General features: G+C 44.9%; 1 protein-coding gene across 2 annotated transcripts; it reads left to right on the top strand.

The window, feature by feature from the left end:
- Window positions 1-4606: 4606 nt before the first annotated feature.
- Window positions 4607-60035, top strand: CREG2 (cellular repressor of E1A stimulated genes 2). Of its 2 annotated transcripts, none has more exons than XM_089922625.1 (4): window positions 4607-5101; window positions 7752-7921; window positions 51020-51133; window positions 54034-60035. In XM_089922625.1, exons 1-4 carry the CDS (start codon window positions 4694-4696, stop codon window positions 54179-54181), a joined length of 840 nt encoding a protein of 279 aa, XP_089778751.1. In that variant the 5' UTR covers window positions 4607-4693; the 3' UTR covers window positions 54182-60035. The 2 variants fall into 2 exon arrangements, with proteins under 2 accessions (XP_089778751.1, XP_089778752.1); XM_089922626.1 differs by lacking the exon at window positions 54034-60035 and adding an exon at window positions 53665-54027.
- The last annotated feature ends 12054 nt before the right edge of the window (window positions 60036-72089 follow it).

Here is a 72089-nt window from a genome sequence, read left to right on the forward strand (position 1 = left end):
CCCTTTTTCCCAGCCCCCAGAAACACTCCTTTTATTGAAATGATAATTCCGGCAAATGAATACACCACATTTTATTTACGCGTTCATCATCTGGCAGACACCCAGGTGGTTTTCACTTAATAGAAAACATGAATAAGTTCGTCTCCATTTGAATAATGCCTCTGTAAACATTTGTGTACAAGTTTTTGTGTGGACATATGTTTTCATTTCTCTTGGGTATATACACCGAGGAGTGGGAGAGAGGGATAAATTAGGAGTTTGGGGTTGACATATACACACGACTATATTTCAAATAGATAGCCAACAGGGACCTACTGTATAGCACAGGGAATTCTGCTCACTATTCTGTAATAACCTAACTGGGAAAAGAATTTGAAAAAGAATAGGTATATGTATATGTATACCTGAATCACTATGCTGTACACCTGAAACTAAGACAACTTTTAAAATCAACTCTACTCCAATATAAAATAAAAAATTTTTAAGTTGTTTAGAATTATCTGAAAAAATTTTTTTTCAGAATAAATTGGATGTCCTAACAACTTCTAGTGATGACTTATGAGGATTTGTTTTTAATTTTGTTTCTAATCATTATTCACTCAGAGAGACCTGCATACCCTCTACCCAGTTTCCCCTCTACCCAGTTTCCCCTAATACTTATATCTTAAACAACTGGATTGTAACATCAAAAGCAGGAATTTTCCATTGATGCAATGTATGTGTAGAGTTCTAGCATTTTCTATTACCTGTGGGTTCATGTAACCACCACCACAGTCAAGACACAGAACTGTTGATCACCACAGAGATCTCCCTCATGCCACCGCTTTACATAGCCACACACCATCACTAACCCTTAGCAACAACTAATGGCTTCCCCCCCTATAATTTTGTCATTTTGTGAATGTTATATAAATGAAATCATACAATATGTAACCTTTGAGACTAGCTTTTTTTTCTCAGCAGGATACTCTTAAGATCCACCCAAGTTGTTGCCTTTATTAATAGTTTGTTTCTTTTTAGCGACGAGGGGTATTCCATGGTATGGATACACTGCTGTTTGTTTATTCACGTATTGAGGGACATTCGGGTTGTTTCCAGTTTGGGCCTGTTATGAATAAAGCTGCTATGAACAATGTGTCTACAGGTTTTTGTGGGGAACATATGTTTTTATTTCTCAGGGATAAATGCCCAGGAGTGCAGTTGCTGGGAATATGGTAAATGTACATTTAGGCCTTTCTTTAACTGCCATCATTTTTCTTTTTGATGCCTAAATTATTCCATCTTTTCCCAGTGGAGGACCTTTCAAGTTGCTTCTTTTGACATGTTTCATTGGTCTTTTCTAGCTGCTGCTGCTTCTTTTTTTTGACTGGAGAAGACATCCCAGGCTCCTCTTGTACATTTCCAGCCCCAAACTTTAAATGGTGCTTTGGTACCTTTGACCATGTGCCTCTTATTGTCCTCGACAAAGTATTTGTTAATGGGAAGTGATAGATAAGCAGCAGATCTGCAATCCATTTTCTCCCATTACAAGTCAAATCTGCTTGTAAATATACCGAGGACCAATTTCCTGCAGCCAAACCTCATAGTATTTGCCAGTGGGGGAGTCCTTTTCTATAACAGCACACACGTGATGGTTCAGGATTGCTTACAATAAACAAATCTGAGATCTATGGGAAATGTTACCAAGCCAAGTAACTGAGCCCCAATTCAAAATAGCTCCTTCTTTGTGAAATCACCTCATGCATCATTTAGAGGCCTCCTGAAGTACTCATATATTGCTAGTAGAACTATAAAATGGTCAAAAATCATTTTGGAAAACAGTTTGTCAGTGTTTTCATCTACTTGGGCTGTCGTAACAAAATATCGTAAACTGGGTGGCTTAAAGAAACAGACATTTAGTCCCCACGGTTCTGGAGGCTAGAAGTCCAAGATCAAGGTGCCAGGTGATGGGTTCCTGGTGAGAGCTCTCCTCCTTCTTGCAGACATCTGCCTTCTTGCTGTGTCCTTACATGGGCTTTCCTTGGAGCAGAAACACAGTGGGGAGGGGGGCGCAGGGACTCTCCCATTTCTCATAAGGCCGTTAATCCCCTCATGACCTAATCTAACCTTACTTACCTTCCAAAAGCCCCATCTCCAAATACTGTCACATTAGGGGTTAGAAGTTCAACATATGAATTTGGGGGGCACAAACATTCAGTCCATAACAGAAAGTTCTGCATAAAATTAAACACAGACCTACACTATGACCCAATGATTTTATTCCTAGGTTTTTACCCAAAGGAAAGAAAACATACATTCACAAAAAGACCTGTAGAAGGATATTTATAGCAATTTCACTGCTAACAGATAACACCTGAAAACAATACTAATAACCATCCTTAGGATAATGGATAAGGTAATTTCAGTATGTTTATTGTATTCATTTGCTTGGGCTGCCGTAACAATAAACTACAGATCTGGTGGCTTAAACAGCAGAAATTTATTTTCTCATAGTTCTAGAGGCTGCGGAGTCCAAGATCAAGGTTCCAGCTGATCCAGTTTCTGGTGAGGGCTCTCAAACCTGACATCTCGAAGGCCTGAGAACCAGGGGGACCAATGCAGTGAGTCCAAAGGCTCCAGAACCAGGAGTGTCGATGTCCAAGGACAGCAGCACATGGATGTCCCACTTAGGCAGAGAGCAAATTGGTCCTTCCTCTGCCTTTCTGTCCTATTCAGGCCTTCACTGGATCAGATGACGCCCACTGCATTGGTGAGGGTGATCCTTACTCAGTCTGATTCAAATGCTAATCTCTCCCAGGAACACAGACACGCCCAGAAATAACGTTTTACCAGCTATCTGGGCATCCCTTAGCCCAGTCAAGTTAACACATGAAATTAACCATTCAAACAAGCCAAAGACAATTTGTGACATATTTGAACACCCTAAGCCTGGAACATAGGAAATAAAATTAATTCTAATAAATCAATACAAAAAAGTACAGACAACCCAATACAAATGGACAAAAGACATTAACAGGCGTTTCACAAAAGAGGGTATCCAGCTGGCCAATACTCGTATGAAAAGGTGATCAACCACGTGAGCCATTAAAATAAAAATGAGTTATCACTACGCATCCGCCAGGTTGCTGGGATGGGGGGCAGACAGCCTCGCAATAATCTGTGTTGCTGAGAATGTGGAGCAACAGGAACCTCCACGCACTGATGGTAGCAATAGATTGGTCCCATCATTGAGGAAATCTGTGTGATGTTATATAATAAAATGAAACAGACTCGTGCCCCAGAACCCGCGACTCCACTACAAGGTACGTACTCGAGAGAGCTCTTGCGTGTGCGCACCCGTACCTGAGCTTGGCATCCTCTCGAGAACTGGGTCTGAGAAGAGGACCTGCACCTAGCTAGTCATTCTGGGATGCAGTCCTACAGAACCAAAGTGGGGGGACTGACTAGAATGACTGGAACACGGAGGACGGAAGGCCAGTCTAAGGGTGCATCACTGTGTTGGTTACCATTGTGAGTAACCGGGGCTCAATCCTGTCGGAGACCCTCCGAGAAATTGTGGAGAGTGGCCTTCGGAATCATCCACTTGTGGCTTGGGAGTGGGGAGTATTTATCTTCTGGCTTTTGGACCCATTCGCCAAGGGTCGTGGCAATGGGGGGTTAATGTTCCGCACTCGTGGCTTTTCACATTGCTCAGTGGAACCCTACCTATGTCCCACGTGGCAGTTGGCACACAGGCCCTGAGGCAGAAAGCAAGGGACATGCAGATTGGTGAGGTAACCTGCTGCCGTCTGTACCACCATTAGTTGGTTACCACAGCAACAACAGGAGAAAACAGAGGAGCCCAGAGCAGTGAGACAGAACATAAAAGACACCAACACATCAGAACACAAGACTGTTCATAAAACTTTATTATTGGAAACAGGCCAGCTTCCCATCCATACGAGAACGTGTTTAAGGGTGGTGCGTTCATACAGTCCTCTGCTACACCACCCTGGCCGCGTTCTCGCTGGGTATTGCTGACTCCACTTTAGTGTATGTGTAGTGAGCAATTTGATTCTGCTTTTAGATGAACTGGAAGCAATGCCCTCCTGTCACAGCGAAGTGTAAGATGGTCACGATCCTTACAGAGCAAGAGGATGGGCTTTGGCCTCAGACGGACTTGGCGCTAATCTTCATCGTTCGCTCGGCTTCCTCCGCCATAAAATGATAACCATCCCTACCTTGTGTCTATTTCACAGCACATAACGCTTACTCCGCACCACACACTGTCCTAAGCCTCTCCAAATATTAACCCGTTCCCTCCTCCCATCCCTCACTCCCATGATGTAAATACTGTTTTCTGCGTTTCCTAATGAAGGAACCGGGCACAGAGAGCTTACGTGACTCGGCAGGGCCACACAGCTGGTGAGTGGAGGAGTGCGCTGAGCCGGGATTTGAACAACCCCCCTGTCTGGCTGCAGAACCCGTGCCATCCAGCGGGAAAGAAGCGCATCCCCGGCCCAGCCGCGCAGAGAGAACTGCGCACCGTGTCTGCCGTGCGTGCGCAGCCCCGCCTCCTCACGCGGCGCACGGCTGCGAGGGCGGCCCCGGGGCCCCGCCCCCGGGCGCCTGCGGCGGGGGCAGCGGGTTCTTCTCCCGGTCCGCCGTCGGGGGCCGCTGCCCGCGGTCCCCAGGGCCGGGCGCGCCCCGCAAGATGTCCGGGCGCCGCGGCCGGCAGCCCGGGCCCCGCCTGTGCTGGCTACTGTGCTGCAGCGCCCTGCTGTCCCCGGCCACGGGCTACGTGATCGTGAGCTCCGTGTCCTGGGCCGTCACCAACGAGGTGGACGAAGAGCTAGACAGCGCCTCCACCGAGGAGGCGCTGCCCGCGCTGCTGGAAGACTCGGGCAGCATCTGGCAGCGGAGCTTCCCGGCCTCGGCGCACGAGGAGGAGTCTCACCTGCCGCCCCCGGAGGGCACCGCCCGCGCCAGGCCACCCCCTGCGCCGCCCGGGATGTTCTCCTACCGGCGCGAGGGCAGCGCGAGGCTGCGCCCGGGCACCGCCCGCTTCCTGGCCCACGCCAGCGCCTGGGGCTGTCTGGCCACCGTGTCCGCCCACGAGAAGGTAAGCCACCCGGCCGCGAGCGGCGTGCAGGGGACAGGGAGAGCCTGGGGCCACTCCCGCGCTCGGATCCAGGTCTAGCAGACGTGCGCTGGAGGCTGGATCGGCGTGGACAGCGTGTAATTAATGCAGCCAGATTGTGCTTCGGTTACCCTGGCACCCTGGCAAAGGCAGGAGGGGTGGGGGTGGGGTGCTGGGGGAGAGGACGACAAGCAGGCTTCCTGCCAGGTGGATGGGGACCGAAGCGCAGTCGAGAAGCGCAGTCTTGAAATGGCCAAAGAGGTGTGCAAATAACCAGCGCCCGACCAGAGGCCTGGACAGAAGAAGCCTGAGCCACCGTTGGCATCACCGAGTAGCGCGTCCAGCCCTGCCCGCCCATAGACCAGAGCTGCCCCATCACTTACTGACCCCGAACCGGGGCTTTGGCGGAAATTTGCATTTTAAAAAATGGAATCCGAGAACTGTTCTGGAAAGGAGATTTATTGTGCGAAGCGTCTAAACGTTGGAGTGACAGCGCTGTCGTCAGCTGCAGCTTCCATCGTTCGTTTCACAGGTGTTTTACTCACCTGTTAGACATGATTCCACCTGAAGTGGAAATGCCGTGGATACACGGTGAGGATGTGACATCCATACGTGTACACCCTCCAGAAAGCTTTCAGGGCTGTTAAGATAGATGTAAGGGTTTTATTACAGGGCAGTAATTTGAACTCCTATTTACTTCATGCAAAAAAAAAAAAAAAAATACTGTTTTATGGAGTGTGTAAGTCACTGGCCAGGGGGAAGGTTCTGGGCCCAGCTCTGGGTCTCACCAGCTCTGAGACTGTGGCCCAGTCACTGGGTTCTCCACTTTGCTTTCCTCATCTATGAAATTAAGTGATGGACTAGGTAGTTTTGAAGGTCCGCTTTTGCTTTGAAAAAAAAAAATCTAAATGACAACTTTATTTTTTATTTATTTATTTATTATTTTTTTTTTTTTTTCGGTACATGGGCCTCTCACTGTTGTGGCCTCTCCTGTTGCGGAGCACAGGCTCCGGACGCGCAGGCTCGGCGGCCATGGCTCACGGGCCCAGCCGCTCCGTGGCATGTAGGATCTTCCCGGACCGAGGCATGAACCTGTGTACCCTGCATCGGCAGGCGGACTCCCAACCACTGCGCCACCAGGGAAGTCCGACAACTTTATTTTGATGAGAAATGATCATAAGGTCTTTCACAGCTTCCAAATAGTTCTTCACAGCTATATCTTATACTCCTAAGACATACCTTCAGAAGATATGAAGCTTAAATATGAAGCTGATCTTGGTTTAAAACACAGATCACTTCAAGCAATTAAAACTCTAGTGCCAGTGTATTCAAGGTATTATGACTTTCAACATCCCTTTTCTTAGCTTTGTTAGTAGTTCCCTTTTCCAGTATTGACGTATACTCCAAATGCAGTAAATTCAGAGAACATTTACCATGTGCCTGGCGTGTGTGCAAAACATGACTCTACTCAGTTTGTGAGTGACCAGCTGAAAAACAGGATCTGGGAATGACATATTAGCATTTTGTAGGATTCCTCAACATTGGGTTTTCTTAAAGATTAAAACCACCCCTTATCACAATTCTACACACTGTTGTCATGTGACACTTCAAAGACAAAAGATAGCCCTGAGTTCTGAGCTAAGTAACAATGAGGAATGCTCTGTGAAGGGTAAAGGTCATGATGCTGGACCCAGCAGGGCTTGGGAAAAACCTAAGAAGTATTTGTGTACGTGTCTGAGAATTTTATCTGCTCTACTGGATGATCGTGAGCAAAAAATTGGTTTAGCATGTTTATGTGTCTTTCTTGAAGCTAGAAGGGTAAGAAACCAAATTCCCATAAGTTGCTGAGTTATACTATTAAAATATTATTGATTACAATTTTAAAATGTGACTAATAAGTGAGAAAGTGGTGTGACCCTAAAGGAAACAATACCAGAAAGTTCCTGGAGCCCAAAGACCAGGTAAGATGTTAGGTTAAGACTTAGATTCTGGGCTTCCCTGGTGGCGCAGTGGCTGAGAGTCCGCCTGCCGATGCAGGGGACACGGGTTCGTGCCTCGGTTCGGGAAGATCCCACATGCCGCGGAGCGGCTGGGCCCGTGAGCCATGGCCGCTGGGCCTGCGCGTCTGGAGCCTGTGCTCCGCAACGGGAGAGGCCACAACAGTGAGAGGCCTGCGTACTGCAAAAAAAAAAAGACTTAGATTCTATCCCCAAAGTTGCCAAAAATAGGGGGGAGGTGGTGAAGGCAGTGGGGCTCCCAAGGGCTAGCTTGTGAGAAAGGTTTTAGTGACCCTCCACCCTTCCATGATTTTCATTGCCTTTACCCCAAATAACTTTCAGTTTAATAGAGTGTGTTTGCTATGTACCTGCAGCTTCAAGAATAATCCCCTAACCATCCCTCCTCTACAGATGCCACTGCTAAGCTCCTCCGTAGAAATTCTGGAGCCATCACTGGGTGAAGTGGGCAGGTTGGGAACCACTTTGCTTTGATTCATGACCTGTCAAAACCACGGTGATGCCATGCTGCCCTCACACCCCCATGCTATATTTCCTGGTCAGAGACACATACTAAACTCCCAGCTCAAGTCAATCCACAACCCTGCATTGAAAAGGCCTTTTCTGGTGTTTGTTAGATCCCAGGACTGCCTTTTGGGAACTGCCTGCTGGTCAGTGATGGCCCCTTCAACAACAGCACGGGGGTTCCTTTCTTCTATGTGACACCCAAGGACCTCCTGGTGGCTGATCTGATGAAGAACCCCACGGCCTCCCTCCTGCTGCCGGAATCCGAAGGAGAGTTCTGCAGGTAGGCAAGGGCCCGGCCTCCCCCATCCGGGTCCTCTGCACAAGGCAGGGAGGCTGTGGCTTTAAAGGGGCCCTGAGATGCAAAGCAATGTCTTTGCCACTTGGCCAGGGGGCGGGTTCTGGGCCTGGCTCTGGGTCTCACCAGCACCGAGACTGTGGCTAAGTCCCTGGGTTCTCCACTTTGCTTTCCTCACCTATGAAATTAAGTGGTGGACTGGGTAGTCTTGAAGGTTCTTTTTTGCTTTGAAAAAAATTATTGAAATGACGACTTTATTCTGATAAAGTGATCTTAACTTCTTACGTGGCTTCCAAATGGTTTTTCACAGTTATATCTTAGGCTCCTAAGACACATCTCCAGAAGATACAAAACTTAAATATGAAGCTGATCTTGGTTTAGAATACAAGTCATTTAAAACAATTAAAAGCCTAGAGCCAATGTGTTTCCAGATACATTGGCAATGTATGCTGTAGAAATGTATTTTCATGTGGAAAGAGTATATATAGCCGTGGAATCAGATCAATAGAATTCTACCACTCACCAAGATGTGTGATTTGGGGCAAGTTATTGAACCTTTGGGAGCCTCAGTTTCCTCATCTGTAAAATGGGAATAGTAGTTTCTACCTCCTAGGGTGATGGGGAGAGTTGGAAAGATTGGCAGCGTCAACACCGGGTGGATAAATGGCAGCTCTCTTTGTTATGGCAAAGGTGGGGGTGGGGGAGGGGAGGGGAGGGGAGTGAAGGAAGAGCCAGTGGTTTGTCTCCAAGGCACATGCAGCATAGAATCCACTTATTGTTTTTCAAATTAATTTCTGCCTGCCCCAGTGAGGTGTGTGCAATAAAGACCCAGAGTCCCTTAAATCACTTTCTCAAAAACTCTCTCAAAGAAAGGACAGTTGGGCAAAAATGGAACACTGTATCCAACACCTTTGTCTGAAATCAGAATGTGGAGCTTGAGGTCCAATCCTGCCACCGCCGTGTCTGCGCCGAGCTTGGGGAGGGTGGGGGGCAGGACGCACGTGGGAGGGCACCCCTGCAGTAGTAGCAGAGGCAGTGGGGGACCTTGGGCAAGTCCCTTCACCTGTAATGTAGTGATGCTTTAAGAACTGGGATAAGATACCCCCAGCTCCAAAATGCTATGACTCTTTATGCAAAATATGAAAAACACATTCAGCAAACAAATGTGTCAGTTCTTTGAGGAGGGGAAGTGGTAATAATCAAAGCAACAATGCACCATAAAATGCAGCCTGGATAGGACCCTGTCGCTTACCCCTGGGAGCTGGTGGGAGCTCCATCCATCAGGGTGGAGGCAGTTCAGCTGACCCAGTGCCCTATCGGGGATGGCAGGAAGCCAGGAAAAGGAGTGCCTCCTCTTTTCATGGAATAGTCTCCATGTTCTTGACTATTTCATGGAATGGTCTCAACAAGCTTGCTGTTACTAGAAGTATATTCCCAGGTACCTTTCTAGACGTCTCAGGTGTTCCTCATTCAGGCAGCCTAAAGGCAGCCATTGTGCAGGGCACGTTGATCGCAGACCCCAGAGCACACCTGTCCCTGGAGGTGGGCACAGAATACAGAGCAGAGGATGTACCGCAGCACTCAGGTTGTGGAGGGAATTGTCTCCTGGAAGGTCCCAGGCAGCCGTCAGCAGGAGCTTGGGGCCATGAGAAATCCAGCTTAGAGAGGCCCTCTCCGGGGGCTGGGGCTGGGCACGCTTGGGGCCATGTGTGCGGACCCTCTTCACAGCAGGTCGCGCTTGGAGTTGCAGACCTCCGTGCAGCACACCAGGGTACCTGGATGAGGCAGCTCGCGGCCGGAGGGGACCACCCAGCCCCATCCCCCCCCCCCCAGGGCCAAGGGCACCAGTATCCCAGACCCTTGTAACTCTGGCCTGGAGGAGGAGGGATGAGCCACCACCCACTGGTACCCCTCTGTCTAAGCCCTCATGTGAAACTCTACTCCCTCGCACTGTGCCAGCTTCTGAAGTCTTAAAATATAATGTAAATAAATATCTACACAATTAACTGTGGTCTTAGTAAGCATCTCGCCTCGAAGCAGGGATTTTCAGACAATGAGGCTTGTTGTCCCCCCAGGGTCCACTACTTTCCAGGACCTGCTTCAGCCCAGGTGTGATTCATCTGCGTGAAGCTCACATTCCGAGTGCAGCGTCACCCTGTAGGTTTTGCCTCCAGAATCTTGGTAATGTTGAGCACAGAGACTTAACAAGTCAAAGGCGGGCAAAGAGCAGAGCCCTGAATTGAACAACGCTCCTCGGGCCACGGGAGCCTAAAGAAGCATCAGGTGGAAACGTCTGTGGCTAAGAACTTCCCTGACAAGTTCAAGGGGCCGCCTGCAAGGCTGCAGGAAGCTGCCCCTCCTGCCTGATCCCGGCCTGCAGAGATTCCCACAGAGCAGGGAGATCCAGAAAAGCACCCACTTCTCACGATGATGACGGTAAATCAAGGACACCTGATCCTTTGACCTTTGGAAAGCATGAGAATCGCCTCCGTTCTGTGAAGCAGGTGTTCTTGTGAACTGCAAACTTTCAGCAGCATTTTTACCCTCAGATCTGGTGCATTCTGTGCGCTCATGTCCCTCTGCCTGTCTGCGCACTGGGGTGGAGGTGGATTTTCCCTAAGCGGGAAGACAAAGCCAGGACCCGGCCTGTCTACACGATGCATCCTGAGACTCCTGTAGGCCTGGGGCGCCATGTTTGTCTGAGGAGCCCTCAGAGCCTGAACCATAAACCAAGGTCGGACAGAGAGGAAGCAGCGTGGCCACTGATGCTCTGAGAGGAGGAAAGAGGTGCCTTCCCAGCCGTTTCCTGCAGGGTCCACTGGGCATCTCAGCTGCAGGCCTGCCTCTGCATCCATCAGGGTTAGCCCTGGTTCCTGCAGAGTCTGGACTGGGGCAGTCTGGTGAGCTCGGCCTCCACCGACAGGACATAGCTTGAGAAGGAAGCCATCCAACAAACAGAAGCGAATGTAAGTCTGATTCCACTGCAAGGGCAGGCTGAGCTGGCCCTCTGTACTTTAGAGCTCCGTTGGGTGTGCAGGACAATTGTATGTACAATGTGTATGTGTTTAATAAGCAGATGGGTGGACAAGACAGAGAGAGAGAGAGGGAGAGAGGGATGATGATAGATAGATAGATGTGTGTGTGTGGCTTCACGTATTCAACTATTACCTGTTCTGAGAACATATACTACAGTTGCCCCCAACTGGCCTCCCCAGTTCACTCTCTCTCACCTTGATTTCATCCTCAATCCAATATCTGAAGTAATATTTCAAAACCCATATAAGACCCTGGGATTCTCCTGCTTAAACTCTTTCACTAGGAGAAATAGCAAACTCCTGAATATGGCCTAGGAGGCCCTGCCTGGAGGACACCCGCCTCCCTCTCAGAATAAATAATAGTGGTTAACCCTTTGCTGATTGACTTAGTATGTGACTTATACCCTAGTTTTATTAAATGGAGAGGTTTAACCTGAAAACTTGTAATCTAAACTGATGTATGTGTCTGGCATACAGCTAAGAAATGCTTTTTTAAAAAATTGAGATATAATTGATGTATAACGTTGTGCATGGTGTTAATTTGGTACATGTATGTATTGCAATATGGTTATCCCTGAAGTCTTAGCCAACATCTCTGTCACGTCACATAATTATCATTTCTTTTTTGGGGTGAGAACATTTAAGATCTAGTCTTTTAGCAACTTTGAAGTTTATAATACAGTATTGTGGGCTTTTTTGTTGGGTTTTGTTGTTGTTGTTGTTTTAAGTTTTATTTAAACTTTATTTTTTTTGGCTGCGTTGGGTCTTAGTTGCGACACACGGGATCTTAGCTGCTGTGCTCGGGCTTCTCTTTAGTTGTGGTGTGCGGATTTTTTCTTCTCTAGTTGAGGCACGTGAGCTCAGTAGCTGTGGCACTCGGGCTTAGTTGCCCAGCAGCATGTGGGATCCTAGTTGCTTGACCAGGGATCCAACCCACGTCCTCTGCATTGGAAGGCGGATTCTTTACCACTGGACCACCAGGGAAGTCCCTGTAACACAGTACTGTTGAATATACTCACTGTGTTGTGCATTAGATCTCCAGGACTTATTCGTCTTCTAACTGCGAGTTTGTGCATTTTGACCAACATCTCCCCAGTTCCCGAACCCCCAGGCCCTGGTAACCTGGTAATCATTAAATCTCTGTTTCTATGAGTCTGGCTTTTTTAGTTTCCACATATAAGGGATATCATGCAGTATTTGTCTTTATCTGATTTACCTCAGCATAATGTCCTCAAAGTCCATCCGTGTATTGCAAATGGCATTATTTCACCCTTTCTTATGGCTGAGTAGTATTCAATGGTATATATGGGTACCACATCTTCTTTATCCATTCATCTGTTGTTGGACATTTAGGTTGTTTCCACATCTAGGCTATTGTAAATAGTGCTGCTATGAACATTCGGGTGCGTGTATCTTTTCGAATTAGAGTTTTCATCTTTTCTGGATATATGCCCAGGAGTGGGATTGCTGGATCATATGGTAGCTCTATTTTTAGTTTTTTAAGGAACATCCATACTGTTCTCTATAGTGGCTATACCAATTTACATTCCCACCAACAGTGTAGGAAGGTTCCCTTTTCTCCACACCCTCTCCAGCATTTATTACTTGTAGACGTTTTGATGATGGCCATTCTAACCAGTGTGAGGCGATACCTCATTGTAGTTTTGATTTGCATTTCTCTAGTAATTAGCGATGTTGAGCATCTTTTCATGTACCTGTTGGCCATATGTATGTCTTCTTTGGAGAAATGTCTATTCAGATCTTCTGCCCAGTTTTTGATTGGGTTGTTTATTCTTTTGATATTGAGTTGTATGAGCTGTTTGTATATTTTGGATATTAACCCCTTGTCAGTTGCATCATTTGCAGATATTTTCTCCCAGTCCATAGGTTGTCTTTTTCTTTTGTTGATTGTTTCCTTTGCTGTACGAAAGCTTTTAAGTTTGATTACGTCCCGTTTGTTTATGTTTGCTTTTCTTTCTTTTGCCTTTGGAGACTGATCTAAGAAAATATTCCTATGATTTATGTCTGAGAATGCTTTACCTATGTTCTCTTCTAGGAGTTTTATTTAGGTCTTTAAACCATTTTGAGTTTAGTTTTGTGTGCGGGTGTTCTAACTCCATTGATTTATGTGTAGCTGTCCAGCTTTTCCCAACACCATTTGTTGAAGAGACTGTCTTTCCTCCATTGTTGTTCTTGCCTTCTTTGTCGTAGGTTAATTGGCCATAGGTGTGTGGGCTTATTTCTGGGCTCTCGATTCTGTTCCATTGATGATGTACTTGTCCATTTTGGGGGGGCACAGTCGTTTGACTCCCATCTCAGGACATATTGAATTAGGTGCTATTACCCTGTCCTTCTTCCTAGAGGAGAAAATTTGGAAAATGAATCAGACAGGATGATAAGCAGAGAATGACTTTCAGTACTGAAAAAGGACAGAGTAACCAAGGAAAGTTTCTGGAGTATCTTACCTATTCAGCACCTCGCTTTGTGCTGGAGAGGGAAGGGGAAATCTGCAGGCCTTCTGGCTTCATGGGTAGCTGAAGTCAAGATAGTCTGAGAGTGGAAAAGACAGAATAAGTGAGAAGAGCGTCTAGATTGCTACAGGGAGGCTATAAAGAGCAAACTCTCACAAATTAGAGTGGTAGAGTGACTTTCAATTCCATGGAGACAGAGTGAGGGTGACATACCATAATGATCTGGACAGCCTTGCCCCTCCCACAGCCCAAAGATGAGAACCACTTGGGGGACAAGGCTTCATAGTTTGAAGGAGCTCGGAGGTGAGTTCTGACACTTCTTTAGGTTAGTTAGGACGTGGGGTGGGTCTGATATGCGTTTCCTGGGTTTCCAGTGAAGGCTGCTGAGAACCGCGGTCCAGCCCCCGGATGACTCACATCATTTATAAAACAAAGTCAAGTTACAGTCTGAGAATGGTAGGAAGGGAAGTGGCTTTTCCACCTCATCATTCATTACATCCATCCAAACCAGAACCTACAAACATGTCTTGCCTAATTATTGTTAGTTTGTTTACAGTTTGTTTTATTCACTTATTCCGTTTACCCCTTTGTGCTGTGATTCCTTCATTTAATTCATTAGATGAATTAGGGATGTAAATCTGTTTCCTAGCTCAGGTGAAGATGACGAGTTGAGAATAAGATTCCAGTTTGCAGAATTCACCAGCAATCAGCAACCACTTCTTTCCCATTTCCTCTCCCTTCAACACATCAGCATGTACAGATGCTCCTGGGACTCAGTGAATTTATGCTCAGACCGGGGGCCCAGTTGTATGGAGATTCACTAAAAATTGACTTGACAAAGAAAGCCCACTTGAGAAATTTCTCTTCCATTGAAACGTCTTTCCTTACCGAGCACGCAGGCCTGAATGCCGTGGGTCTACGTTTTGCATCTTCTTAGCCAAAGCAAAGCAAGCCCTCAGGACCAGAATGAACCACATTCTGCTGGCATAGGCTCATCTTTCGTGTTGAAGATTTGGAAATAAATGGAATCCGGAGGCTTTTCCTAAAATGAAAAAATGTTTTCATTTGATAGTTTGGACAAATGCTAGGTTTCTAGAAAGACAGAGTTGATTATCAAGAAAGGAAGATCTGAAGACGCTTTTTTCCTTTTCCCCAAAAGGCTTTTAACAACAGGTGGTCGTGGCCATTGCCATGGGTCACAGCCCCTGTCCTGTCCCAGGCCGAAAGCATCCCTGCCCAGACAGTGGTCAGAGCTCTAACTGACCAGGCCTCTGTGATTTGGCATCAGAGGAGATGCTAAGATTCTAGTTTTTAAAGGTATCTAGTTTCTGAAGGAGAGGTGCCAGACCATGACTAGACTGAAGCCCTGTGGGCATATAGGACCAAGAATGGGAGCCTTTCAGAATGATGACCCATAAGGGGTGCCTATTACAGAGGCAATTCAGCGCTGAAGAATCACACATCAAAAGGTGTTGCTCACATACAGTTTCGGGCAATGTGCTTGAGCATAGTTTCCTGCCCTAGCTTATGAGCAGGTCCTGCATTTTATAGGCATGTTGACAGGAGAAGAAACTGCTTTGGTGAAACAGGATAAATAAGAGGAGGCTGTTGGTGGGAGGGTGGGCCTGCCTTTATGTGCCGTTATGTGCCGTGGGCACCGGATGAACACTTAGCACAAACAACCAAATTGTATGCACTGAGTTTAATCCTTTTTTTCTGTGCTGAAAATAAAAAGAGATTCCAGAAATCTAAATGCCTGTTAGCCATCTCTATGTTTTTAACTGTTTTTGTCAGAAGAAAAGATATTGTTGAACGATAGCTGAAAGCCTCAGCCCAGCCTAATTCCAAACGCAGGCTCTGCGGGTTGCTGCCTAGAACTGCGTAGAGGGCAAGCTTCCATCGTTCTTTAGATGAGCCCCGTCAAATGAGCTTACAGAATAAGCCTGTGCTTGCAGCAGCTTGCCTTCTAATAGCCAAGATGTGTCTCACGTCCACCTGGGACACGATGAGCATTTCAAAGTACAGGGCCCAGCCCTAATCAGATAAAGACGTTGAGTTCCAGTTCTCTTCTCTGAATTGTGTTCATTCCCCTTGAAGGCAACATATAAATCTTCTAAATAAATTGCTCTCTGGCCAGATTCATGTCACCTCTTCTCCTATGCCCACACATTCCTGTAATCAGAAAGTTAACATTAACTCAAGTAACTTTTATTTATTTATTTATTTATTTATTTATTTATTTATTTTTGGCTGTGTTGGGTTTTTGTTGCTGCGCGTGGGCTTTCTCTAGTTGCAGCAGGGGCTACTCTTTGTTGCGGTGCGCAGGCTTCTCATTGCAGTGGCTTCTCCTGTCGTGGAGCATGGGATCTAGACACACGGGCTTCAGTAGTTGTGGCACGTGGGCTTAGTTGCTCTGGGACATGTGGGATCTTCCCGGACCAGGGCTTGGACCCGTGTCCCCTGCATTGGCAGGTGGATTCTTAACCACTGTGCCACCAGGGAAGCCCTCAAGTAGCTTTTAAAAGAGCTGTCTGGGGACTTCCCTGGCGGTGTGTGTTCGAGCCCTGGTCCGGGAAGATCCCACATGCCCCAGAGCAACTAAGCCCATGCGCCACAACTACTGAGCCTGCACTCTAGAGCCTGCGAGCCACAACTACTGAGCCTGCGTGCCACAAATACTGAGCCCACGTGCCACAACTACTGAAGCCCGTGCACCTAGAGCCCGTGCTCCGGAACAAGAGAAGCCACTGCGATGAGAAGCCCGTGCACTGCAACGAAGAGTAGCCCCTGCTCGCCACAACTAGAGAAAGCCCAGGTGCAGCAACAAAGACCCAATGCAGCCAAAAATAAATAAATAAATAAATAGAATTAAAAATAAAATAAAATAAAAGAGCTGTCTGGGAGGAGTCAGAGAACCCCACAGAGAGAAAGCGTAGTGAGCAGATGTTTGAGTATTCTCTTCCTTCTTCTACTCATTCCTCTGGCCAGCTCACCTAGCAACCTGCAACCGCTTCTCTCTCCCTTATTTTGTTTCAGCTCCATGAGTTTTTGTCCCCATGGTTCCCAGGGGATCCATTTCCCGAAGCCACTGATGATTCCAGTTTCTCTGTCCTTATGTTACCATTTTCCTGCATCTTCCAGCTACTTCTTGCCATCCGGTTCGCAAACGTTCTACTTACCTGTTAGACATGATTCCACTGTGAGCTGAAATGACATGAATTGACAATGAGGTTGTAAGTCCCATAAATATACACCCGCCAGAAAGCTTTTAGAGTTGTTAAGGTAGATGTAAGTAAGCGTCTTATTACAAGGCCCCTAGCCTCTGGCAGTCACCAGTTTATCTTCTGTCTCCGTGGATTTGCCTGTTCTGGACATTTCATATAAATGGACTTATATAATATGTGGCTTTTTAAACTTAACTATAGTTGATTTACAATATTGTGTTAGTTGCAGGTGTACATCTTCAGGTTTTCCATTATAGGTTATTATTAGATACTGAATATAGTTCCCTGTGCAGTACAGTAAATCCTTGTTCTTTACCTATTTTATATGTAGTGGTGTGTATCTGCTAATACCATACTCCTAATTTATCCCTCCCCTTCCCTTTCCTTTTTGGTAACCATAAGTTTGTTTTCTACGTCTGTGAGTCTGTTTCTGTTTTGTAAATAAGTTGTATTATTTTTGGGGGATTCCACATGTAAGGGATGTCATATAATATTTGTCTTTCTCTGTCTGACTTCACTTAGCATGATAATCTCTAGATCCGTCCATGTTGCTGCAAATGGCAATATTTCATTCCTTTCTTTATGGCTGAGTGATGGTTCATTGTATATATGGACCACATCTTCTTTATCCATTCATCTGTTGATGGACACAAGTTACTTCCATGTCCTGGCTATTGTAAATAGTGCTGCTATGAACATTGGTGTGTATTATGTGGGTTTTGTGACTACTTTCTTCCACTTAGCACAATGTTTTCTGGGTTCGTTATGTTGTAACATGTATCAGAGCTTCATTCCTTTTCCTAGACAAATACTACTCCATTGTATGAATATGCCACACTTTATTTATCCAGCCATCAGTTGATGGAGATTTGTTTCCACATTTTGGTGGCTGTATTAGTGTGTAAGTTTTGTATGGACATATGTTTTCCATTCTCTTTGGTATATATCTAGGTGTGGAGTTGCTGGCTCACGTGGTAACTATACGTTTAACTTTTTGCAGAACTGTTTTCCTCAATGGCTGCACCACTTTATATTCCCACCAGCAATGTACGAGGGCTCCAGTTCATCCACATTCTCGCCAACACTTGTTATTGTCTGCCTTTTTTTTTTTTTTTTTTGCAGTACGCAGGCCTCTCACGTTGTGGCCTCTCCCGTTGCGGAGCACAGGCTCCAGACGCGCAGGCTCAGCGGCCATGGCTCACGGGCTCAGCCGCTCCGCGGCATGTGGGATCTTCCCGGACCGGGGCACGAACCCGTGTCCCCTGCATCAGCTGGTGGACTCTCAACCACTGCGCCACCAGGGAAGCCCTTGCCTGCCTTTTTTATTATAGCTATCCTAATGGATGCAAAGTGGTGTCGCACTGTGGTTTTGTTATGCATTTCCCTAATGACTAATGATGCTGAGCGTCTTCTTATGTGTTTATTGGCTATTTGTAAATCTTCTTTGGAGAACTATTCAAAGCCTTTACCTATTTTTAAATTGGATTATTTGTCTTTTTATATTAGATTGTAAGAATCCTTTATACATTCTGGATATGACCCTTATCAGACATATAACCTGCAAGTATTTTCCTAATGCATTTTTATCTAATTTCCTCTTCTTTTGTCATTGGAAGAAACAGAAAAACTAAAGATTCAATATGACATTCCAGTTGTACATATTCTTTGTCAATGTCCTTTTGCTTCTTCCTTTTTTTTTTTTCTTTCCCTAACTTTTAAATTTGGGCTTTTTAAAAAAAAAAAAAAAAAGATTTTTTAAAATTGAAGTATCTTTTGCTTCTATAAGCTGGGCCTTCCCCATGAGAAAAACACACAATTGAAGTAACTTTCCTGAGATAATACAGAAGTGTACCTAAATTATCTAGTGTGTAGAAATACTAAGAAAATGTCTGACCAAGGAAAGAAAAAGATTTTAATTAATCGGTTACGAAGGGATTTGAGAAGGAAAGCTGATACTCTAATAATGTAAAGACAAAGTAGGAGATACTGATAATGAATTCAATTGAACATTAATGGAATTAGGCATCCTTTGTACAAAGGAACATACTAACTATGGCATTGAGAATGAGAATTTGTCCTTCAAATGGTATTCATTGAGCACTTCACTAATGCCAGGCGTGCATAGGTAAGACTTAAGAGACACAGGCTCCTCCCTGCTTATTTGCCATCGGTCATTTGAATCCAGAGAGTGAGATGTAACACATGACCACATATATAAAGGGCCCCCCTTTGTTAAAACCATGCCCTTCCACAACAGGGGAGGAGTAGAATTCCACATTGTAGCTGTGATTTCCACCAGCTCAGCATCTTTACTTCCTGTCTGTCCATCCACCTCTCCATCCTTTCCGTTTCATCCAACTCAACCTGACTTGGCCTTCAAATGTAAGATACTAACCTCCTGAAAGTTCCTTCCATTCTTTACTGCTCTATTCCCATCTTAAGGCTGTGTTCAAATTTTCTAGTCCCAGTAATTGTTCCCCAGGATGCATTTCATTTTCTGTCTGACTTTCTTTCTTTTCACTCGTGAGGACTGCCTGGGTCTCAGTCCCTGGGCCCAGACCCAGATCCCTCCCTCCGAGAAGACCACTCGGCCCCCTTAGTCTGCCAGGACAGGGGGTGTTTGCACGCGCACCCGGCCCCTTGCTGATCCTGCTTCACTCACTTCCTTTCCGCCTTTTTCTCCTGGTTGACTGAGCTGCAGGCAAATGTGACTCATGCAGCAGCAAAGCTTTCCCTGGAAAATGGGACAAGACTCCGATGTACTTAGAAGTGCTTTCAGCCTGGCAGAGCCCTGTCCATCCACTCCTGCCTTTCATTTTCCAGGGTAGGAAACTGAGGGCCTGAAAGCCGGAAGACAGACGAATGGATAATACGGTATTCAGTTTCCGTAACATCCCCTGTCTCCACCGCACCATCTCTGCAGCTGGCTCTCCTCCTGGCCCAGCACCCCCTGCCACCTGGCTTCTGCTCTCCCTGTCCACCCCGTCTTTCAAGTGAATGAAGTGGTCCAGCACCAGGCAGCTTCCCCTCTTCTAGTTCATCGTTTGCTGCACACCTCTCAGCAAGGTAGACAATAGGATTTTGGAAAAGAACAACTGAACCTTCAGTGCAGGGATGGGGACGCTAGGTAATGTGTGTGTTACACGTTAGACTAGAGAGACAGCCCCTGGAGGTGCCGTGATGCGGGATAAGGAAAAAAGCTGAGCGCACTCTGAGGGTTCCTGACTCTGTGGGGGCTGCTGTCCTATTTCTTTCTTTCTTTTTTTGGCTGTGCCTCACGGCATGCGGGATCTTAGTTCCCGGATCAGGGATCAAATCCATGTCCCCAGCAGTGGAAGTGCAGAGTCTTAACCAGTGACCCACCAGGGAATTCCCTGCTGTGCTATTTCAACATCATCCAGGCTGAGGCCAGGGGGACCATGGAGTTAAGATGCTCAGGTGGCCGCAGCTGAGCACTGCGCCCTGCCGGCCCAAGGCGGGGTCTCAGCTGAGCTGGCAGATGGCAGAGGGAGCTTGGCTGGATCATGGAAGTGGTTGCAGGGCAGCATCCGGTCAACAGGCCAGCACTGCCGGGGAGGAGCTGCCAGGGCACCCCAGCCAGCACCCAGGAAGATCATCAGATGGTGGGGATGAGGTGTCAAAGGATCCCCATAGTGACTCCACGACCACATGGTCCCAATCTGGCTGCTAGCTCAGGGACTGGGAACATGACTGACGTTTGATTCTGGAACCCTCTGGCCTGGGAACATCACTGAGGTTTTCTTTCTGGAACCCTCTGACCAGGTTTGATTCTGGAACCCTCTGGCCTGGGAACATGACTGAGGTTTGATTCTGGAACCCTCTCGCCTTGGGACATGACTGAGGTTTGATTCTGGAACCCTCTGTCATGGAACATGACCAGGTTTGATTCTGGAACCCGCTGGCCTGGGAACTTCACTGAGGTTTGATTCTGAAACCCTGTGGCCAAGGAACATGACTGAGGTTTGATTCTGGAACCCTCTGGCCTGGGAACATCACCAGGTTTGATTCTGAAACCCTCTGGCCTGGGAACATGACTGACGTTTGGTTCTGGAACCCTGTGGCCTGGGAATATGACTGAGGTTTGATTCTGGAACCCTCTGGCCTAGGAACATGACTTAGGTTTGATTCTGGAACCTTCTGTCCTTTGAAGGTGACCAGGTTTGATTCTGGAACACTCTGGCCTGGGAACATGACTGAGGTTTGATTCTGGAACTCTCTGCCCTGGTAACATGACTGAGGTTTGATTCTGGAACCTTCTGGCCTGGGAATATGACTGAGGTTTGATTCTGGAACCCTCTGTCATGGAACATGACCAGGTTTGATTCTGGAACCCGCTGGCCTGGGAACTTCACTGAGGTTTGATTCTGAAACCCTGTGGCCAAGGAACATGACTGAGGTTTGATTCTGGAACCCTCTGGCTGGGGAATATGACTGAGGTTTGATTCTGGAACCCTGTGGCCTGGGAATATGACTGAAGTTTCTTTCTGGAGCCCTCTGGCCTGGAAACATGACTGGGGTTTGATTCTGGAACTCTCTGCCCTGGGAACATGACTGAGGTTTGACTCCGGAACCCTCTGGCCTAGGAGCATGACTGAGGTTTGATTCTGGAACTCTCTGCCCTGGTAACATGACTGAGGTTTGATTGTGGAACCCTCTGGCCTGGGAACATAACCTGGTTTGGTTCTGGAACCCTCTACCCTTAGGAACATGACTGAGGTTTGATTCTGGAACCTTCTGTCCTTTGAACATGACCAGGTTTGATTCTGGAACACTCTGGCCTAGGAACATGACTGAAGTTTGACTCTGGAACCCTCTAGCCTAGGAACATGACTGAGGTTTGATTCTGGAACCCTCTGTCCTGGGAACATGACCAGGTTTGATTCTGGAACTCTCTGCCCTGGGAACATGACTGAGGTTTGATTCCAGAACCCTCTGGCCTAGGAGCATGACTGAGGTTTGATTCTGGAACCTTCTGGCCTAGGAATATGACTGGGGTTTCGTTCTGGAAACCTCTGTCTTGGGAACATGACTGAGGTTTGATTCTGGAGCCCTGCGGCCTAGGAACATGACTGAGGTTTCATTGTGGAACTCTCCGGCCGCGGAACATGACTGAGGTTTGACTCCAGAACCCTCTGGCTTGGGAACATGACTGAGGTTTGATTGTGGAACCCTCTGGCCTGGGATCGTGACCAGGTTTGGTTCTGGAACCCTCTGGCCTGGGAACATGACTGAGATTTGATTCTGCAACCTTCTGCCCTCGGAACATGACTGTGGTGTGATTCTGGAACCATGTGGGCCTGGAACGTGACTGAGGTTTGACTGTGGAACCCTCTGGCCAAGGAACATGACTGAGGTTTGATTGTGGAACCCTCTAGCCTGGGAACGTGACCAGTTTTGGGTTTGGAACCCTCTGACCTGGGAACATGTCTGAGGTGTGATTCTGGAACCTGCTGGCCTAGGAACATGACTGAAGTTTGATTCTTTAACCCTGTGGCCTGGGAACATGACTGTGGTTTGATTCTTTAACCCTGTGGCCTGGGAACATGACTGAGATTTGATTCTGGAACCCTCTGTCCTGGGAACATGACTTAAGTTTGATACTGAAACCCTCAGGCCTGGGAACGTGACCAGGTTTGATTCTGGAACCCTCTGGCCTGGGAACGTGACTGAAGTTTGATTCTGGAACCCTGTGGCCTGGGAACATGATTGAGGTTTCACCCTGGAACCCTCTGGCCTGGGAACATGACTGAGGTTTGATTGTGGAACGTCTGTCCTGGGAACATAACCTGGTTTGGTTCTGGAACACTCTGGCCTGGGAACATGACCAGGTTTGATTCTGGAACCCTCTAGCCTGGGAACATGACTGAGGTTTGATTCTGGAACCCTGTGGCCTGGGAACATGATTGACGTTTCACCCTGGAACCCTCTGGCCTGGGAAAATGACTGAGGTTTGATTGTGGAACCCTCTGGCTTGAACATGACCTGGTTTGGTTCTGGAACCCTGTACCCTAGGAACATGACTGTGGTTTGATTCTGGAACCTTCTGTCCTTTGAACGTGACCAGGTTTGATTCTGGAACACCCTGGCCTGGGAACATGACTGAGGTTTGATTCTGGAACTCTCTGCCCTGGTAACATGACTGAGGTTTGATTCTGGAACCCTCTGGCCTGGGAACATGACCAGGTTTGATTCTGGTACCCTCTTGCCTGGGAACATGACTGAGGTTTGATTCTGGAACCCTGTGGCCGAGGAACATGACTGACGTTTGATTCTGGAACCCTGTGTCCTGGGAATATGACTGAGGTTTGATTCTGGAACCCTGTTGCCTAGGAACATGACCTCTGCCTGGGAACGTGACCAGGTTTGATTCTGGAACCCTCTGGCCAGGGAACATGACTGAGGTTTGATTCTGGAACCCTGTCGCCTAGGAACATGACTGAAGTTTGATTCTCCAACCCTCTGGCCTGGGAACATGAGCAGGTTTGATTCTGGAACCTTGGGACCAAGGAACATGACTGACGTTTGATTCTGGAATCCTCTGTCCTGGGAACATGACTGAGGTTTGATTCTGTTTCCCTGTGGCCTGGGAACGTGACCAGGTTTGATTTGGGAACCCTCTAGCCTAGGAACATGACTGAGGTTTGATTCTGGAACCCTGTGGCCTATGAACATGACAGAGGTTTTATTCTGGAACCTTCTGGCCTGGGAATATGACTGAGGTTTGATTCTGGGACCCTGTGCCCTGGGAACATGACTGAGGCTTGATTCTGGAACCCTCTGGCCTGGGAATATGACTGAGGTTTGATTCTGGAAACCTCTGGCCTTGGAACCTGACTGAGGTTTGATTCTGGAAACCTGTGGCCTGGGAATATGACTGAGGTTTCTTTCTGGAACCCTCTGGCCTGGAAACATGACTGAGGTTTGATTCTGGCACCCTCTGGCCTGGGAACGTGACCAGTTTAATTCTGGAACCCTGTGGCCTAGGAACATGACTGAGGTTTGATTCTGGAACCCTGTGGCCTAGGAACATGACTGAGGTTTCATTGTGGAACTCTCTGGCCGTGGAACATGACTGAGGTTTGACTCTAGAACCCTCTGGCTTGGGAACATGACTGAAGTTTGATTCTTTAACCCTGTGGCCTGGGAACATGACTGAGATTTGATTCTGGAACCCTGTGTCCTGGGAACATGACTGAAGTTTGATACTGAAACCCTCAGGCCTGGGAACGTGACCAGGTTTGGTTCTGGAACCCTCTGGCCTGGGAACGTGACTGAAGTTTGATTCTGGAACTCTGTGGCCTGGGAACATGACTGAGGTTTGATTGTGGAACCCTCTGGCTTGGGAACATAACCTGGTTTGGTTCTGGAACCCTCTACCCTAGGAACGTGACTGAGGTTTGATTCTGGAACGTTCTGTCCTTTGAACGTGACCAGGTTTGATTCTGGAACACTCTGGCCTGGGAACATGACTGAAGTTTGACTCTGGAACCCTCTGGCCTGGGAACATGACTGAGACTTGATTCTGGAACCCTCTGGCCTGGGAACATGACTGAGGTTTGATTCTGTACACCTCGGGCCTGGTAACATGACTGAGGGTTGATTCTGGAACCTTCTGGCCTGGGAACATGACTGAGGTTTGATTTTGGATCGCTGTGGCCTGGGAACATGACTGGGGTTTGATTCTGGAACCCTGTGGCCTGGGAACATGACTGACATTTGATTCTGGAACCTTCTGGCCTGGGAATATGACTGAGGTTTGATTCTGGAACCCTCTGGCCTTGGAATGTGACTGAGGTTTGATTCTGGAACCCTGTGGCCTGGGAACCTGACCAGGTTTGATTCTGGAACCCTCTGGCCTAGGAACATGACTGAGATTTGATTCTGGAACACTCTGGCCTGGGAACATGACTGAGGTTTGATTCTGGAACCCGGTGGCCTAGGAACATGACTGACGTTTGATTCTGGAACAATCTGGCCTGGGAATATGACTGAGGTTTGATTCTGTAACCCTGTGGCCTGCGAACATGACTGCCGTTTGATTCTGGGACCCACTGGCCTGGGAATATGACTGAGGTTTGATTGTGGAACCCTCTGGCCTGGGAACATGACTGAGGTTTGATTCTGGAACCCTCTGGCCTGGGAACAGGACCAGGTTTGAATTTGGAACTGCCTGGCAGGGTGCAGGGTAACTAAGCCATGCTTGGGGAGCAGCCTGAGACCAGGAGACACGCCAGGTGTGCTTGTAAAATGCAGACTCCTGGGCTCCAGCTGTCTCTGATGAAGGGAACTTAGAATCTGCATCTTCACGGAACCACTCAGGAATTCTTAACACATACTTAAATTTGATTGCTACAATATTAGAAGAAAGCTTCTGATTTGAGGTTCATTGATTTGACCCCTAAACCCACCAAGTAATACCTACCTGGGCACTTCCCTGGTGGTGCCGTGCCGTTAAGAGTCCATGCTCCTAATGCAGGGGCCCCAGGTTCGATCCCTGGTCAGGGGACTGTTATAGATGCCACATGCCTCAACTAAAGATCCTGCAGGTGGCAGCGAAGATCCCGCGTGTTGCAGCTAAGACCCAGCGCAGCCAAATAAGAAATGAATGAATGAATGAATAAATAAATAAATAAAAATACGTGACTGGCCTGAACAACCTACTTAACTTATCTAGGCCTCAATTTCCTTAACCCTAAAATGGGAACAACAGTACTCCCGTGTGCTGTGGGAATGAAATGTTTCAGTGAGTGTAAAGTTTCCACTGCGTGGTCAGTAAGAATAAGTGGTAGCTATCGTCATGAACAGCTGTTTCCTCTGTGCAGGAGTCGGGGTGACAGAGACGGGCAGAGGAGGAGAAAATTGACCGTGCGCTGTCTACACTGCATCCCTCAGAAGCATAAGAGCAATCGTGTAGCTGGCACTTCTTCTGTGCCAAGCAGTGTTCTAAACGACAGACGTATAACCCGTGTGACCCTTTCAAGATGCTCGCGAGAGAGGTGCTATTGTTAGCCCCTTTTTACAGATGAGGAAGCTGAGGCCCAGAGAGAATGAGGAACTTGGACAAGGGCCCACAGTCCAAGTTCTAATGGGGGCTGAGATTCAATCCCAGACACCTGGGCTGCTCAGCCCCGCTGCTCCGCCGTACCCCCTGCCCCCTCACAGCAGCTACCGCCTGAAAGCAGGGAACCCCCCCACCTACCTCTCAGAGAGAACTGAGTCAGAAGCTGCAAAATCTACAAAAATACAGAAATGTTGTCTGTTTTAAGTTGTTCAAGTATAACTTCCATCGTGTGAGTTGCACTGAGATAGAAGCAAGACATGAAATCTGTTTTAAATTCGTACAGGTGCAGGCTGCCAGTCTGTTGCAATAAAACATCCATTTCGGCATCTACTGTGTAGTGAACTTGCTAAGCAGTGTTAGGCAAAGAGATGAAAGGTAATAGCACCCCCCACACCTCTGAGAGGAGGAAAAGCTTGTAAGACACATGTGGAAATCCTTCTAGAACAAGCTGAGCGTGGTAAATCCTCCAGGAGACATTGGCCTGGAAATGGTTGATGGAGAGAGTCTCTCATGAAGGAGCCTTGGCATCTTCACTCTCTCTGCTCTCCCTGCTGTACCCCCATCCGCTCCCAAACACTGCACTTACGTGCCAGTGACTCCCAAACTTATATTCCCATCTGAGACCTCTCATCTGAGTTCCAGACCCCAACTCCAGCTGCTTCCTGGACATCTCTGCTTGGACATCTCCAGGACCCCTCGAGCTCAGCCTCTTCCTCCTTCCCCAGAGGGCTCCTCTTCCTGGGCTCCCCATCCATTTGGCTGTTCAGAGCAGACCCTTGGGTACCACCATTCACTTCTTCTCCTTCTTACACAACCAGTCAGCTACGTCCAACTGGTCTACCTCCCAGACCTCTCCCCCAGTTGACTACTTCTCTTCAGCTTGCTTCTCCCCACCACCTGGCCCAAGACTCTACTGTTGTTCACCTGGACTCTTTAAATACTCCTGACCAGTGTCTCTGGATGCCTGTTTGCCCCTTTCCAACCCACTTTCCATCCTAAAACTGGAGGGATCTTTTCAAAAAGCACATCTCATCATTCCATTACCCTGCTTAAAATTCTTCAATGTTTTCCCATTGCTCTTAGGATGAAATTTTAACACCTTAACATGGCCTCTGCGGCCTCTGTGGTCCACCCCTGGCAGTGCCAGTGTCTGTGGCATCACCCTTCCCCTTTGTGCTGGCCCCAGTGGTCTTATGGCTCTTTTCTGCCTGGGGACCTTTGCCCTTGCTCTTCCTTCTATCTACACTGATTTCCCTGCCTTTACCTAACTAATTCCCACTCATTTCCTAGGTTTCTGGGTTGATGTTATAACATGGAAGCCTGCCAATGTTTTTTGTTGTTGTTGTTGTTTTTTAATATATTTATTTATTTATTTTTGGCTGTGTTGGGTGGGTTTACGTTGCTGTGTGTGGGCTTTCTCTAGTTGCGGCGAGCAGGGGCTACTCTTTGTTGCGGTGTGCGGGCTTCTCATTGCAGCGGCTTCTCTTGTTGTGGAGCACAGGCTCTAGGTGCGCGGTCTTCAGGAATTGTGGACGCAGGCTCTAGAGCGCAGGCTCAGTAGTTGTGGCGCATGGGCTTAGTTGCTCTGCGGCATGTGGAATCTTCCCATACCAGGGATCGAACCCGTGTCCCTTGCATTGGCAGGCGGATTCTTATCCACTGCGCCACCAGAGAAGCCCCCTGCCTATGTTTTGAGGGTCAGGAAACATAGGCAAGTTTCCATGTTATAGTAGCAAGTGAATAAATCATTAATTGTACATCAGGCTGTCTGACGTCCGCCCCTCCTGCTAGAACGTAAGTCTCGTGAGGGCCAGGACTGTGTCCTTCTGACTCTCCACCAGCCCCAGAGCCTTGAACATAATGAGCCTATGTTCAACTAATGTTTACTGAGTGAATATATGGAATATTTGAGTTAGGCCTTGAGGGATGGTGTATAGTTTTCTATTGCTGCTGTGATAAATTGCCTCAAATTTGTGGTTCAAAACCACACAGGTTTATTCTTACAGTCCTGGAGGTCAGAAATCTGAAATGAGTCTTATGGAGCTACAATCAAGGTGTTGGCAGGGCTGGTTCCCCCTGGAGGCTCTGAGAGGAGAATTTGTTTCCTTGCCGTTTTCAGCTCCTAGAGGCCACCCGCATCTCTTGGCATCTGGCCCCTTCCTTGCATCATCTAACCTGTCGATCCCGTTTCCTGGATCCTACAGCTCTGATTTTCCACCTCCCTGTCTAAGGACCCTTGTGATTTCATTGGGCCCACCAGATAATCCAGGATAATCTTCCCATATCAAGTTCCTTAACTTAATCATATCTGTAAAGTCCATGTTGCCATACAAGGTAGCAGTCACACGTTCTGGGCACTAGGACGTGGACATCTTTGTGGGGAGACCCTATTCAACCCACCGCAGATGGATGTACCAGTCTCAATGCATTTGCAAGTGTAGATAGAGACATGGTAATTTATTCTAATGTATGCTAAGGCACTCATTGGTGTTTTGGGGGAGTCATGATTGTTCTTATTTATAATATACATGCTTTTCAAATATAGATATTAAAATGACTCAAACACGTGTGATAGTCAATCAATGAATGTTAATTTTAATATATTCTTAGCATGGCAAAATGATAGAGAAAGGTGAAAACTGCAGAGAAAAGGGTTATAAATTGAGCTGTCTGCTTAATCGTGACCTGTCAGAGTGAACTGTTTTTAGCATCCCTGCTCCTCTCCTGCCTGGAAGTGGACCTAGTTCCCCCTTTTGCATGTCTTGTCCCTTTGTGTATGACTGCCTGGGGTTTATTGAATCATAAGATTTGATGCTGCATAAGAGAAAATCCTAGCCCAAGATGCTTACAGAAATGTAGCACTCTGTCCTTTAAAGACATATGGCCAAGGCTTCCAGATAACACAAATTTCATTCCAAGAAACTCAGAGAAGCCATGGATAAGAGCATTGAACTGAAGGGTGGGAAAGGTATCAACACAGCATGAAAATGGACCAATTTGTTCAGAGTCTTAAAAAACAGAGGCTGGGAGGGTCTGCAGATGAACCCCAAATAACTTTCATAGTTATTCCAGAACAGACCATTTTTTAAAATGGTTGTGCACCCAAAACTGAGAAGAAGCAACCACCTACAGGCAGTAGTAGTTGGGGAGGCTGGCACGACGAAAAGGCCATCCCTTTCTTCGATAGGTTTATTACTAGGTGATAAGTCAGGAAGACGATTGTCTACTCACTGTATGTGGATTTCCCTGAGGCCCTTGACAGAAAGCCTGAGTGATGTTCTTATCGACAAGATAGAATAATATGAACAAGGGATCGTAGTGCTGGGCAGGCTTCTTTCTCTCACGTGTAATACATTTGTTTCTCTTACACCTAATATCACAAAGATGTGCAACTGTGGATGGATGGATGACTGGCTGGAGCCCCGAAGGTGTTGATTAATAGGAGGGGGTTTCATCTGAGTGCTGAGGGGAGGATGTTTCAGGTTCCTTGGCCATTTACAGCCCCTGGAAAGTGGTGGGAACCTGGGAGCCAGTGGAAGGATCCTGGGTCGAACCAAGTGGGAGCTTGAGACACTGAATCCTGTTGGAGAGACACAGAAAAATTGTCAGGAGAAGCTGAAGCCACAGCCAGGAAAATGGTGCCAAGAAGGAAGGAGAAAACTTGAGGGGGGGGGGAAATTAACTGGAACAGTGTGAAGCATTATACTGGTATGCCATAAAATAAAATTAGAATTAAATCAAATTTAATATAAAAATTTAGATGAAGTAACATAACATAACATAACATAACAACACGACATATACACGCTTCCCTGGAAGGATGGAGTAGGGAGTGGCAGACGTGACCTACTCCTCTACTTTGTGAACCTTCTGCTCGAGCAATGAGGTCCATCCTGGATACTAAAGTTTAACAAGAATATTGACAAACTAGCAAGTCTAAAAGCAGCCAGACTGAAACAAGTCTTGAGAAATAGGTAAGTGCTTTCTGCAGATGACTGAAAGGCCAGGCCAGAAAATGGCAGCTCTGTTTGTTCTGATGTCGCCCTGGAGGCGCGAGCAGAACAGGTGGGTGGAAGCCACAGAGGCCTCACGGTTTCCTCTCCACTGCCACCCTCTTCTTACCTTCAGCATCGTGCGGATGGTCCATCCTACACCCGCGTTTCTCCAGCAAGGTTTTCACTTCCTTGGCCACATCCAGATCTGGTAGCACACGCCCCACATCCGAATCTCCATTCTGAGCATCCTACCCCAGGCCCTTCTTGCCTCAGTCACCACATGGAGCCCAGCAGTCCTCTGCCCCATCACCATCTCATCTCACCACGGTCAGTGCCTCCTGGCTCCCCTTTCCCTTTGCCCAGCTCAGACTCCATGGTCTGTCTTTATAACCCCCCACCCAAGACCACCTGCAAGTTCTCTGCCCCTCTCCCTCTGAAGCACCCCTGGCTACATCCAACCCCGTTCAACCCTGATCCCTCCTCCTCTACTCCTGCACCCAGGAGGCTCCGAGTTACAGGAACAAACCACATGGCCAGGCTGACTCTCCCACTTTAAATTCATGAACAGAATCCTCCCATGCATTCCGACATCACTGGAAGATTCTCCATCTCCCACCAAGGCTCCTTTCCCACCCTCAGGTTCACGCCTACTCCCTGTTTTTCAGACCGAATCTACTCATCCCCTCCAGTCTCCCTGGGTTGCAGGTGACACCCACATTTCTTTGACAAAATGCAAACGCCTCTGAGCCTCTCTCCTCTCCCTCCACTAATCTGTAAATGTACAGACTGTACATTTACTGTCTGTGCCAGTGGGTCTCAAACAGAAGTGGGGGGACCCCTCCCCAGGGACATTTGGCAATGTCTGGAGTTGGTTTTGGTTGTTACAACTTGGGGAAGGAAGGTGCTACTGCAATCCCATGGGTAGAACCCAGAGACGCTCCTAAATATTCTACAATGCACAGGACACCCCCAGCCCGATGAACTGCCCAGCCTCAAGTGTCAATAGCGCCAAAGTGAGAAACTGCTCTACACCAGCTGTCCTTCACTTACTAAGAGAAAGCAGCACATCACTGTGTGTTCCCAAGTCAGGTCCGGCTGCTCGGCGCTCAAAAATCAATACTCGAGAGAGACAAATGTTGGTAGAAAGGAAAGTTGCTTCTCAGCAGAACGCCAGCAATCTGGGGAGATGGTGGACTCAGGGTCCCCCAAAAACCATCTCCGAAGATTCTGCTCAGCCATGAAAGTTTTTAAAGGGAAAAAAGGGAAGTCATCTCAGTTAATCATAGAGATGGGGATCCGAGTGCTGCCATGCCCCACTGTGTGCAGGCTTGTCGACTTCCTGTGCTCTTTCTTTAGATGCTATCTTGTTCACACAGTTTGCTTTTGAGATCACTGAAGGGGAAGCTGGGGAAGAGATCTGGTCATCTGTTAATTACTTCTTCATTTCCACTTCTTTGACCTACGGAAAGAGCCAACAGATTAGGCGAGGCATTGTGTGATCAAAAGGTTTGAAAGGTGTGCTAGGGCCGGAGATGAGTAGAGCGTGGGGGCGCCTGGTTTGAGGTTCGTGACTAGATAAAAGGGGCCTCCTGCAAAGAGCTCTTTCCTGCAGAGCTGCTTACATGGGGGTTCTGCTGTGTTTTGGATGGCACAGTTCATTGTGCAAGAAAGTCCCATGCATCACAGGACATTTCGGATTCCCCGTCCCTGCCCACTAAATGCAAGTAGAGCCCCCAGCCCAGTCACTGGGACAAAGGTGCTCCACAGATTTCCCAGCTTCCCTTATGGGAAGAAACACTTCCTGGCTGAGAACCACTGTACATGGATCGGATGGTGATTGACATCGTATCCCTGTCACTCGGGGACTGCATGAAACAAATTTTTTTGGATTGCATGAAACAATATTTTTCTCTATTTTAAAGAATCGAAACAAAGTTGAATATTTTAATGTCATTCACCCAGTATGTCTATGCATATTGGCTTAACTTTCTAAATCCAAAAAGAACATACTGTCTGCTTTTCTCTAACATTTTTCTTTACCACTGAACACAAATACATCAAAATAAGACAGGCCTTTAAATGTATCGTACTAACCAACAAGACATAAAGTGTTTGGGAAGGTTGAATGTAAACTTATTAGAAAAATGCATCCCTTGTGAAGCTCTTAGAAAATTGTAGCTCATAAAAATGTGAGTATAAAAAAAACTGTAGCAAAAGGAGGATTACTTATCTTAAAGGATTGCTCAAAGAAAGCAATCTTCTCATGTAATTGGAAGTCATTTAAGCACTCAACCACTGTCTCATTGTTTCCTTTATAGCCCCTGGGTCATCTAATCCACTTTTTTACCCACAAGGTGCTAGAGCTGACTGTTCTTTCTATTTAATAGCATTCTGGAACCCGCGTATGGATGGGCCCATGCTTTGACACAGCATTGCCTTTTGGATCTTTGCCTGAGGGCGTGAAGCCCTCTCCCTGTAAAAGAACAGACTCTTTTTATCTTTTGGTCCCTGAGCTCCCTGGCTTAAACTATCAAATTCTATATTAGATTCTGTTGGAGGAGGGACTTCCCCCTGGTGGTCCAGGGGCTAAGACTCCATGCTCCCAATGCAGGGGGCCCGGGTTCGATCCTGGTCAGGGAACTAGATCCCTTGTGCTGCAACTAAGACCCAGCACAGCCTTAATAAATAAATATTTAAAAAAGAAAAAAGAAAAAAGAAAGTGGCCCCATCTCTTCATACACTTGCAAACAAAATCCTAATCTCATACGGTTACAACCAGATCAGTGTGGTTACCCAGAGAAAAATACGGTCATGACATAGAATTGAAGGCCAGCAAAAGTTATAAAATCACTATCCCATAGATTAGCTAGTTGAAAGCACATTTTGTTCTAGGAAGATTCAAAGTGTTATTTTATTCATGATAATAATTTACTTCCTTTCAGAATTCCATGGAGAGATAATAGATCATTATTTATTTTATACTGAATATAGACTATGAAGATTAAAAATAGCTCATGAATAAAGAAAATAGAAACCCTATATGTGAGATTTTATGTAATTAAGGTAACAATTTCTTGAAGAGATCATGGTCTGTTATGTAAATACGTGTAATTATAATAATTTCAAAAGCCGTGTTATTTACTCAGTAGTTTAACAGGTCCTTCACAAAACAGTCACTTCAGAACTCAGGAGGGGTATAGAAAAACTTGCCAAAAGAATGAGGATGAATCTTTCAAGTGAATTTAAAATGTATTTTTATAAGACAGACTTAAGAGTTTAAAGATATTTTTACACTATTTTTACTTTCATGCAAAAAAAGAACTGCTATAGTATATTACCCAAGATCAGGTACGGCATACATGAAGACTGTTGCGGATAAATGGTCAGAATGAATTGGTGGCGTTCTCATAAGCTTCCCTGGGTCATAGTTGTTTTTTCCTTGTTGTTCACGGGCCCATCATAGGAGGTATACGAATGTTATAACCAAAGATCTAAAATTTCAGGAAGAAGGAAATCGTCACCTGTCCATTCATTCAATGAATATCTGTTCAGGATGAAAAACGTGCTATTATCCATGGGGCTAAATTTTCGGGACCACAAAGGTGAATGAAGCACGTGTTCTACCATTACATTCCACCCGTCAGGCAGAGGTAGACAGATAACTAAGTGTGTGAAGTTAAGTCCTAAGGGTCATCATATTGCACCGTTCCTGGGGAGTCATTGGCATTGTTGTAAAATGTGGAATGTTTTACAAGCGTTACATGTGTTATGATAGAAATATATATAGGGTACACGTTTATATGAGCGGTGGAGCAAAAGTTACTTGGAATGAGCTAAGTTTTAATATGTTTATTAGGCAACCAGTGATAGGTGAGTGTGTGCGTGCACACACACAGGAACGTGCATATGTGTGTTCATGCATGTGGAGGGTTCATCATTCTAGGAAGATAGAATGGTGTGAGAAAGGCTGGGAGGTTTGAATCTTGGTGTAAAAGTAATTATTTATGTCCGGAGAGCTGCAAAGGATAAGGCCAGGAAAAAAGACAAATACCTGACCATTAGGAACATTTTGTACCGTATTTTCAGATTTTGGTTGTGCTTGTATAAGTAGAGGGGTATTAAAAGTACATGAAATTAGAAGGTGACAATTTTTTATTTTAGAAAGATTACTCTAGCAATAATGTAAAGGAAACCATGCCGTCAATGTATGAATAATAAATTAATAATAACCAAAAAAATGATTCTGTTGGAGGAAAAATTAAAATAAAAAGGTTAAAAATAAGTTCCAGGCTGGGGTGTGCAAGCATTCCCCCTAGCAGAGGCCACACAGAGCAGTAGGACAATGTAATGAACACAGCCAGGGACCAGGGCAGGCAGAGGGCAGTTCCTAGACAGCTCCTGCCACTTTCTAGAGGGTCCTCAAGCTGGCAAGTCATCCTCTGGGTTCTCCAGGCGACCACCTGAGCAGACCAGGCTTTTCTGGTCCTGCCCTCGAGACAGAAGTCCTTTTGGGTCACTAGCTGCCCATCTGGCAGAGTGCGGGTGGCAGGCTCCGAGGACAAGTGGAAAGGAGAGCAATGCCCAAAAGAACGTCCCCTAACCTGAAAGAGAAATGGAAACAGGGCAGCCCAAGGCCCTCAGCCCCGAGGGGAGCCCTTCCCGCAGCACACAGATAAAATAACCAAATTCTCACCAACTGCGGAAGGCAGAAAGCCCACCCGGGCATTTCCAAGGAACCCGGAGAGGTGCTGATGACGCAGGTGGGGACCATCACCACCACCCCCACCCCGTTCTCCCTGCCCACTCCTCAGCCACATCTGGATGTCTTATCACCACACCTGGTGGCTTCTCTCCTTTGCCATGCAGGGACACTGGGTATAACAGACTTTTACTAGGGTCTGGGGGAATAGTGGGAGGGGTGACTAGGGTTGTCGGGTGAAATACAGGATTCCCAGTCAAATGTGAATTTCAGATAAACAAATACACTTTTAGTGTAAGCATGTCCCAAATATTGTCTGGGACATCTTATACTGAAAAAAAAATTGTTGTTTATCTAAAATTCAAAGGTAACTGGGCATCTGTATTGATACCTCCTACGTCTGGCAACTCCAGGTACGGCACTGGACAGCAGCCACATCGCGGGGCATCCCTGCACCATCACTGGCCACCCCTCATCACAAGGATGGAGGACACCCCTGCCACATGGCTGGGTATCCCCTCCAAATTCCAGGCCTCCTCCCACTGCCTTTCTTTTCTTCTCTGAGCCTCAGCGACCTCCCCAAACAAACACAGCAAGACGAAACCTTCTGTGTCTTCTGCCCGTACCGGAATTCAAAACACAGTAACCTCGGGGAGGCATCTCACACACTCAGCTCCCTTTCTCTCCCTGCAAACACTGGCCTGGGTGCCCTGAGGAGGGGGGCCTGGCCTTGTCCTGATAATCAAGACCCACTAGTACGCTTTCCTAAACAAAAGAGCAGGCCGTCCTGAGATGAATTTGCTTCCCTCCGTTACCATCCCCACCTCAACCCCAGTCACACAGAGATGCACAAATTCAGAATCAGTTGCTGTCATTGTTTCCTGAATAGTGATTTTTGTCTTTGCCCCATTAGAGGTCAAGGAATGGAGTTCAGCTAGAAGCAGAGGCCAGGAAATAGCAGGTGGTGTCTCAGACTAGGGGGACTGTGCACACGCTAAAAAGGAAACAAGAAGAATACAGACGGACTCAGGAGGTTCAAGGAGACGGAGCGGGACTTCCTTTGTGCCGGGGCTTCTCACATCCCCAGGCTGGGGATGGGCCCCTAAAGGCCCTGGGCTAGTCCAGGGAGAGCAAGGCCACACCAGGGTTCCAGACTTTGCACCAGCAAGAGCTCTTTCATTACCTTACTCTATAACCCATGTAATATGAAACACTTTTGTCTGAAGAACAGATAACACTTTAAAATAATTTATTTCACCATCTTTTTTATTTTTTAATAAATTTACTTATGTATTTATTTATTTTTGGCTGCGTTGGGTCTTCGTTGCTGTGCACGGGCTTTCTCTAGTTGCGGCGAGCAGGGGCTACTCTTCGTTGCGGTGCACAGGCTTCTCATTGCAGTGGCTTCTCTTGTGGAGCACGGGCTCTAGGCACGCAGGCTCAGTAGTTATGGCGTGCGGGCTCAGTAGTTGTGGTTCACGAGCTCTAGAGTGCAGGCTCAGCAGTTGTAGCTCGCGGGTTCTAGAGTGCAAGCTCAGTAGGTGTGGCGCACGGGCTTAGTTGCTCCGCGGCATGTGGGATCTTCCCGGACCAGGGCTCGAACCCGTGTCCCCTGCATTGGCAGGCGGACTCTCAACCACTGTGCCACCAGGGAAGTCCCTCACCATCTTTATTACTCAAAGATACACATATGCAAATCAGAGCTTCTGATCAGCATGTTATAATTATTTTTCCCTTGCTGTTTCCAAAGTGGTTCAATTCCAACCAAAAACAGAGAAACTGAATATTTTTACATGGGTCAAAGACTGTGAAGACTCTAAGGTTTTACCCTATTTGCAAGCAAGCTCACCTGGTTCATTCTAAGTAACGAGTCAGCCTGCCGTGGTTCACGGATGTGGGCAGAAGACACAAGCCTCCTGGGTCAGAGGCAAAGGACTTTGTTACCCCAGCAATGGCAGCAGCCAGCGCATTAGCAGTTTATAGTGGGATTTCCCCCGAGCCCTAGTTCTCCCGGGGGGATGTGAAGAGGGCCAGGGTCATCTGCACACACGGTGGGGTGCATTACAGGAGAGGAACCCTGAGCCTAGAGAAGCAGAATCTGTACAGTGGAGGCAAGCCTGCCGCCCCCAGAGGGAGCCCATTCTGCACCCCTCTGGACAGGCCACCACCCCATGGGGAGATGCTCTGTCTTCCAAAGCTGTTGGCTCTGTAAACATCTTTGTGAAAAGATAATTCAGAGCCAAGGGAGCTAGTCCTATGCTTACAAGACGTTCAGAAACACGAGAGACCATGGAAAACTGCTTCCTAATACATGGTAGATACAGTCTTATCTCAAGGAAATATATAAATGTGCAAATATTTTAAAAATACAGGCCAGGGACTTCCCTGGTGGTGCAGTGGTTAAGAATCCGCCTGCCAATGCAGGGGACACGGGTTCGAGCCCTGGTCTGGGAAGATCCCACATGCCGCAGAGCAACTAAGCCCACGAGCCACAACTACTGAAGCCCACGCACCTAGAGCCCGTGCTCCGCAACAAAAGAAGCCACCACAATGAGAAGCCCGCTCACTGCAACGAAGAGTAGCCCCCGCTCGCCGCAACTAGAGAAAGTTTACGCGCAGAAACGAAGACCCAGTGCAGCCACAAATAAATAAGTAAGTAAGTAATTTTAAAAAATACAGGCCAGGACTTCCCTGGCAGTCCAGCGGTTAAGACTCCAGGCTTCCAATGCAGTGGGTGCAGGTTCGATCCTGGTCAGGGAACTAAGATCCCACCTGTGGCTTGGCAAAAAAATAAAACAAAAAAAACAGGCTGTCTTTGCTCCTCATGGATTGTTACTAATACCATCCAACGTTAGCTGGACGTGCCTCAAGCATATGATCCAGTCCAAGAACAGAGACAGAGTTCCTGAAACTTGAAGCCCTTCTATAGCGAGGAACCTCTCAGTTGCAAGAAGTAGAAAAGTAAGCTCAGATGCGCTTGGAGAATTAAGGAAGTTGATTAGTTGACGTATTTGAAAAGTCCAGAGGTAGGCTTTTCTTAGGAGCTCTGCAAGGTCAGCCCAAATGAGATTTTCCCATCCCTCCTCACTGCCTTCTCCAGTGTGTGCTGCATTTTAAGGGCCGCACCCTCCCACCCCTGCCCGTCCCCCACCTGTGATCCCCTGTGGCTGCCAGCCACTTCCGGGTACACGTGCTCCATTTATGTCCAGCAACAGCGAGCATCTCTCCAGTTAGACTCCAAAGGAGAGGGAGGGGTTGCCATTCCAGAAGTCCCCAGCAAGTAGCTCCTCGAGCTTTAATGAGCAAACTTGCTCTTGTGCCCATCCCTGAGTCCATCACTATGGCCAGAGGATGGAATTGGTTGGGCAATCCCAGCTCCCAGGATCTAGGGATGGAATAGGGTTCCCTGAAGCCGTGTGAGGGAGAAGTGGATGCCTAAACAATATTCCACGTGCATTGCCAAGAGGAGGGGGAATGTTTTTTGTTTTTTACTTTAAGTATAGCTGATTTACAATATTATGTTAGTTTCAGGTGTACAGCACAGTGATTCAGTTATACATATATATGTATATATCTATATTCTTTTTTTTCAATTCTTTTTCATTATAGCTTATTACAAGATATTGGGGAATGTCTTCTACAGCAGCTGTTCATCAAAGCACGCTCTCATAAATCAAAAGCCGTGGATCAGGGTCCTGGGGTACACAGCATCCTCCTACCTGGTTGCTGTGCACTGGCTGGCCATTTGGGAGCAGCAGGTGCAGTAACCTCAGGTGTGTTGCACTCACATGGCTCAGGATAGGATTGGAGTCCAACTCCCCTCCCATGGTGTATTAGGTTTTTTGTTTGCTTTTCGTTTTGGGGGGGGTTTAACTTATTTATTTATATTTATTTTTGGCTGCGTTGTGTCTTCGTTGCTGCATACAGGCTTTCTCTAGTTGCGGCGAGTGGGGGCTACTCTTCGTTGCAGTGCACCATTCTCTTGCCTTTTCTTGCTTCTAGAGGCTGCCTGCACTCCTGGGCTCTAGCCCCCTCCCCTATTCAAAGCCAGCTATGGCCAGGAGAGTCTTTTTCCCATCATATCACCCCAACACTCTCTTTTGCCTCGCTCTTCCACTTTTTTTTTTTTTTTTTTTTTTTAGTTTTCTAATTGGTTCTTGTTTTATTTATTCGTATTTTCTTTTTTTTTTTTCTTTTAAACATCTTTATTGGGGTATAATTGCTTTACAATGGTGTGTTAGTTTCTGCTTTATAACAAAGTGAATCAGTTATACATATACATATGTTCCCATATGTCTTCCCTCTTGCGTCTCCCTCCCTCCCACTCTCCCTATCCCACCCCTCCAGGCTGTCACAAAGCACCGAGCTAATATCCCTGTGCCTTGCGGCTGCTTCCCCCTAGCTATCTACCTTACTACGTTTGTTAGTGTGTATATGTCCATGACTCTCTCTCGCCCTGTCAAAGCTCACCCCTCCCCCTCCCCATATCCTCAAGTCCGTTCTCCAGTAGGTCTGCGTCTTTATTCCTGTCTTACCCCTAGGTTCTTCATGACATTTTTTTTCCCCTTAAATTCCATATATATGTGTTAGCATACGGTATTTGTCTTTTTCTTTCTGACTTACTTCACTCTGTATGACAGACTCTAGGTCTATCCATCTCATTACAAATAGCTCAATTTCATTTCTTTTTAAGGCTGAGTAATATTCCATTGTATATATGTGCCACATTTTCTTTATCCATTCATCCGATGATGGGCGCTTAGGTTGTTTCCATCTCCGGGCTATTGTAAATAGAGCTGCAATGAACATTTTGGTACATGACTCTTTTTGAATTTTGGTTTTCTCAGGGTATATGCCCAGTAGTGGGATTGCTGGGTCATATGGTAATTCTATTTGTAGTTTTTTAAGGAACCTCCATACTGTTCTCCATAGTGGCTGAACCAATTCACATTCCCACCAGCAGTGCAAGAGTGTTCCCTTTTCTCCACACCCTCTCCAGCATTTATTGTTTCTAGATTTTTTGATGATGGCCATTCTGACTGGTGTGAGATGATATCTCATTGTAGTTTTGATTTGCATTTCTCTAATGATTAATGATGTTGAGCATTCTTTCATGTGTTTGTTGGCATTCTGTATATCTTCTTTGGAGAAATGTCTATTTAGGTCTTCTGCCCATTTTTGGATTGGGTTTTTTTTTGTTATTGAGCTGCATGAGCTGCTTGTAAATTTTGGAGATTAATCCTTTGTCATTTGCTTCATTTGCAAATATTTTCTCCCATTCTGAGGGTTGTCTTTTGGTCTTGATTATGGTTTCCTTTGCTGTGCAAAAGCTTTGAAGTTTCATTAGGTCCCATTTGTTTATTTTTGTTTTTATTTCCATTACTCTAGGAGGTGGGTCAGAAAGGATCTTGCTGTGATTTATGTCATAGAGTGTTCTGCCTATGTTTTCCTCTAAGAGTTTTATAGTTTCTGGCCTTACATTTAGGTCTTTAATCCATTTTGAGCTTATTTTTGTGTATGGTGTTAGGGAGTGATCTAATCTCATACTTTTACATGTACCTGTCCAGTTTTCCCAGCACCATTTATTGAAGAGGCTGTCCTTTCTCCACTGTACATTCCTGCCACCTTTATCAAAGATAAGGTGTCCATATGTGCGTGGGTTTATCTCTGGGCTTTCTATCCTGTTCCATTGATCTATCTTTCTGTTTTTGTGCCAGTACCATACTGTCTTGATTACTGTAGCTTTGTAGTATAGTCTGAAGTCAGGGAGCCTGATTCCTCCAGCTCCTTTTCTTGTTCTCAAGATTGCTTTGGCTATTTGGGGTCTTTTGTGTTTCCATACAAATTGCGAAATTTTTTGTTCTAGTTCTGTGAAAAATGCCAGTGGTAGTTTGATAGGGATTGCATTGAATCTGTAGATTGCTTTGGGTAGTAGAGTCATTTTCACAATGTTGATTCTTCCCATCCAAGAACATGGTATATCTCTCCATCTATTTGTATCATCTTTAATTTCTTTCATCAGTGTCTTATAATTTTCTGCATACAGGTCTTTCATCTCCTTAGGTAGGTTTATTCCTAGATATTTTATTCTTTTTGTTGCAATGGTAAATGGGAGTGTTTTCTTGATTTCACTTTCAGATTTTTCATCATTAGTATATAGGAATGCCAGAGATTTCTGTGCATTAACTTTGTATCCTGCTACTTTACCAAATTCATTGATTAGCTCTAGTAGTTTTCTGGTAGTATCTTTAGGATTCTCTATGTATAGTATCATGTCATCTGCAAACAGTGACAGCTTTACTTCTTCTTTTCCGATTTGGATTCCTTTTATTTCCTTTTCTTCTCTGATTGCTGTGGCTAAAACTTCCAAAACTATGTTGAATAAGAGTGGTGAGAGTGGGCAACCTTGTCTTGTTCCTGATCTTAGTGGAAATGCTTTCAGTTTTTCACCATTGAGGATGATGTTTGCTGTGGGCTTGTCATATATGGCCTTTATTATGTTGAGGAAAGTTCCCTCTATGCCTACTTTCTGCAGGGTTTTTATCATAAATGGGTGTTGAATTTTGTCGAAAGCTTTCTCTGCATCTATTGAGATGATCATATGGTTTTTCTCCTTCAATTTGTTAATATGGTTTATCACATTGATAGATTTGCATATATTGAAGAATCCTTGCATTCCTGGAATAAACCCCACTTGATCATGGTGTATGATCCTTTTAATGTGCTGTTGGATTCTGTTTGCTAGTATTTTGTTGAGGATTTTTGCATCTATGTTCATCAGTGATATTGGCCTGTAGTTTTCTTTCTTTGTGACATCCTTGTCTGGTTTTGGTATCAAGGTGATGGTGGCCTCGTAGAAGGAATTTGGGAGTGTTCCTCCCTCTGCTATATTTTGGAAGAGTTTGAGAAGGATAGGTGTTAGCTCTTCTCTAAACGTTTGATAGAATTCACCTGTGAAGCCATCTGGTCCTGGGCTTTTGTTTGTTGGAAGATTTTTAATCACAGTTTCAATTTCAGTGCTTGTGATTGGTCTGTTCATATTTTCTATTTCTTCCTGATTCAGTCTTGGCAGTTTGTGCATTTCTAAGAATTTGTCCATTTTTTCCAGATTGTCCATTTTATTGGCATAGAGTTGCTTGTAGTAATCTCTCATGATTTTTTTTATTTCTGCAGTGTCAGTTGTTACTTCTCCTTTTTCATTTCTAATTCTATTGATTTGAGTCTTCTCCCTTTTTTTCTTGATGAGTCTGGCTAGTGGTTTATCTATTTTGTTTATCTTCTCAAAGAACCAGCTTTTAGTTTTATTGATCTTTGCTATCGTTTCCTTCATTTCTTTTTCATTTATTTCTGATCTGATTTTTATGATTTCTTTCCTTCTGCTAGCTTTGGGGTTTTTTTGTTCTTCTTTCTCTAATTGCTTGAGGTGCAAGGTTAGGTTGTTTATTCGAGATGTTTTCTGCTTCTTAAGGTGGGCTTGTATTGCTATAAACTTCCCCCTTAGAACTGCTTTTGCTGCATCCCATAGGTTTTGGGTCGTCGTGTCTCCATTGTCATTTGTTTCTAGGTATTTTTTTATTTCCTCTTTGATTTCTTCAGTGATCACTTCATTATTAAGTAGTGTATTGTTTAGCCTCCATGTGTTTGTATTTTTTACAGATCTTTTCCTGTAATTGATATCTAGTCTCATGGCGTTGTGGTCAGAAAAGATACTTGATACAATTTCAATTTTCTTAAATTTACCAAGGCTTGATTTGTGACCCAAGATATGATCTATCCTGGAGAATGTTCCATGAGCACTTGAGAAAAATGTGTATTCTGTTGTTTTTGGATGGAGTGTCCTATAAATATCAGTTAAGTCCATCTTGTTTAATGTATCATTTAAAGCTTGTGTTTCCTTATTTATTTTCATTTTGGATGATCTGTCCATGGGTGAAAGTGGGGTGTTAAAGTCCCCTACTATGAATGTGTTACTGTCGATCTCCCCTTTTATGGCTGTTAGTATTTGCCTTATGTATTGAGGTGCTCCTATGTTGGGTGCATAAATATTTACAGTTGTTATATCTTCTTCTTGGATCGATCCCTTGATCATTATGTAGTGTCCTTCTTTGTCTCTTGTAATAGTCCTTATTTTAAAGTCTATTTTGTCTGATATGAGAATTGCTACTCCAGCTTTCTTTTGGTTTCCATTTGCATGGAATATCTTTTTCCATCCCTTTATTTTCAGTCTGTATGTGTCTCTAGGTCTGAAGTGGGTCTCTTGTAGACAGCATATATAAGGGTCTTGTTTTTGTATCCATTCAGCCAATCTGTGTCTTTTGGTGGGAGCATTTAGTCCATTTACATTTAAGGTAATTATCGATATGTATGTTCCTATTCCCATTTTCTACATTGTTTTGGGTTCGTTATTATAGGTCTTTTCCTTCTCTTGTGTTCCTTGTCTAGAGAAGTTCCTTTAGCATTTGTTGTAAAGCTGGTTTGGTGGTGCTGAACTCTCTCAGCTTTTGCTTGTCTGTAAAGGCTTTAATTTCTCCATCAAATCTGAATGAGATCCTTGCTGGGTAGAGTAGTCTTGGTTGCAGGTTTTTCTCCTTCATCACTTTCAGTATGTCCTGCCACTCCCTTCTGGCTTGTAGGGTTTCTGCTGAGAGATCAGCTGTTAACCTTATGGGGATTCCCTTGTGTGTTATTTGTTGTTTTTCCCTTGCTGCTTTTAATATGCTTTCTTTGTATTTAATTTTTGACAGTTTGATTAATATGTGTCTTGGCGTATTTCTCCTTGTATTTATCCTGTATGGAACTCTCTGTGCTTCCTGGACTTGATTAACTATTTCCTTTCCCATATTAGGGAAGTTTTCAACTATAATCTTTTCAAATATTTTCTCAGTCCCTTTCTTTTTCTCTTCTTCTTCTGGAACCCCTATAATTCGAATGTTGGTGCATTTAATGTTGTCCCAGAGGTCTCTGAGACTGTCCTCAGTTCTTTTCATTCTTTTTTCTTTATTCTGCTCTGCAGTAGTTATTTCCACTATTTTATCTTCCAGGTCACTTATCCGTTCTTCTGCCTCAGTTATTCTGTTATTGATCCCATCTAGAGTATTTTTAATTTCATTTATTGCGTTGTTCATCGTTGCTTGTTTCATCTTTATTTCTTCTAGGTCCTTGTTAACTGTTTCTTGCATTTTGTCCATTCTACTTCCAAGATTTCGGATCATCCTTACTATCATTATTCTGAATTCTTTTTCAGGTAGACTGCCTATTTCCTCTTCATTTGTTAGGTCTGGTGCATTTTTATCTTGCTCCTTCATCTGCTGTGTGTTTTTCTGTCTTCTCATTTTGCTTATCTTACTGTGTTTGGGGTCTCCTTTTTGCAGGCTGCACGTTCGTAGTTCCCGTTGTTTTTGATGTCTGTCTCCAGTGGCTAAGGTTGTTTCAGTGGGTTGTGTAGGCTTCCTGGTGGAGGGGACTAGTGCCTGTGTTGTGGTGGATGAGGCTGGATCTTGTCTCTTTAGTGGGCAGGTTCACGTCTGGTGGTGTGTTTTGGGGTGTCTGTGGCCTTATTATGATTTTAGGCAGCCTCTCTGCTAATGGGTGGGGTTGTGTTCCTGTTTTGCTAGTTGTTTGGCATAGGTTGTCTAGCACTGTGGATTGCTGGTCGTTGAGTGAAGCTGGGTGCTGGTGTTAAGATGGAGGTCACTGGGAGATTTCCACCGTTTAATATTATGTGGAGCTGGGAGGTCTCTTGTTGACCAGTGTCCTGAAGTTGGCTCTCCTACCTCAGAGGCAGAGCCCTGACTCTTGGCTGGAGCACCAAGAGCCTTTCATCCACACGGCTCAGAATAAAAGGGAGAAAAAGTAGAGAGAATTAGTAGAAGTATGAGGAAAGAAAGAAGGAAAGGAAGGAAGGAAGAAAGAAGCAAAGAAGGAAAGACAGGAGGGAGGGAGGGAGGGAGGAAGGAAGGAAGGAAGGAGGGAAAGAAGGAAAAAAGACAGAAAGAAAGAAGATACAGTAAAAATAAAATAAAGTATAATATAGTTATTGAATTAAAAAATATTTTGAAAAAAAAAAAGGGACGGATAGAACCTTAGGACAAATGTTGGAAGCAAAGCTATACAGAGAAAATCTTACACAGAAGCATACACATACACCTTCACAAAAAGAGGTAAAGGGGGAAAAATCATAAATCTTGCTCTCAGAGACCACCTCCTCAATTTGGGGTGATTCGTTGTCTAAAGGAGGGAAGGAAGGAAAGAAAGAAAGAAAGAACGAAGGTAAAGTATAATAAAGTTATTACAAATAAAATTAATTATTGAGAAAAAAAAATTTTTTTTAAAAACCATGGACGGATAGAGCCCTAGGACAAATGGTGGAAGCAAGAGTATACAGACAAGATCTCACACAGAAGCATACACGTACACATTCACAAAAAGAGGAAAAGGGAAAAAAATCATAGATCTCGCTCCTAAATTCCACCTCTTCAATTTGGGACCATTCCTTGTCTATTCAGGTATTCCATAGATGCAGGGTATATCAAGTTGATTGTGGAGCTTTAATCCGCTGCTTCTGAGGCTGCTGGGAGAGATTTCCCTTTCTCTTCTTTGTTCTCACAGCTCACAGGAGCTCAGCTTTGGATTTGGCCCTGCCTCTGCGTGTAGGTCGCTGGAGGGCGTCTGTGTTTTGCTCAGACAGGACGGGGTTAGAGGAACCGCTGATTCGGGGGCTCCGGCTCACTCAGGCCGGGGGTGGGGGGCGGAAGGAGGGGCACTGCGTGCGGGGCGGGCCTGCAGCGTCAGAGGCGGCGTGACGTTGCGGCAGAGGCCGGCGTGACGTTGCACCAGCCTGAGGCCCGCTGTGCGTTCTCCCGGGAAAGTTGTCCCTGGTTCCCGGGAACCTGGCAGTGGTGGGCTGCACAGGCTCCGCGGAAGAGGGGTGTGGAGAGTGACCTGTGCTCGCACACAGGCCCCTTGGTGGCGGCAGCAGCAGCCCCAGCGTCTCCCGCCCGTCTCTGGGGTCCGCGCTTTCAGCCGCGGCTCGCGCCCGTCTCTGGAGTTCCTTTAAGCAGCGCTCTTAAACCCCTCTCCTCGCGCACCAGGAAACAAAGAGGGAAGAAAAAGTCTCTTGCCTCTTCGGCAGGTGCAGGCTTTTCCCCGAACTCCCTCCCGGCTAGTCGTGGTGCACTAACCCCTTCAGGCTATGTTCAAGCCGCCAACCCCAGTCCTCTCCCTGCGCTCAGTCCAAAACCGAAACCCGAGCCCCAGCTCGCAGCCCCGCCCGCCCCGGCGGGTGAGCAGACAAGCCTCTCGGGCTGGTGAGTGCCGGTCGGCACCGATCCTGTGTGCGGGAATCTCCCCGCCTTGCCCTCCGCACCCTGTTGCTGTGCTCTCCTCCGCGGGACCGAAGCTCCCCCCTCCGCCTCCCGCAGTCTCCGCCCGCGGAGGGGCTTCCTAGTGTGTGGAAACTTTTCCTCCTTCACAGCTCCCTCCCACTGGTGCAGGTTCCGTCCTTATTCTTTTGTCTCTGTTTTTTCTTTTTTTCTTTTGCCCTACCCAGGTACGTGGGGAGTTTCTTGCCTTTGGGGAGGTCTGAGGTCTTCTGCCAGCCTTCAGTAGGTGTTCTGTAGGAGTTGTTCCACGTGTAGATGTATTTCTGGTGTATCCATGGGGAGGAAGGCGATCTCCGCGTCTTACTCTTCCGCCATCTTCCCAACTCTCCCCCTCTTCCACTTTTAAGGACCTTTATGATCGCATTGAGCCCAGGTGCATAATCCAGGCCAGCTGATTGGCAACCTTAATTCCCCTTGGCCGTGAAAGGTAACACAGTCACAAGTTCCAGAGGTTAGTACGTGGACATCTTTGAGGGGCTGTTATCCTCAAAAAGGATAAAGCTTTCTGTTTACCTATTTAAATACATCATCTTCTTTCTAGTCTTTGTAATCTCCACCACTGGAGAAGCAAAATGCTCCCTTCTTAAATATAATGTGTTCTTCTATCATGACTTACTTATGAATCCTAATTTCATTGCTTTCATGATGGAGCAATTTTGTGAAAAAAAATTGGCTTTAATAGGAAACAAATTGGGTACAACTGATAACAGTCTCATCTGGTTATCTGTATGTTTAGTTCCCATTTACTATTTTTATTTATTTTCTCCAATCCATCTCAGGTTTTTTACAAAATCCAGTGTTGATTCAGTGTTTACAGTTGTGTAGAGTGCCTCCCGTCATTCTTTCATCTTTGAAAAATCCACAATTCAGCAACTACATTTTTGCAGTGTCCAAACCTCAGCAGACTGTAACACTTTCAAATGGTACACGGTGTTCTGACATGGAGCATTTCACCTGAATATGTGGGCGTGTCCACTCTTTCTCTTATTATGACTCAAAGGAGTGTATAATAAAGAAAAACTTGTAGGCAGGTGAAAACAAGTCCCTTAAGTATAAGCAAAGCATATGTTTTGCTTAACAAATGTACCTTTCTTGAACGTTATAATGGACGGGAATGAGTTCTGATGAGCCATGCCTCCTGGAAGCAGCCGTTTTGTGACACACACCATCTGTGAAAAGAGCATGTGCAGAGTCTGCTTGGTCAACTGTGTGGGAGTCCCAAGACCACCCTCAGGCTCAGTGATTCGCTGGAAGGACTCACAGGACTCAAGAGCTCATGGTCTATCCCAGTGAAAGGATACAGATCAAAGTCATCAAGGGCAAAATGCACATGGAGCGCAGTCCAGGAAAATCCAGCCCCAAGCTTCTAGGAGACCCTTCCCACTGGAATCATACAGGGACACACTTAGTTCTTCCAGAAATGATGTGTGACAACAGGTGCAAGGTATTACCAACCAGAGAAGCTCACCTGAGCCTTGGTATCCAGGGTTTTTACTGGAATTCAATCACATGGCAATTATAGCATCTGCATGATTGATCTTAGCTACGCAGACTCAGGGCCCAAGAGGTTAAGCTGACCCAACATGGCCCAGGGTCTCAGGCACAGAAACACTCTGGTGAAGCAGGATATTTCAGGGGCTCAGTGGTATCTTCTGGGAGCCAGCCAAGGGCCAGTCCATCTGAAGACAGGCCTTTCTTTGGAATGTGCAGGGTTTGGACAGCCCCGGTCTGCTGCGTTGCCCCTTGACTGCCCACCAGGAGATAGTGTTATGTGACCATTATTTTTTTGTCTTTTTTCAGCTTTATTGGGGTATAATTGGCAAATAAAATGATAAGATATTTAAAGCACACACCATGATAATTTGATATACGTATACATGATGAAAAGATTCCCACCATCTAGTTAATTGACGCATCCATCTCCTTGCCCTTTGCCTTTTGTGTGAGAACATTTAAGTTCTCTCCTCTTCGAAAATTTCAACCATACAATACAGCATTATTAACAAGAGTCACCATGTTACGCAGTAGATTCTCAGACTTTTTCATCTTATAGCTGCAAGTTTGTACCTTTTTACCAAACTCTCCCTATCTGCCCCCCAGCCCGTGCTGGAAACCACTTTTCTGCATTACATATGTAATATTCAAAGAATATAGAAGTATATAAAATAAAAAGGGGCTTCTCCCCCTATACCTCGAGCCCCTCAAATCCCCTTCTTGAAATAACCAAAGTTATATCTTGGAATATATCCTTCCAAGAACCTTTTCTAAGCATATATAAACATTATATATATATATATATATATATATACATACACAGACACATATACATACACACACACATAGTTTTAGGATTTCTTTTTTTAATGGGGTCCTACTGCATGTATTGTTCTTCAGCTAACTTTTTACTTATATCTTTCTCATGGCCACCTATAGCGCTCTCTCATTCTTTTTTTGTGTGTGTGTGGTACACGGGCCTCTCACTGCTGTGGCCTCTCCCATTGCGGAGCACAGGCTCCAGACGTGCAGGCCCAGCGGCCATGGCTCACGGGCTCAGCCACCCCGCGGCATGTGGGATCTTCCCGGACCGGGGCATGAACCCGTGTCCCCTGCATCGGCAGGCAGACTCTCAACCACTGCGCCACCAGGGAAGCCCTCTCATTCTTTTTAAAGGTTGTATTTCATACTGTTGATAAAATAATTTATGTTCTCCCACTGCTGAGCATTTTGGTTACTTCCCATTTTTTGTTTTCTTTTTTTTTAAATTTTTATTTATTTTATTTATTTATTTTTGGCTGCGTTGGGTCTTCGTTGCAGCGCACGGGCTTTCCCTAGTTGCGGCGAGCAGAGGCTGCTCTTCGTTGCAGTGCGCGGGCTTCTCATTGCGGTGGCTTCTCTTGTTGTGGAGCACGGGCTCTAGGCATGCGGGCTTCAGTAGTTGTGGCACGTGGGCTCAGTAGTTGCGACTTGTGGGCTGTAGAACACAGGCTCAGTAGTTGTGGTGCACAGGCTTAGTTGCTCCGCAGCATGTGGGATCTTCCTGGACCAGGGCTCGAACCTGTGTCCCCTGCATTGGCAGGCAGATTCTTAACCGCTGCGCCACCAGGGAAGCCTGGTTACTTCCCATTTTTGCCATCACAAATGATGCTGTAACAGATATCTCTGCACACACTATTTTTTTGTCATGTGATACTTTTTTTTTACCCCTAAGGTGAACTTTTTTCTTCCCCCTAAGCTGAGCTTTTGAGAAAGCATTCACCAAAAATTAAAATGTTATTAAACATGATATCTAAGAGTCCATAATCAGATAATAAGAGAGAGAATCCATAAACATTGAGGACGCATAGGATCCAGGAGGTGAAGGAGATGGTCAGTCTGGGATACACCCAGATACAAGTGCTAGGCTGCCAGGCGGCTGCCTTCCTGCTTGGGGCCAGAGGACCTGGGCTCCGACAGGCGCTGCACGCTCCATGGCCCAGGACAAGTCACTTAGCCTACCTGAATCGCATTCCCCTCATCTCTAAAACAAGGTCAGTAATCACACCTACCTCCTGGGGTCGTCATGAAGATGAAACAGAATGAGGCGATGTACAGACACACACAAAACGAGGCGATGTACAGACACATCTTCTTGCCCCATCCTGGAACCACCTTCCCAAGCACATATGGAGAGATTGTGAAATGCGTAAGGCACCAGCTGTCACCTGGGGGAGGTTTCTCTCCTGGCTTAAGATGAAGCCACGATCTGAAACATGAAGGTTCAGATTCTCCCATTTATGCTTCTTCCAGAAATAGGCAGCCTTGCGTGATGAGAGGTGGGTGGGAGCTCTACGTTGCCCTCCCACACTTTCAGTGCCGGGTGACTCTTACAAGGAAAGCAAGTGTTTATAGAAGAAACCTGCCACCATGGAAACGCTTGTCACACAATGTTATTTCTAACATCCCTTACGTTCAGTAAGGGACCTCTGTGTCTGACGACGGTGATGCCTGAAAGCCTTTACCTTGGCCACTGCTGGATCCAGGCAGATGCACTGCGTTGCTCCAGGGGTGCCATTCATAGTATCTCGAGGGAGTGGCACTCCCTAGAGTCAGGCAGAGCAGCAACCTGACTCTGCATAGTGGCTCCCTATGGGGGTGTTGCAGAGCCTTGCCCTGGCCTGTGCACTCTCGACTAGGGTACTTCCGGGGTTGTCTGCCACCCGCGAGGATGCACACTGACATCCAGCCTACACAGACACACCTGCCACACTGCCTGTACCAAAGTATCTTAATTTTTTCTTAGTTTATTGAAGTCTAGTTGATTTACAATATTGTGTTAATTTCTGCTGTACAGTAACGTGATTCAAGTACACATATGGATACATTCTTGTTCATATTCTTTTTCATTATGGTTTACAGGATACTGAATACTGTTCCCTGCGCTCTACAGTAGGACCTGTTGTTTATCCATCCTATATATACTAGTTTGCCTCTGCTAATCCCACACTCCCAATCCATCCTCCCCCACCCGCCCTTCCCCTTGGCAACCACAAGTCTGTTCTCTATGTCTGTGAGTCTGTTTCTGTTTCGTAGATAAGTTCATTTGTGTCATATTTTAGATTCCTCATATAAGGGATATCACATGGTGTTTGTCTTTCTCTTTCTGACTTACTTCACTTAGTATGATAATCTCTAGATCCATCCATGTTGCTGCAAATGGCATTATTTCATTCTTTTTTGTGGCTGAGTAATATTCCATTGTATGTATGTACCACATCTTCTTTATCCATTCATCTGTCGATGGACGTTTAGGTTGTTTCCATGTCCTGGCTATTGTGAATAGTACTGCTATGAATATAGGGGTTCACGTCTCTTTATGAATTAGAGTTTTGTCTGGATATATGCCCAGGAGTGGGATTGCAGGATCATATATGCTAAAGTATTTTCAAGTAATTCCAGAAAATGTAAAAACCTGATCAATATAACCAGCAATATGATCACTATTTTCTTTTCTTTTCTTTTCTTTTTTCGTCATGGTGCGCAACTTGTGGGATCTCAGTTCCCCGACCAGGGATCAAACCTGGGCCCTCGGCAGTGAAAGCACGGAGTCCTAACCACTGGCTCTCCAGGGAACTCCCTCTATTTTTAATAAAATCCTTAGTGTGTCCAGCTGTCATTCTATCATCATTTTAATATCTGAAAAATGTCCTTCAAATGCAGAAAAAATATCGTCGACCCAGAAGATCCCCGCTGTGCCCGGTTAACGCTCACTGGCCAGGTGGTCGCAGTGTCTCCAGAAGAAGTGGAATTTGCCAAGCAAGCCATGTTTTCAAGGTTGGTATCTGCTTTAAGATTGGTTTGCCCAGAAACATACAGTGTAAGAAGCAGAGGTCGGGGCTGTGCCATCTGATGCCTCTGAGGTGATGACAGTAATGGTCTGAGCTGTCCTTTGGTGGCAACACTGCCATCTGACGCTGAAAGTCTTGGTCGCCTGAGGTGGCAGCAGAGGCCACGCATGTGACCTCGCAGTGGACTGTCCGTGCCTTTGGAGAGCGCCCCACGCTGAGGGTTGCAGGCACTGTTCCCTGCATACTTCCAGCCTTTCACAACAGCCCTGCCTTGAAATGGAGAAAAAGGGGCCTTTGTAGTCCAGTCAATACAGCAGACATTTGCAAACGTCCACTCTAAGCAGAGCTCGGCGCCAGAAGTGACAGCAGTGTTCCTTCATGTGGGCCCCTCACCCCTTTTACAGCCGAACCACTTAGGATGCAGCTTTCGAACTGCCCCCCACCACCTGCTTCCCGAATTGGATGCTCTGGAGGTTACACTCAATCAAAAATTTAAAACGACATCCCAGGAAATCGGCATGCATGCTGCTAGGGTCAAAATGAGTGACAGAGGAGCCCCGGGAAGCGGGGGAGGAGATCAGCGTTTGCAAAAAGTGAGAAGGGTGGTCCTGCAGGGGTGCTGGAGTCTGTCTCCATGGGTGAGGAGAGGATCTGTGCAGGGGGAGGCCTGAGGTGGAAGGTCAGAGCTGGAGTGAGGAGGGGTGCGTACCCACATGGGGTGTGGGCAAAAAAAGCCGGCAGATTGGTACCTGTCTAAGTTAGTGGGAGAGTAACATGAAAGCAGGTGGTAAATTGGACAAGCCATCCGCATCCCTGTGGAGATGGGATGATTGTACATACAGGGGAATCATGAAATAAGTAAACATACAGCAAGTCCCCTACATACGAACGAGTTCCCTTCCGAGAGTGCGATCCTAAGTCCAATTTGTTTGTTAAGTCCGACACGGTTAGCCCAGGTACCCAACTAATACAATTGGCTCTACAGTACTGTACTGTAATAGGTTTATAATACTTTTCACACAAATAATACATAAAAAACAGACACACACAAAAATAAAACATGTTTAATCTCACAGTACAGCAGCTGGCATCCAGGGGCCTGCATCGAGGGAACAGGCAAGAAGACGTTACTGACGGGAGGAGGGAGAGGAGGTGGGAGATGGTAGAGCTGAAGGATCTCCAGCAACAGGAGACGGGGGCGGGGGGGGGGCAAGCTGCCATTTCACTCACGCCCGACGCTGATGGCACAGGTTCTGGTTCCCTGCTGGATTCAATTGTTCACATCTTTGAAAGTTCACAACTTGAAGGTTCGTATGTAGGCGACTTAGTGTAGTAATAAGTGAACACAGAGAGAGGAAGCCTGGTTTCTCACCGCCATGGAAGAGAGTTAGCAACACGCACAGGAGGATACTAGATCAGCCTGGAATTGGATCCACCCACACGGACTTGTGGTTTTCAATATACAGACAGAGAGATAAATGGAGATGCGTGTGTCTGTGTGCTTGTGCGCTCTGTTTTCCACCTCAGCTGTCAGTCTTTAGTTCTCATTTCTCCTCTTCCACGTTATGATGGGCAGTGAGATGAAGTCAAGGCCGCAGGAGACATTTGCGTTCATTAAGTTCGTTTCCTATTTTCCACATTACCGCAGGTAACAGTGTTACCAGAATTTCCACTAGTGGATAATGTGGGTCCCTTTACCACGCGCATCCAACCACCTTGTCTTTACCTTCTTTAAACACTCATGGTCAGTCTCCTACGGTCCTTCCAGCATCCTACTGCCTGGACCCCAAGCCAGGGCCTCACGGACTAGAATTTGCTGTACCTACGTTCCCCTTGCAGGGGCCAAAATTTATTCCGGTTATAAATACAAAACTAGTTGGCTTAAAATAACAACAATCATGTTATCATCTCAGCTGCATGAGTGTTTGGAGTGTTGGGGCCTCAGATCAGCAACTTACTTTCAAATGGTTTAGAAAAAAAAAAAAAAAAGTTCTTTATACCGTACTTTCAACCTCTCTGTCAATTTGCAATGATTCCCAAAAAAAAAAATTTTTTTTTTAAAAAAGGCATCAACCTATCACTGCACTGGCATTGTTGCAAATGTTTTTCCCAGTTTACACTTGGTCTTTGAATTTTGTTTATAACATTTTTAGATGTAAATAAAACGTCTATTTTTATGAAGTTTTAAAAAAGTGAGCGCCAGACCCTGCCCTCAAGGAGGATGCATGTTTTTAGGCCTACGCCTGAGGGAGAAGGCAAGTCAGAAACAGAGGGCGGAATGTGAGGGCTGTTCCCTGTCTACGCTGGCTGGTTCTCAGCTTGTTGCAACAGTTGTAGGCCTCTACAGGAATGGAAATCTTCCCGTGAACAGATTCGTTTCCCGGACTTAAAATTCAGCATTTCGCATAGAGGTGCTTAGAGCCTTTCGTGATGCTTCCTGGTAACAGTGGCCCCCGTCCCCTGGGCACGTCCTCTATGCAGGTGCTTTATGTGTCTCATCATTTGCTCCCCACACAGCCCTGTGATCTGACCACCATCCCTCTCGCCCCACGTGACTGGGAAGGAGACCGGGCAGGCTTAAGAGAGCAGACGGCCCATGAGGCATCCCAGCAGCTGAACTGGAGTTCGAACAAAGTTGCCTGGCTCAAGACTTGAGCTGTCTGCCCCTCTGTGGTGACAACAGTTTCCTGCCCTCCTAAGGCTGCCCCAGACCTTGACCCTGGCTCCCTGGCTTCTGCCTCTAGCTGGTTTGAGCAGGTCTCAGCCTAAACACAGCCTGGCGTCTGGAGGGCCCTATGACCTGACCAAGGATACATCTGGCACTGTGCTCTGGAGAGCCCGCCCTCTGATGAGAGCAGCTTTAATGTGACGTCTTTATTTCTGCAGACACCCAGTTATGAGGAAGTGGCCTCGTCAGTATGAATGGTTCTTTATGAAGATGAAGATAGAACATATCTGGCTTCAGAAATGGTATGGAGGAGTAGCTGACGTTTCCAGGGAGGAATATTTCAAAGCAGTTCCAAGAAAGGCCTGATGGAGTGAGAAGAAGGTCCTTGGTGTTTGCGTAAAATGAAAACCTTTTGAGCGGTGCTGCCAGACAGTCATTGACTGCCGTCTCTTTGAGAAAGGGTTCATCGCAGCCCTGTCAATCTCTCAGCAGAGCGAGAGTGGGTCACCAGGGACCCCTGTGCTAGCTGGAGATTGGAGTGGCCATTTGCAAAGGGCCAGATCACACAGGGACTTCACATAGAGAGTCTGTTTACATGTGTTCAGTCCAGACTCACCTATGTGGGATCACTGTTGGTTGTCAAAGTGACATGTTGAGACAGCTGCTGTTCCATTCTTTAAGATAAAAAAAAAAAAACCCTATGCCTGTATGTACAATGTGATTGCTTTGTATCGTGAGAGTATGTTTGTTGCTTGTTGTACCCAAAGCAGTGTCCTGGTTCCAAGCTCATTGCAACCACAGAAGAACTAAATACGCATCACACAGCTGCCGTCTTGTGTTTAGGGTGAGGGTGCAGGACTCTTTGTCTATGGGTTACCATCCTGCTACAGAATGGCAAATGCATTATTGAGCCCCGTTTGCTAGAATGTACTGGTCACTCATGAAGCTTTTTTCCCACTGCAACATGACAAACCATGTGAGAACCCCCCGAGTTTGGTGCACAGCCCTATTCTAGGTAATCGGGCCATGGTGGTACATTAAGGGAGGGGCAGCTTCGGCAACAGGCTCCCCAGATCCCCTCTGCTAGTGCTGGGATAGAGGGTCCCCTTCTCTTAGGCATGGGGAGTGGTACTCAGTCTGTGGTATAGAGAGAAGAGGGGGACAGGGAGAGGCTGGAAAGGAAGCAAAGGCAACGTATAAGAAAAGGAAGGAAAGAAGTAAGTAACTGGAGGCACGCTCCCTACGCAGCCATGGGCCAGGCCCTTGACGGGGTCACCTCACTGAAGCCTTACAGCCAATGAGATGAATCATCATTGCCACTTACAGACAAGAACACTGAGGCTCAGAGAGGCTAAGTCAACATCCCAGGGTCTGATTCCACCACTCACCACACACAAGGGAGAGAGCGGTACCTAGACAATTTCCAAGTCTAAGAACAAGACTAAAGAGTTACTGGTAGTCATTGAATCAGTAAAATCAGTAAAGCGATGACTAACCTGCCTGTAGATTGGCCACTGTTTTCTACCAAAAAAGAAAACAAGCCTCTGAAATTTGATTCTTATTACAGATTTTAAATTTTCTACAAATTGTATGCAGGAGCACCTGCGTTGTACCTGTGTATATACCTAAGGCCTACAAGGACCTATGTGTATACTTCCAAGACCTCTTACATTGAAATTTATAAAGGATCTATCTAGCACTACCCAGTTTTCTGCCTTTTTATATGTCTCTAAACCCTCTTTGGTCAGTTAGGTATGTTGTATAAATATAAAACTACAATACACAAAATATAGGAAATATACATTTAAAAAATAAATAATAGTGTTATTAATGGTTACACTTTTGTTTAAAAAATTAAGACACGAAGAGAGTTTGAGTTGTCCAAATATTTTTCAGTGCCTATTACTAAAAGCATAGTAAGATGCACAGAATTCTTTATTTATCAAAAGTCAAATCACGAGAGTGTTCCTTAACAATAGCAATTTCTAATATATAAGAATAAGGTGACTTTGAGGGTATTTCATATTTTCAGAGTCTAAAATTGTTGCTACCCCCATTTAGAGGTAAGAGGGGAAAACTCTCAACCTCAAATTGTAATTCTCTGAACGCAATTGTAATTCTCTGAACGTCTCTGTGTCCAAGTCCCGTCTGAAAGGTAATTTTCCTAACGCTAGTTTTGCTTTTACAGTCAGGTTTCACTTAGCTTGTTAAAGCTCACTCAGCTGCCTCAAGGAGTTTTGCAGCTTAACCACTGATGACGGTTATCAGTTATTTATCCAAATTACAGGGAATGGAATCTGAACAGGTTGGATGATAAGAAGAGTGTTGAAAAGGCATCTGCTTGAAAGGGAACCCTCTTGCGCTGTTGGTGGGAATGTAAATTGATACAGCCACTATGGAGAACAGTATGGAGGTTCCTTAAAAAACTAAAAATAGAATTACCATATGACCCAGCAATCCCACTACTGGGCGTATACCCAGAGAAAGCCATAGTTCAAAAAGACACGTGCACCCCAATGTTCAATGCAGCACTATTTACAATAGCCAGGTCATGGAAGAAACCTAAATGCCCATCGACAGACGAATGGATAAAGAAGATGTGGTACATATATACAATGGAATATTACTCAGCCATAAAAAGAAACGAAATTGGGTCATTTGTAGAGACGTAGATGGATCTAGAGACTGTCATACAGAGTGAAGCAAGTCAGAAAGAGAAAAACAAATGTCATATATTAGCGCATATGTGTGGAACCTAGAAAAATGATATAGATGAACCGGTTTGCAGGGCAGAAATAGAGACACAGATGTAGAGAACAAACGTATGGACACCGAGGGAGGAAAGTGGGGGTGTGTGTGTGATGAATTGGGAGATTGGGATTGACATATATACACTAATATGTATAAAATAGGTAACTAATTTAAAAGAATCTCATTTAAAATAGATATCTATAAAATAGATAACTAATAAGAACCTGCTGTATAAAAAATAAATAAAATAAAATTCAAACAAAAAGAAGCAAAAAAAAAAAAAGAAAAGGCATCTGTTTGAGAATAATGGACCCCATTCAGGCCAGTAAGTTTTAGCAAATCTCTAGAAATTTACATTGATTAAAATTTTAAAGGCTGTATTGGAAGTTCTGGACATGGCAATAAGGCAATAAAAAGAAATAAAACGCATATGATTGAAAAGTAATAAAAGTATCCCTATTTACAGATGATGTAACTGTCTACATAGAAAATTCCAAAAAATCTATTTAAAAAAAAAAAAAGTAAAACAACTGATTTCAGCAAGGTCTTAGGATATAAGATCACACAAAATTTAATCACATTTCTATATATTAACAATAAACAAAGTGGAAACCAAAATTTTAAACACAATACCATTTACAATCACTCCAAAAGGAAAAAAAAAAATACTTAGGTGTAAGTTTAACAAAAATGTGTATAGGATCTATATGCTGAAAATTAAAAGATGCCAATGAAAGAAATCAAAGACCTAAATAAATGAGGAGACATACCATGTTCATGGATTAGAGGACACAAAATAGTAAAAATGTCAGTTCTCCCCAGATTCATCTATATGTTTAATGCAGTTTCTATCAAAATCCCAGCAAGGTTTTTGTAGACATATTCAAGCTTATTCTAAAAGTTCTAAGGCACAGGCCTTGGAATAGCTAAAACTATCTTTCAAAAGAAGAATAAGTAGAAGAAACCACTCTACTCAGTATAAAGACTTATTATGTAGCTACACTAATCAAGACAGTGTGGTATTGGTGGAGGCATAGACACAAAAGATCAATGGAATAGAACAGAGAATCTAGAAATAGACCCATACAAATATGCTCAATTGATTTTTTTTTTTAAGTACAAAAGTAATTCACTGGAGGGAGGATAGTCTTTTCAATAAACGTGCTGAGCAATCAGTTATCCATGGGCAAATAAAAAGAACCTCAAGCTAAATCCCATACCTTATATAAAAATTAACTCAAAATAGATCATAACGCTAAACATAAAATGTAAAACCATAACACATTTTTAAAAAAATAGAAAATCTTTGGGACCTAGGGCTAAACTAAGCAAAGACTTCTTAGACTTGACACGAAAAACCTAAAGTCCATAAAAGGAAAGTTTGATAAATTGGACTTCATCAAAATTTTAAACTCTTATTCCGCAAAAGACCATGTTAAGAGGATGAAAAGACAGGCTACGCTGGGAGGAGATACCTGCCAACAGCATATCCAACAAAGGACTACCATCTAGAATAGATGGAGAACTCTTACAACTCAACAGTTTTTTAAAAAATCCAATTAGACAATGGAGAACACGAACAAATGTCTCTCTGAAGAGGATATGGCAGATTAGCATGTGAAAAGATACTCAACATCATCAGTCATTAGGGAGCTGCAAATTAAACCCCCAATAGATGCCACGAGGCACCTACCAAAATTGCTGAAACACAGTGACAACACCAAATGTTGGCAAGAATGCAGAGCAACGGGATCAACCTATAGCTGGTGGGAAAGTAAAATGGAACAGCCACTCTGGAGAACCAACTGACAGTTTCTTATAAAACTAAACAAGCAACTGGCATAAGACCCAGCAGTTGCACTCCTGGGCATCCATCCCAGGGAGATGAAAACGTATGTTCACACAAAAACTTGCACATAAATGTTCATAGCAGCTTTATTCATAATATTCCAGATCTGTAAACAACCAGATGTCCTTTATTTTTTAAATTAATTTTTATTGGAGTATAGTTGCTTTACAGCGTTGTAGATGTCCTTTAACGGGTGACTGGTGAAACAAATTGTGTTACATCCCTGCCATGGAATACTACTCAGCAATAAAAATAATTTCCAATACAAGCAACAACTTGGATGAGTCCTCAGAGAATTATGCTGCGTGAAAAAACCCATCCCCAAAGGTTATGTCCTGTATAATTCCATTTATATAACATTTTGAAATGCAAAATTCTAGAAATGGAGAACAGATTAAGGGTCACCAGGGAGGAGGGTGGAGAAGGAGAGAGGTGGGTGTGTCTGTAAAAGGGATCCTTTATTGTGATGGAAATGTTCCCTAGCTTGTCTGTATCAATGTCAAAATCCTGGTAATGATATTGTATCATTTTGCAAGATGTTACCATTGGGGGAAAATGGGTAAAAGGCACACAGAATCTCCGTATTACTTCTTACAACCGCATGTGAATCTACAATTATCAGCAATTCTCTCAGAATGTATTATACAATTATCTCAGAGTAAAAAGTTTAACACAAACAAAAGTTAAGGCTTAGCTTAAATAAGACATTTATGCCCTCTCGTTGGTCCCTAATGAAATGAAGAACTGAGCTACGTACCAAAACCTAGCAGAATGGACATTTGTTTTCTTTAACCATTAATATATGCGTTTTTGGAAGAGAGAAGAAATTTCTTTGAAAGTTTTCAAAATGTATTCAATTTAATACTGAATACAAATTAACAAAAATTCAACAAACCTGTATAGATTTTATGTGGGACACTTAGAAGAGGCGGCTGTCTTTCAGTTTCTGGAATAAGTATGTTAAGCTACAGGTGTATGTAGGTATCCAAGTCTGTGCAGTGATTCTCCACCGATGTTCATAGCAAAGAACAGTATTTCCAGTAATCGTCCTCTATATATTCTGGGAAGGAATTCTTCCTTTGTATCTATGAATAAGCCATATCCTAACCTCCACATTTTTATTTCCCGTGATTGTACACATGCATAGTGTTGACACAGAGAGTGTAATTCTGATGTGACTTGTTTCAATATGCCTTGTATATACTGACTCGTTATAAAAGAGTGGTTTGGGGTTGATATGTATTTCTACAGTTTTTCCAGAAAGTCTGTATTTCATATTTAATAATTTAACCATCAGATGCTGTTCTGAAAATAAACCTTCTCTAGGATAATTTATTGATGCTTATTTGATTGCTTATAACAAGTCAATTGTTATAAAATTTGAATTGTAATGAAGCTATGGTTTGTGCTATGTAATGCATGCGGAGTGTAAAATCTATTTTCGAAACTAGATATGTCTATCTAACCAAAGACTATTTCACTCCTGCTATGATTTCCCTGCTTGATTAAATAAATTTATAATATTTCTACACAGTCCTTTCATGTAATATTACAAATTGACATTATTAGATTTCTAAGAAAATAAATGCTATTACAATAAATCAGCAGTTACATTTCCAATAGAAAGAAAAGAACTAGCTGGGTGACTTGTTGATATGATTTTTTAAGGCTCTGAGTACAATGCACTTAATTTGCAGACTGGAAAATGCTGAGGTAACCACACTTTGGTGTTGCTACTCTTGGAAGTATTTGCCATTTTTAGCATAGTTGTTATTCTTCGAATTCAGGTCTACAAAAAAGCTCCTTTTGCTAATAAGAAAACATGCCACGGGGTCACACTTAAGACTGTGGCAGAACATGACGCATGCCCACAAGAGTGATCAATACTGCAGCTTCCGTAGACCCCCCCGACCAACACTCCAGCTTCTCAGAGATGGTCTTATCTTAGAGACAAGGCAGAGAGAGACCAAGCGGCCCAAATGACCCAGGACTGAGGGTCCCCGGCACACAGGACTTTCAGTAGTAAAGTCAGAAAATCCAGGGCCAGTCGAGATGGATTGGTCACCCTACCTTCACTCCACCTCACGCCCCAGGTCCTGAGCGGGTCACCTCCAGATCCGGCCCACCTTGGAAACTGTGCATTTGAATATTCAGGCACCTCCAACCTCACCTCCCTCCTTCCTGCTCCGGAGCCCTGAGCTGCTTCTCTGTCACCATCTGACTCCCTTGTTCAAGCAGGTGAGCAACAACATGGTGGGATTACAGTGGAGAGCAAAGCCCAGCCCTCAGGAAGCTTATGTTTTGTAAATAATAAGTAAACAAGCAGATTTTGAAGCCAGGTGACCTGGTCACGTCTGTGGATTCTGCTCCATCACGTCAGCCAGTATCCTCAGAATCCCCACTGTTTTCTGTTGGAACCATAGGGCATAGCCTGCCCTGGATAAATTCCGCGATCATCTCTGCAGCTGAATTGTAACAGAGAAAAGCCACCACCACGAGAATTGGTCTCACCTTACATCAGGCATCCTCATCCTTAACTGGGCCCTCCAGCTGCCCGGGGACCCCAGCATGGCTCTCCGTCCAGCTCTCTCCCACTCTCGTAAGCAGCTGTTTCCAGGACTGTCTACAGTCTTCAGCCCCTGGAGCCCACCCCTCGACCCCCTCACTCTCAGCTTAAAAAACAACCACTTCCTGGAGATCCTTGGAGCCTCCAAATGAGCGCCCCGCCAACCACAGAATTTTCTGTTCCTCTGTTCGTCCTTCTCTCCTGACACCCCCTGCTGCTGGATGATTTTTCTGGCTGCCCCGATGCAGGCGTGAGCATCCCGTTTATGGGAGGAAGAAGCCAGTGCCACGGAAGAGGGTCAGATAAGGGAGAGTTTAAGGTGTTTTGAAGAGTACCTGAGGGAATTCCCTGGTTGTCCAGTGGTTAGGACTTGGTGCTTCCATTGCTGAGGGCCTGGGTTCAGTCCCTGGTGGGGGAACTAAAATCCTGCAAGCCACGCCAGGTGGCCAAAAAAGAAAAAGAGTAGCTGATATGCCGCATGGTGGGAACTAAGCTGGAGAAGGAAGTGAAGGAAGGAAGTGAAGGGAGGGAGGAAAGAAGGGAGGGAAGAGATGGCAGGAGAAGCTGGACCATCAGGGGACCCAGTGGGGGTACTTGAGCCCACAAGCTGGAAGGCGAGTCACTGGGAACAGAGTGAGATGCGTGGACAGGTACGCTCCCAAGCAACAACATCGGTGATGGCAAAGGCCAGCCTGTGGTGGTGGGAGTGGAGGACCAGGTGACCAGAAGATGGTGGCTGGGTGATGCCGTGGAGAGTGAAGGGTGAGCAGGAGATGGGGATGCCAGCCGGGGTGGAGGGGCACCAGGGAGTGTCCTGCCATCCTGGTTGTCAACTCTCGCTGAAGTTCACCGAAAGTCCAAAGTTGTGAGTTTTCAAGGAGCAGAGCTGTTTGGGTTTTCCTTGCTTTACCGCAGGAGTAATGATTTTTAAAACGTGGCCTTTAAAACAGACTGGCATAGCAGGAGTCCACTGTTTCTTAGCTTTGTGAATTTTGGAAACTAGTGAATCCTTTGAATCTCAGTTTCCTCGTGTGTTAAATGGGGTCATTACAATACAGCGCCTGGCACAGCGAAAGGGTTAGAGATGGTGGCCTTATATGTCTCGTTATTTTCACGTGTATGTTGGTCATCTGCACATGTGACAGCCTCCTCAGCGAGGCTGTGAGCTGTAAGGGGCTGATCTCACACACCGCCCGTTTGTGGCTCATGGCAAGTGCTGGACAAATGGATAAAAATGATCTGTGGGCTTTAGCCCAGAGCCCCTACCTTTTACTGACACATTTCCTTTTCTCCTCCTCCGGCTGTGACTCTCCTCCCTGGCCTGCTCGCCCCTCACTGAGGTCTTCCATCCTCCTGACCACTTCCACATAAGCCACTGACCCTCCCAGAGCTTCTGACCAACTCCCAGTCCTGGCGATTTGTCCCAACAGCCCGGCAAAGAACCGTGGCGCCCCCTGGTGGCTGTATCTGGGACCTTCACCTTGTTCAGACCAAAATCCTGGCGAGAAAGAACCCAGAATGTAGAATCCAGGCCAGGATGAAACCTTGTCCCCGGAGCCACCAGCTACGTCAGCAAAGTATCCGTGGTGGACGCACAGATACGCACTCTGCTTTGAAAATACAATGTTTTCCTGCCCATGATGGCAGGACAAGCGCAAATACTTCATGACGTTTTGATAGTGATATTTTAACTAATTATTTATTATTTATTTATTTTTAGTTATTTCTAAATAATTATTTAATTACAGCAGTTACTGTAATTGAACTCGTCCTATAAGCTAGGTATTTTACATACTTTTTTAAAAATCTCATTTAGTTTTTACATCCGCCCTGCAAGGAAGAAAAGGCTTCAATTTTCCACGTGGGAAGTCTGCTCAGCGAGCAGCTCTCGGACCAGCATTCCTGGGACCCAGGACCAGGTAGGAGGCCCAGTGGGTACTAAACCCAGGTCTGTCTGATTCCCCCCTCCTCTCCCTCTTAATGCTTGGGGGTCTGGAGGAGAGCGCGGTCCGATCTGCGTAGTTTTTCTTCCCTGCCTTCCGTCCTTGGTCCCGGGTGAGTGGCCGTCCCTGGCGTGGCCTCAGGCTCAGGCAGGCGCAGCTGCCATCAGGTGCAAGGACTGTAAATTAGCGGAGAATTTACTAAGTGCCCTGTGTTGCTCTTCACAAGCTGTACCTTGTTTAGTCCTCGTGCCAACCCTGGGAGGCGGAGAATTCTCTCGAACTGCCGACTGAGAAAACCTGACCAGTGTCCCCCAGAGCGTAATTGGTGGTGTAAAAAAAATTAATGAACAGACCCCTCAGCCGAATAGAGTCAGGTGACCAGAAGGGGGCGCTCCCACGCTGTGCCAGGAAACAACTCAACAGGTAGCAGATTCTTCTCTCCTGGCAACAGTTCAGCCAAAGGAAAGCCATGGGCTCTTTGTTTACCCTAACCCTCCCAGCTTCTTCTTCCCTCTTTTAAAGAGTTCTCCTTCCCTTGCCACGCGGGCAGCTGCACTTGGCTCCCCGGGGTTGCAGACCCCAAACTGCAATTCTCCGTTCATCCCTAATAAACCCATTTTTTGGCTGGAGAAATAACTGACCTTTGTTTTAGGTCAGCCAGTGGCACCCATGGGAGCCCAGACTTCCAAGTCCATGCTCTGAACCACCACCCAACAGGCTTACCCAGGCTTCTTTGTGTCTTTTTCAGTATCAAATTGTGATTCACATGTTTATTTTGATTCAATAATATAATACTTCCAAGAACAATAACTCAAGCGTGGACTCTCAGCCTCCAGCCAGGCAGTAGGAGCTTCTACCATCCAGCCCCACACCTCACACACTTCCTCTTGGGTCTTTGGCTGCCCTTCCAGGCTCTTCATAGCTAAGTCCCTGCATTAAACCCCTCTTTACTTGAAGTATCCTAAGTGATTGAATGCTGACTGACATGCCTTTCAACATAAAAGAAATGTGCGTGGCATTGATCTCTTAGTTTCTCGTGGAAGAAAAAAGCCTTTGTTCTATGAAGACTGTATCTCACATTTCCCAAATCACCATATAATATTTTAATAAAACCATGCTCTGGATCTGTCTTATATGAATGCCACATTTTATAGACAGTTTTGAAAGGATTGTGTAGTGGACCTAAAAAAAAAGGTGTCTGGAAGTGTCTGGAAATAGTAAAACAGGGATGTTTGTTTATTTGTTTTTTAACGTAGCGGTTGTTTTTATTGTACTCATGGTGTACATGAGTACAACAAAAATAAAAATAAAAATTGTACTCATGGTGTACTTCTGCAAAGTAGATGATTTTTTTTTTTTAATAAAGACTCAAATAATTCTCTCTCCAGACACTATATTGAAAAATGAAAACTCTGCCCTGAATCTGGCTGGCACACTAGACACAGACAAAGCCAGCTGCAAGGTTAACTGGAAACAGTATTTCTCCCAACGTCATGCTACAGCTGTAAAAAACATCATAACAAACCCCTTTATGAGTAACTTCTGATTTTTTTTTTCAGATTTTTTTTTCATTTCTATCACTTTATTGAAATATAATTGACATACAATCAGCTACAGGTATTTAAAGTACTTGTCCAATTTGACAAGCTTTGACAATGTATATACAGTGAAACCATCATTATAGCAACATAATGAACATGTCCATCACCTGCAAAGAGGTTTTCTCACGCCCCTTTGTAGTCCCTCCTTCCCACTCCCCATCCTAAGATAATGACTGATGTTCATTTTGTCTCTATAAAATAGTTTGCATTTTCTAGAATTTTATGTAAATGGATCACATAGTATGCATCATTTTTTACTGCTTCACTCAGCATAATTATTGTGAGATTCACTCACGCTGTTGCATATAACAGGAGTTCATTTTTTTTTCCTGCTGAGTAATATTTCATTATATGAATCTGTCATAGTTTTTTATCCATTTACCTGTTGATGGACACTGGGATTGTTATTTGGGGGCTATTGCCGATAAAGTAGCTATGAATATTTCTCTCTTTCGTTTAACTTTTCTTTTCTTTAATGTGGCAACTACGAAATGTAAAATGTGCTCACGTTGTATTTTTTTTAATACACAAAAAGGTTAATATTTATTTACTGATTTCTTAGTGAGAAATCGTGTTCTAGAATCAGCAGCTGTCAGAAACTTCGACGTTTGAAATCTAATCAGGAATGTTACCCCAAAACTGGGTTCACCTCTTGGTAGGTGTTGAGCCAAAAGCTACAACCAAGCCAAAGATGGGGAGAAGGAAGCATTTATTACTTGTGACAAGTAAGGAGAACACCGGGGACCTTTCCCAAGCAGTGTCTCCCCTAACAGCAAAATTGGGGAAGTTTTAAGCTAAGGTACGTGCATATTCATGAAGGGGCTTGAGCAGAGGAGAACTCAAGCATAGAACTGGGGCAAAGGTCGACAGAGTCGACTGAAGTCAAGAGGGTCAGAAAAGGTCATTATCATCATCTCTTACATTCCAGTTGATCTGATGGCTTGGGGGCTCCAGCGTTTAAATTCTGCAAAACAGCTCAAGAAAGAGCTTCAGGCTAATCTTTACCATTGAAACAGAACTTGGAGTCTTTACAACTGAGTTATTATCTTTGCTATTGTTATTTCTCTTGCCTGATAAAAGTTGTTTGTTCTTTTATTCCCTTAAGATCATTATCACTGAGACCTGTTCAAGAGCAAGCACTGTGTCCAGGCTTAGATCACAAAATGGCTTCTCTTGTGTAAAAAGGCTACATCTGGTTCTTTTCCTCCAGGGCCCCCGCCCCACACCCTATCTGCTTACAGTAAGAAGGAAATATTCCACTTTGCCTGAAAGATCTATGTCTTTTTTTTTTTGGCTGCTAGGCTTGTGAGATCTTAGTTCCCTGACCAGGGATCAAACCCATGCCCCCTGCAGTAGAAGCACGGAGTTCTAACCCCTGGACCGCCAGGGAATTCCCATGAAGATCTATGTCTTTAACATAGAGAAGCAGCCTCGATTTCCAAAGCAGAAGCAGGCTCCAGACATAGGGCGTTCTAGAAAAGACTCTGTATTGATATCTTAACTTGTCATATCCAAGAAACAGGGCCCTGAGTTCACTCAGCAGTTTAGACCCAAAGCTGACCCGTTTGCCTTGGGGCTATCCAAACATGGCTTCATCAAAATTTTACCTAAACTCCCTTCCCCCATATCACATAATAACCTTATCTCTTTCTTTCTTTGGTGAAATGCCCAGGCTCTGGTGGAATGCAGGCTCCCTTTCCAGGAGCCGATAAACCTGACCTTGCTGGACTTGGCGCTTGTCCTCATGCCTTTGGCTGAGTGAGCTCGTGAAGCTGAATCTGGCTTCTACACCCCAACACTGAATTAAATCTCAGAGACGGAGTTTTGGGTGAACTAGAAAAGAATAGCTGTATTGCTTTGCCACGCAAAGGGGGCCACAGCGGGCTCATGCCCTCAAGACGGTGTCTCCCAACTTGGAGCGGGTCGTGAGGAGTCTTATAGCGTTCAAGGAGCAGGGCGTGGTCAGCTCGTGGACACTCTTCTGATTGGCTGGTGGTGAGGTCATCGGGAGTCGGCGTCATCAACCTTCTGGTTCCAACCGGTCTGGGGTCTCCGTGCTCGTGGGCAACAGTTAACTTCTCCCACCTGGAGGGGGTTTCAGTATCTGCCAAACGGCTCAAAGATATTGTTGTGTGCATCCCTTTCTTTTTTTTATAATTCGTTTTTATTGGAGTATAGTTGTTCCACAATGTTGTGTTAGTTTCTACTGTACAACAAAGTGAATCAGCCATACGTATACCTATATCCCCTCTTTTTTGGATTTCCTTCCCGTGTAGGTCACCACAGAGCACTGAGTAGAATTCCCTGTGCTATACAGTAGGTTCTCATTAGTTATCTATTTTATATATAGTATCAATAGTGCATATATGTCAACCCAGTCTCCCAATTTCTCCCAACCCCCCTTTTCCGTTATGTGCATCCCCTGAGGGGGAACCAGGACCCTGCCCCGAGGCTGCGCTATTGTTTCCTGACTGCTCCTCCCTGGTCTCTGCATCCCCTCCTTTCCCTGATTAGCAACTGTTTGAACCTGCCCTTGGAACTCGGGGAAGGTCCTGGAGGCGGAATGAAGCCTATTTCCTGTAATCCAGAAATGGGGGACAGGGAAAGGCTATCGTGCCCAGGAGCCCACAGGGCCCTGCTCGGTGTCACTAGGACATCAGCCTCCACAGGCCCAAATGTTTCCACTGCACAATCAGGGTGCCCCACCCTCCTTCCCAGCCACCAGGGAAGCTGAATTATTATTCAGAGTTGTTTCATGAGCATACACACAGAGCAAAAGAGTAGAATGGATTGGAAGGAGTTATTCACCCAAATTCAGAGACAGGCAAACAACATCGTCTTTATTCCCCAGCAGAGAATGCAGCCAACTTTCCCTTATAACTGTTACCCAACTCAGATCCGGCTGCTTGCTGCTCAAAAATTCATACCTGAGAGAGGCAAAATTTGGTAGAAACGAAAGTTGCTTTTAATCAGAATGCTGACGAGGTGATGGACTCGGAGTCCCCCCAAAATCATCTCCCAGGAGTCTGCTCGGCCGTGAAAATTTTAAAGGGCAAAGGGGAAGTCATCTCAGTTAATCATTGAGATGGGGGTCAGACTCGTAGGCTTGTTGACTTCTTGTGCTCTTTCTTTAGATGCTATCCTGTTCACACAATTTGTTCATGAGATTACTGAAGGGGAAGCTGGGGAAGAGATCTGGTCATCTGTGAATTACTTATTCTTCATTTCTACTTCTTTGATCTACGGAAAGAACCGACAGAGTAGGCGAAGTATTGTGTGATCAAGAGATTTGCTAGGGCAGGAGATGAGTAGAGCATGCTGGTGCCTGGTTAAAAGTTAGTTTACAATATAGCTTCGCTAAATTGACAAGAAAAGGGTTTTCCTGCTGAGGGCAGTTTCCGGCAAAGAGCTGCTTACAAATCCCCTCCCTCATCAGATATCATTCTATTGCCATGGAATTAGGGATGAAGGTCTGGCTTCTGTAACTTCTTCATGCTGAGAAAGTGTCGAGGTCTTAGTGTGAAAGATATCAAATGAGTTTGAAGCGTCTCTTTTCTGACAGTTTTAGTTGCCCACTTACGTATATGTGTAAAACAAGCGACAATTATTTTGATGCCCACCAAGATATAGATTATTATGAGCAATAGTGTTAATTCCATTGTCTGAAGGCCAGTTCCTGGAATTGTGCTAGCCCTAGACTCAGTATTGCTCGAGATGGAGCAGCTTGTGTCATGGCTGCAGTCTGGTCATCATGCAGTTGGCTTCTCCCTCTGGTGGCAGTTAGAATAGCTGTAAAAACAACTCAGGAATGTGCAGCAGACACTGAATCTGTGACTCTATTGTCCTAATCTTTAGCTGCTTGAGCCCACTCTTTTGTGACCCAGGGAGGCCTGGAAGACTTCAGCTTTTCTACAAACAAGAAGCAGGGAACATGGAGGGGCCTTTGTACTTGGGGAGTGGGGGAGGGTTCTGCTTGTTTCCATAACCAGATTTAGTGGTTCTCTCCCTATGAGACAGTGATGGGTAAATGCTTAATACCACTGTCGAAGCTATATTTCAAGGTACTGTTCTATAAGCCATGAGACATTCTGTCTCCAACAATTTATTATCTACTGATTTAATTAGAACTACTCGGTAAGTTTTAGGATGTCCTGCCATGGCGACCAGCAATTTCTGTATAGTCTACTTAGCTGATGTAGATTGTATCTCAGTGTTTTAGTTATCTATTACTGTGTAACAAATTGTCCCAAAACTTAGCAGCTTAGCACAATATTTATTATCTCACACAGTTTGAGGCCAGAAATTCTCATGCATGTTGCTAAAATTTTTAGGGAATTTAAATCCAGTTAAAAATAAAGTTGCTACTATTCCTATGTGAATGGAGATATTATCTATTTAAATTAAGTTAATATGAATACAGCCCTGTGAAAGCTTTCACTGCTGTTGTCCTCATTACTGTGTATGTTTTAGTGCATCAGTGTATTCATGCCCCTCAGGTCTAGAATACAAATACAATTCATGTTGGGATCCATAACTCATGGAAATTGTTCGGTTCAAAGAAGTAGAGCAAGTTTATAATAACATTAAATTATTTTAGGAAACATATCACTTAACTGCTCATTATGTGACCAAAGAAACTCTAAGTGGGAAATATAGAGAGAGAAATATACATATACATATATAAAGTGGTGTCATTAATTTAGGATCCTGGAGTAACCTTCTACTTTATACAGTAACTTCTGTTGCAGTGGTTGGTTAATGTAAATCAGCCCCTTTCTTCTGATAGGTTTTCTTTATTAAAAATAGAAAAGGTAAAGAGGAAAGACCTTTTAAAGTCTTTTCTAAGACAAATGGTATTCTTATATGTGACATAAAGTTTATCATGCATTCTAGGAACCTGTCAATATTTTTCAAATACCTCATCAGGACTTAATAATAGATAAGGCAGTGTGTACTGACTGAGGCCAGGGCAATGGACTCAAACAGACGAGCTTGAGGACAGGCTACGCCACTTACAAGTGTATGACCTTGGATAACCTAAGTTCTCTGACCCTTCATTTTCTCAATAGTAAACTGAGAATAATAACACATAAATGCCATAAGATTGTTTTGAAGATTAAATGAGATGTGTAAGTAAAACCCTCTTAGCACTGTGCCTGGCGTTTCATAACTGTTTTTTAAGTAATAGCTCTAATTATTACAGTCTATCAGGACATCACAAAGGGAGTGTAGCCATGTACAAATACAGAGCAACTTTATATGTCCATTGGTCAACCTGAAAAGTTAAAAATTCAGTTAACACAAAATAAGTAAGTATAAGAAAAAAGCTCGGTCTTGATCTCTTCTATGTTTCTCTTTCTTTCATTTTTCCACTAGTCTGATATACCTTTGTCTATCTTTTTAGAAAAACTAAAAATATGTTTCAGTATGTTTCTTGTTTGCACCAGGGAAACTGAATTATTATTTGGGGTCTAGTTTTGTTACCCAAAGTCTTATTCTTTTAGTGAGTTAAGCCCACTCGCATTTATTGATGTAACTGATATGTTTGGTCTCAAATCTGTTGTAATATTTTATAATGATGTGTATTGTGTTTGCTGTGCTTCTTTTTCTACAAGATGTGCATTCTTTACTCTTGTTTATTTAAATATGTTTGGTATTTAGGAAGGTTCATGTTTTTGTTCTGGTGGTCACCTTTGTACTTACGCCTTTTTTTTTATTCCTGCAGTGTCTAATCTGCTATTAATTCCATCCAGCGTATTGTTTATCTATACAATTTCCATTTGTGTCTTTTTTATATCTTCCTTGTCTCTACGGAACAGATTCGGTCTTCTCCTTCTTGGACATATTAAACAGTTATATTAGCTGTTGCTTTGTCTATTAATTCTATCATCTGGTCATTTGTGGGTCTGTTTCTATTGATTTATTTTTCCCTTCACCCTGGGTCATGTTTTCCAGCTCCCTTGCATGCTTTGCAATTTTTGATTGAATACCACCAGAATACTGGAATTTTTAAGTGAATATTATATCTTCTTGGGTGCTAGATATTTTTGTATTCCTATAAATATTATTAAGCTTTGTTCTGGGATGAAGTTATTTAGAAACAGTGTGATTCTTTCAATTTTTTTTTAAGTTGATAACATGGAACAGCCTTTAGTGGAAAGTTAATTACTCCATTACTGAGGTAAGAATCTCCTGAGTACTCTGTTCAATGTGCCATGAATTAGGAGGGTTTCCACTCTGCTATTCTCCTCAGAGCCTCCACAGAGGAGCGTACCTGTGCTGACACCTTGATCTTTGAGAACCATGTCAGTCTTCTAACCTCCAGAACTTTAAGACAATAATACGTGATGTTTCAAGCCAGTAAATTTGTGGTAATTTGTTACGGCAGTAATAGGAAACTAATACAGTACATATTCATGACAAATTAGCTCCCATGAAAAATTAGTAAAATGTGAAGAATAGGATACAGTTAAAAACAAAACTCAGTTACATGAATGAATTGGACCTTGCTCAATTCAATTAAAGGAGGTGACCTTGGAAGTTTTTTAAAAATAATAATGTTAATTGATTTTTATTCTTTATGTCAGAGACCTAAGCAGTAAAAATGGGGAGAAATGAGAGAAAGTCTGATACAGACCCTCCCTCCCACATACAATAAAAAGAGCTTTTCTTGATAAAAATTGCCATCACTATTAAGGAAATATGGTTTTTGATCAAGCCAAGAAAGTGCTATAGGGACTTCCCTGGTGGCGCAGTGGTTAAGAATCTGCCTGCCAATGCAGGGGACACGGGTTCGAGCCCTGGTCCGGGAAGATCCCACATGCCGCGGAGCAACTAAGCCCATGCGCCACAACTACTAAAGCCCACGTGCCACAACTACTGAGCCTGCGCTCTAGAGCCCGTGCTCCACAACAAGAGAAGCCACCGCAATGAGAAGCCCGTGCACAGCAAAGAAGAGTAGCCCCTGCTCGCCACAACTAGAGAAAGCCCACGCGCAGCAACGAAGACCCAACGCAGCCAAACATTAATTAATTAATTATTTTAAAGTGCTATATATTTTGAAACTTGATATCTAAATTAAAGATAAAAATATAAGAAACAAAGGGTATATTCTGCCAATATATAAAAGTTAAAATTTCCAAACAAACTTACAATGATAGTCCTCATAATTTGACATTAGAAAAATTTTCAACAACATATGGAGAAGAACAATGCTAATTTCGTTGGACATTATGTTCCTGTGGGGCCTCTAAATGGCTTTACTTCGTAAAAAGAACAATCTTCTATTCGCAGAGACAGGAACTGAAAAATAAAATTAATAAAGAGCAAGCTTCAGAGCTATTTGCATTCATGTCATAATATTTCATTATAACTATCTTAACAAATTCTTGCACAGTTTAGTTTTTTTCCCCAAAATTCCTTTTTAATGATTTCATGCAAGTTTAAAATTGGTAATTTTCTGAGCATGCATAAGAAAGCATCTTGAGACATCTTTGTGTTTTTCTCAATTTTTTGCATCCTCTTGAAATAGTTGGGTTAAATGGTCAGTGCAGACAAGTCCTCC

This window comes from Delphinapterus leucas, chromosome 13 (assembly GCF_059928025.1).
Source record: "Delphinapterus leucas isolate spDelLeu-1000000601 "Yukka" chromosome 13, BTC_Dleu_Yukka2, whole genome shotgun sequence".
In the NCBI taxonomy this organism is placed as follows: Eukaryota; Metazoa; Chordata; class Mammalia; order Artiodactyla; family Monodontidae; genus Delphinapterus; species Delphinapterus leucas.

Bases quoted from the DNA above. Each gene is read 5' to 3' on its own strand.
- CREG2 (XM_089922625.1), top strand. From the start codon at position 4,694: ATGTCCGGGCGCCGCGGCCGGCAGCCCGGGCCCCGCCTGTGCTGGCTA. The intron at 5,102-7,751 runs GTAAGCCACCCG...GGTGTTTGTTAG, and splicing joins CCGTGTCCGCCCACGAGAAG to ATCCCAGGACTGCCTTTTGG. The intron at 51,134-54,033 runs GTTGGTATCTGC...TTATTTCTGCAG, and splicing joins AAGCAAGCCATGTTTTCAAG to ACACCCAGTTATGAGGAAGT.